This window comes from Dipteris shenzhenensis, chromosome 30 (genome assembly GCF_047967505.1).
Source record: "Dipteris shenzhenensis isolate YYH24624 ecotype China chromosome 30, Dip_SZ_1.0, whole genome shotgun sequence".
Taxonomy (NCBI): domain Eukaryota; kingdom Viridiplantae; phylum Streptophyta; class Polypodiopsida; order Gleicheniales; family Dipteridaceae; genus Dipteris; species Dipteris shenzhenensis.
In genome coordinates, this window is record NC_141625.1 from 27,441,482 (window position 1) to 27,513,570 (window position 72,089).

A 72,089-nucleotide genomic window follows, 5' to 3' on the forward strand; every position below is an offset into this window, starting at 1 on the left:
GATGGTGGATACGTCTCCAGAATCGTTTCGTTCTCCACCGATAGCTTTTGTCATTAAGTTCAAAGTAATTACCACAGTGCGAAACAAATTTTTCTGATAAGTCTAGGATGCGACTAGTTGCTTAAAAATCAAGCTCTAATTGAATTTAAGCGAAAATGCTTACATCTACCTAACCAAATAATTGTCCCTTGGTTATACTCCAATTTTCAGACATCTCATCTATCTTCGGCCCAAGGACAGCAAGATGTTCTACATGAAGCCGAAGTCCATCAGATACTCTCATGATTATCAAATATCTTTGCAAGTAAGAAACCTTCTACTACGATGGCTAAATTTTTTCATGAAATTCCAACCGGGGATGCTAGGCCAATTTCTATCGGACAATGTCATAGATTGAGCAAAGAAATTCAACATCTACATGATCATGTCACAGCAATTCTCCGTGATAATATTATTGAACATTCAAAGAGTCCTTAGACTTGTAAACCACACCTGGTTCGTAAAGAGGATGGAACATTCAGGTTCTGCATCAACTATAGGCCCCTTAACAAAGTCACAATCCGAGACAAATATCCTTTGCCTCATCTCGACGATATCTTAGATTCTTTAGCACATTCTTGTTTTTTCACTACTCTTAACCTAAAAGCAGGATATTTGCAGATACAGATGAAGCCTGAAGATAAAGCTAAGACTGCCTTTAGGACTCCTTTTGGTTTTTATCAATTTAATGTAATGCCGTTTGGACTTCATGATGTGCCTAGAACTTTTCAGCGATTAATGAATTTCGTTCTACATGATTTAATAATTCAAGGTAAGGTTTTAGTATATCTTGACGATGTATTAGTCCATTCTCGATCTTGGGATGAACATAAAGAAATTTTGAAGCAAGTTCTAACGTTATTTCAAGAAAATAATCTAAAGCTAAATCCACAAAAGTGCAAGTGGGCACAGGTCTTCGCTCAAGTATCTCAAGTCCATTCTTGATCTTGGGATGAACATAAAGAAAATTTGAAGCAAGTTCTGATGTTATTTCAAGAAAATAATATGAAGCTAAATCCACAAAAGTGCAAGTGGGCATTATCTTTGCTCAAGTACCTCGGATTTATAATATTTGAAGAGGGAATTCGACCCGACCCAGACAAAGTCAAAGCTTTGCATAATTTTCCTCAACCACAAAATGTAAAGTAGCTTCAACGATTCCTAGGCATGGCGGGATTCAGCTCAAGATTCATTTTGGAATTATCTATACATGCAGCTCCCCTCCGATGACTTACTGATAAAAGATCACAAATTCATTTGGACAAAAAAGACTCAAGAAGCTTTTCAACAAGTCCAAAACGTTCTAAAAGTAGATGCACTCCTCAGACATCCTGATAATCAAAACCTACAACCAATTGTGTACATGGGCCAATCTCTCTCAGATCTTGAGTCTAGGTATGCTACCACCAAACTTGAGTGTTTAGGAGTAGTTTGGACCATTCAAATGTTACACATGTACATTCATGGCTAAAATTTTGAAGTCCAAACAGACCACGCAGCTCTAACTGGGTTGATAAAAAGAAAAAATTTACATGGTCGTCTTGCAAGATGGGTTTTACTTCTGCAAGATTTATAATTTCACTATTTCCTATTGACCAAAAAAACTAAATGGGCTAGCCCATTCTTTTTCAGGAGTTCATTCAATAGTTGCGCAATAAGAGAATAGGTTGCTGGTAGTAACAAGAAGCCCCTCTCCCTATTCCTAGAACTAAATCTATGTTACCTTCGATAGAAGAACTCAAAATAGGCCAGGAGGAGGATGAAAGCATTTCTAAAATCAAAAGAAACATTGATTTAGGGAAATCTCAACAAAATTTTCACATAATAGATGATTTATTGTACTTCCACAAAATGCCTTTTCAACCTAGGCTTTATGTCCCTTGTTTGTATCGAAATCAATACCTTCATGCTTTTCATGAGAGTAGATTTGGAGGTCATTTGGGAACTTTTTAAGTTCTTACAAAAATGAAAACAAAATATTTTTTGCCTAAGATCACGAATTCTTTACATGGGTACATTCAATCTTGCCCAACCTGCCAATCATTCAAATCTCCAACACTTAAACCTTGGGATTTGAATTCTATTATCGTTTCACGTCCATTTGAATTAGTAGAAAACGATATCATGGGTTTGCTCCCTATCTCGGCTAAAGGAAATAAATACATTATAGCTCTCACGGTCTATTTGACACGATGGGCGATCGCTCGACCATTGAAAACAGGTACTGGCGGACTTTCTTCTCCAACATCTCATTCTCCCACACGGGTGCCTGGAGCAGATACTTTCTGATCAAGGAAGTAATTTCAAGTCAGAGGTACTCAAAATAGTGAGCGATGGGTTAAATGTCAAACAACAATTTACCAATTCCTATCATCCGGATTGCAATGGCTAATCAGAACAATTGAACCACACGATCAAACTCATGCTTGCCATGTACATCGACCCCAATTTCACAAATCGGGACACCTCACTTCCATACGTACAATCCGCATACAACACTTCAATTCATGAATCAACTCGTTACAGTTCTTTTGAAATGCTTTATGGAAGACCACCTAACTTTCCTGCAGAGATTGGTTTGATTACTGACGATAAAATCAAACATCAGGAAGCAAGTCAATGGGTTGATTATCTAAAAGAAGCACTACTGTTTATTCGACAGAATGCGGCGGAACATCTTAAGCAGGCACAAAGCAGACAAAAATTTCCCTACAACAAAAAGCACAGATCTGTAAAGGTTGCGCCCGGAAATTTAGTTCTGGTCCACTATCCAATTAGGAAGAAAGGGCTCGCTGAGAAGTTTCTCACGAAGTGGATCGGACCATACGAAGTTTTGAAGCCTGTGGGTAAAACAACTTATGCTCTACAACGTTGTAACCCACGTCGTAAGGAAACTAAAATGACAGCACATATCTCAAGAATGAAACTGTTTTATCTCTCACTAGGAACACGTGGCTCGATGACTCGACACGGTGGCAAGATGGCTCGTCCTTTTAGCTTGGCAGATTCTCCCAACATGGCGAACACTTGGCTCATTGCCCTGCATGACAAACACGTGGCAATAGCTACGCCAAGGCTCCTTTCTCCCCACGCCCTCACCTTCTTCTTGATGTAATTCTAACGAGACTTGCGCCTCCTTGATAAATTGTGACCTGCATGGCAAGCTGATTCTCGCTTCATTCTGTTGTTTCTTAGTCGCTCTCTCTAGTGTCGTGCCATTCTTCTTGCATTGCTTTCTTCTATTCTGCACCGTTGCCTTTTCTAGTTGTTATGATACGACTAGAGAAACTTGTACATTCAAATTTCCATATTTGGCAAATATCTTACCTCTTTTTCTAACAAAATTGCAGAGCACATTTTACTCTTTAAGATGCTTTGATAAATTATAAATTTTGAGCAACTTGGTGGATAGTGGCACTAGAAGAGCAAGAATCAACTATGCACAATACATATTTATGCAATCCGAGTGCTTGAGTTCTCACCAAGATGACATCATTATGACAAAGTTTCATGTGTTAGACACCTTGATGTTTGATGGAAATAACTCTTCGTTAAGCAATGTTGGATAATGTGGGATGAAAGTTATGAGCACTTGTAGATTAAATGCCTTCACTAGCACAAAATGCCACAAAAGCAAAGAAGGATGCCCATTATAAGTTGAATGCCAAAGCTCTAGACATTTTTATAGCATGTTTAAGGAATATGATATTCACCCAAGTGATGCATGTGGAAAAAGAATTTGATTTATGGACCATGTTGATGTCCATCTATGAGGGCAAGAGAGGGGCAAGGCATTGGTCACATATCTCAATTTGAAGACACATTTGGCAAGTCTCAAAATGAAGATGGTGATGTGATGATGGACCATCTAAACAAATTGAAGTTCCTGAAGGATTGATTGATATGAATGGCTTTTAAATGGAACACTCAAATGGATGCTCTCCACAGCAATGTGGAAGCTCTTGGTCCAACAAGAACCATAAAGGTCAACAAAGATATAAAGTTTATGCCAAGTAAAATTCAGCTGCAAAAGAACAAAAACATAGTGTTATGATTATGGCAAACCAGGCCACATTTGCTAAAGATTGCACCAATAAGCCTAAGGCTAGGCTAGGCAATATTGGTAAGGAATAGTTTAGTGCACATGCAATAGAAGGGAAGCAAAAGTGGAGTATGCTTCAAAAAGATAAAAAAGGGATGAAGCCTCACATAAGATGTGTTGCTCAAGGTCCAGAGGGCCAATTGTGGCAGAATAGTCCACTCCAAGATCTTCAACATCTCACAAACATTAGATTATGCATAGCCTTAATTTGCATCAAAGAAATATGGCCATGATGTTTGGATAATGGACTCACGTGCATTGCAACACATATTTTAGACATGATTGATATCCAATCAAGGGAGCTCTAGAGGCAATCAATCACTTCAAATCAAAGGGAATGGTGACATAGTAATTCAACTTCCAAATGGTGAGATAAAATCCATTTGTGATGTAATTTATGTGCCAAGACTTACCATAAATCTATGATCAATTTTGCAATGTTCTAATTAGAAGATTTGGGGTTCTCTTCGATGACAAGCATATGACCTTGTCATTTTGAAAGGCCCATTGGACATGTATCGAGAGATGGCAATTTTTATATGTTGGTAGTGACACCCTCTAGATAGAGAGCATGGATGATTGCACATGCTAATGCTAACTATGGCATCAAAGGTAAGTGCACGTTCAGTTCAAATGCATGCTATTGCTTGAGCATAGGAACATGTCCAATGGGCTTCCATCTATTAAAGAAGGAGATTTGTGTGAAGGATTCCTTTATGAGAAACAACATAGAGCACAAGGGTTAGATCACAAGCACTAATGGACCATTGGAACTAGTGCACATTAATGTAGTAGGGTATATGACCAATACAAAGTCACTCAGTTTAGCAAATACTTTCTCAAATTTATTGATTACTATATCAAAGAAGTATTTTTCAACTTCATAAACTAGCAATCTAAACTTCTTGTTAGGTTTAAAGACTGTAAGACTATGGCAAAAGCTCATTTGAATTATCAAATCAAATGCCTTTGATATGACAATGAGGGAGAATATGTCTTCAAAGCATTTATTGATTTTTGCAAACAAAAGGAAAGATGTATAGAATTTTCCTTGCCTAAGGTATAATAGCAAAATGGAGTAGAGAAAAGAAAGAACCACACCATTGTTGTGCAAGGGGCATGATGTAGACTAAGGACATGCAGCATGAGCAAAAGCACTTTGCATATTGGTTTATTTGTTGTGCTGGTCCTTACTAATGCTTTATGTGACATGACACTATAGGAAACTAGGTGTGGACATAAGCTAAGTGTCTAGCATCTAAAGGTCTATGGATCAACTATTGTCAAGAGGTAAGTAAATAATTTTGTCAATCATAGTTCCCATTTCCATAAGGAGTGCATTGGCTTTTGTTGTACTCTTATGGCTAGTAGCAAGGATGAATGTCCATTCTTAGATGCCTAAAGTGCATAATAGTGTATTATTATCTAATTCCTTTTCCATCAAGTCATGGTCGATGATCTTCTTGTGAATCTCTTTATTGTCAAAAAGAGCAAGAGTAGTTTGCACCATATGACTCGCAATGGGAAAATTATTGGAGTACCCCAAATCCAATAGATCGGCGTGCCATTGTGAATCAAGGCGACCGAACCTTGATGGCAATATTTGTGTATGTGTTAAGATTAGATGGGAACCCCTCAAGAAGGTCCAATAATATGTGCATCACACTAAACATGATATGATTAGAGAAAAGGTATTTATATAGAACCAATGTAGGTAAATTTGAAAAGGATTTTACAGGATTTAAATAAAATTGAGAGGGAGAAACTTCATACAAAACCTCAACCAAGAATGTTGATACCTACCACCATCCAACAAGCTTAAGTTAGGATCATAGCTTAAACGAGAAGGGAAGACAGGTGTCATAGCATTGCTGGATTTGTTGTCAATGTCCAAAGTAAAGTTAAAGATTAATCCACAAAAACATATGGATTGGAAAGATTTCATAATCCATACACACATATTATTTCCACATGTGAAAATAAAGACAAGAATGGCCACATAAGAGAGTACCAAGCATATGTAAAGTATTAAGGATGCCAACCATGCACGTGAGAAGCTTCAATGATGTCCTTAAAGGGGAAGGGGTAATTGCCTTGTTTGTACTATTAGAGTCTTCATTAATTTACCCCACCTACATATCCACTTTTCTATATTATACCCAGTCATGAAAATAAGAAGGAGCATGACCATAAATAGGAAAATAGAAAAGTGTAATAAGGATTGAGCCATAGGTTTAAGAGAGTGAGCCAAAGGTTTACTTGGAAAATAAAAGAGTGTAATAGGGATTGAGCCATAGGTTTAAGAGAGCTAAGCCTATGCAATGATCAAAATGACTAATTAGCCTCATATACAATCCACCTCTTATTAGAATGGATAAGAAATACCTATATGAGCATCGTGTGTGCTCACATTTACTTAGCATACTACCCTTGATCATAATGGACCATTGATCCAAATGTGCCATTTCTCTTACTCGTATGTATGTATACATAAAGGTAATGCATGAAGAGCCTTGTAAGGTATACACACCCATGTACTAACCAACCAACCAATACACAAGTAGAGAGAGTGCCCTTTAGGAAGTAGATGCCATCATCAAGGATTGCATATAGTAAAAGCAACCATCAGGACTTCCTCCTAAGGATACGAAGGCAATCAGTTCTCCATGAGGAGCACAAGCTTGAAACGAACTCGAGATGAGTCTGCATGTGTAAATGGTGAAATCCGCCAGTAGCTATCGACGTTGTCTACACAAAAGGCGATGCAATATGTGCTACATAGTTCACATAGGCAATATTTTATCATCTATTAACATGTGCATTGGGTGGCAAAGAGGAAAACTCAAGTTCACAGGACCTAGCATACTGTGAGAGGCCTCCAGGGTGAATAACATTTGTTGTCTATATAAGAGTTTATGAGGGAGCACCCCATCCAAAACATAACTGCCAAGATGAGCATCGTGTACCAGACAATGCCATTGCAAAAAAGAGTATTGAGCAGCTTACTACTATCAAGGTGGGGAGATCACAAAATGTCCATACCCTATAGTAGGGATGGCCATCGTGGCGTGTCAAGCTTGGCACTATGATAGACAGAGATAATGGAAGGGCTGTGCTTTGAAGGAGAAAAACAAGAGCTTTTGACTAACCATTCGAGCTTTGAAGGAGAATAACATACAAGAGCATGGCAGGTAAGTATTACCTTGCAAGCTGGGTGAAGTTGCTTGAGCTCTATTGTTTATTGAGCTCAGAACTAGTTGAGCAACTCTTTGGTCCATGTTGTAAATCCCCACAATTCATAAGGTGATACAATGCTACCAACTTGCATTAAGATGAGTCAAATGTAGACTTGCCTTTTATAGGGCATATGTCACGTTATGTTAATTGGCAATTGATCTACCCCCATCGTTATCACTAGCTACCCTTGGGTTTCCAAAAAGAACCAAGTAGGGTATATGGATATCCACACTCTAACATTCCACCCCCTACTAATGGCAATAATTACCTTGGTTTCCCTTTTATATATATATATATATATAGCAACTTTACTTGAATCTTTAACACACAATTGAGGTGAGCTCTCCACAATCCATTGGAAAAGATATAAATCTTTCTTCATTCGGCTTATTACTTGAGGATAGAAAAACATTCCTTTAAACTGGCTTAAGTAGGACAAAACATACAAAGCTAGAAAAGTTTTTTTGGGGCCTTGTCTATCTTTTACATCCATTCTTGACAGGAATTGTCAAGGATTATTGTGTGTGTGTGTGTGTGTGCATGCGCACGCTCACATGCATGTGCATGTACGTGTGTGTGTGTGTGTGTGTGTGTGTGTGTGTGTGTGTGTGTGTGTGTGTGTGTGTGTGTGTGTGTGTTTGTGGGGGCTCACAGCTAGTAACTGGTAGAAGGGCAAGAAGAAGACCAATGTGGACAAAGAAGCACATCATGTGTAGAGGCAAACGTTAGGATTTTATAGGGTTGACCTTGTAGTAATCCAATGAGGGCAGTTGAGCAAGGTTGGCAGTGAAAAATGGCCGATGAGGCGGGGGGTGTAGTTCATAAATGTGTTTGTGTACCTATAAAATTATGATGGGCAGTGATTTAAGTACAAGTATGTGGGCCTGTGTGTGGCATGTGCAAAAGAAAGTGTGTGTGCATGTTGTGTAAGTTCCATCGATAATTAAGCCATACAATTAATTCCATCAATTGGATAAAAAGTAAAAAAAGGAAAACATAGAAGGAAAAAATGTTTGAGACATCTAAGTTGAAAAATGCAACAACTAGAGTTTGTAAAAATTTCGACCAAAATTAAGCATTTTTAATAATATTGAGTTTGAAAAACGTAATATTGAAAAAAGATGTCGAATCCTTAGGCAGTCTAGGTTCCGAGGTCCACTTACCTGCCACCATCCAAACAAACTAGGTGTTAGAACATCATAGTTACGTTTGGGTAGATAGGTAATGCTTGTTTTCCCCAACTTGTTATCGCTTTACCTAGGAATATGGACAACCATGTGAATTCTTAGATAATTAAAAGAAGTTTAAGTCACAAGTGAAGTTTACATCGGAAGTGGAGTAAGGAGCCAATGAGTGCATGGCTTGAGAAGGAATTAGAGGAGCTATGGGACCTGTATAGGACGATTAGTGGGCTTGGTGTATGGGGTGGTTAAAAAAGAGAGTGTAAAGGAGAGATTTCTTGGGGGGTACATAAAAGACTAATTCATAGTTGGGGAAGTATACATGTGTGTGTGTGTGTGTGTAAAGAAATAAGTGTCTGTGTGCGTGATATACATTTACCAATCAAAATTATTTTGTGTGTATGTGTGTGTGTGGCCCATCGCCGACCTAGAGGGTAAGACTACATGGTGGGGAGTAAGCCCACCATGTGGAACTTACTCCCTACCTCTACTGATAATAAGTGGATTAAAGTGAATTTGTATGATAAGTGTCAATATGAAAAAATGATGCCAATAGTAAATGCGTAAGCCACTTTTGGAAAATAGATATTAAAGTTAGTAAAAAATAAGGTGGATCACAAAATGACTAGGGATTATCCATGCTAAAGAATTATCCAATGGATGTGAGTTAGCTGTGTAAGAAAATAATACAACGTCTGTGCTAAACAGATAACAGGAACTCGTATGCAAGAGAGAAAACAAGATAGTATGGAGAATCAAAAATTTGATTACTATAGAACTGATACAATAGATGGCACTGCCTCCCAACCGTGCGCTCCTGTGAAAGAAGCTTCGATGGCGTGCTGGAAATAGTAGAAAACGGAGGCTGGATGCTAAGGAACCAAGGTTGCTGTAGCCAGTGATGAAATGGGCTTCACGGGCTTGCTCTTATATAGCCACCAGTCGTATTCAGTTAGGCTCAATTGGGTGACCGACCCAGTCCACCTAAAACGGTCGATTGGGGGTCGGAAATAGGCCACCGACCATACGATAGAACTGATGCGCAAAACAGAGCAACTGACCTATGGTCTCCGTTCGGCCTAGAGCCATCTGGGATCATTTAAGGCTCCAAACGGGCCCTGTAACCCGAGAGTGGGCTGCCTCGAGAAATGCTCCATCTACCCTTAGTGCGGTCAGTCAAGGGATGCCTTCCCGCACTTGCATGTAGCCTAGTTGGCGGTGTGCCAACTCTATCTGAAGCCGTCCAACCATCAGGCCAAACATGGCCCCCACCATCTCGTGTCCAAACCAGGACCTACTGGATAACCGAGCTACTCAAATGCCTTCTCCTCATATGGGGGGCTTACAAGTAGAGTTATCTGGTTCCTACGTAGTTACACGAGAGTGGAGCATTGATATCTAACACCCCCCCTCAATGTCCACCCGCAAGTGAACTTACTTTTTTGGCCCAATGCCAAGTCAATGAAGATGCCTCTCCAGCAAGTCTCTTCCAAGAGCCTTCGTCAAGATGTCCGTAGCATTCTTTGTAGTCGGACAGTACACCAGGTCAACCTCTCCATCCATGATGAGCTCGCGTACAAAGTGATATTGAATCTCAATGTGTTTTGTGCGAGCGTGGAACACCGAGTTCTTTGCAATTGCCATGCAACTCTGATTGTCACATGATAACTGCATAGGCTTGTTCTGCACTGCACCCATGTCCCCCAAAATCCTTCTCAACCACACTACCTCGCAAGAAGCAAAGCATGCAGATTTGTACTCGGCCTCGGTAGAAGAAAGAGCAACTGTGGGTTGCTTCTTGCTGACCCATGACACAACTCTAGATCCAAGTGAGAAACAGTATCCTATCGCTGATCTCCTGCCCAATCCGAGTCACAGAATCCGATCAAGATGTTGCCCTTGGTATAGGTGATGCCATAATCAAGTGTGCCTTTGATGTATTTTAGCACCCGTATCCCTGCCCTCCAATGGTTCTCTCGGAGCTTATTGGAAAACCTACTTAGTACACCAGTTGCAAAACCGATGTCCGACCGTGTGTTGCACAGGTAAATCAAGCTGCCCACAAGCCTTCTGTACTTCGCTTCGTCCACCTGTGGTGATGAATCCTCGTTTGAGAGCTTCGCGTCAACCTCCATAGGGGTACCAACTATCTTGCACTCAGCCATGCCAAATGCCTTCAGTATCTCTCCAGCATACTTTAGTTATGAAATGAAGATCTATTTCGGCTCCTGCCAAACTTCAATCCCCAAATAGAAATGCATCAGTCCGAGGTCTGTTATTTCAAACTCTCTTCCTAGCAAATGCTTCGTCTATGAGATCTTCTCTTCATGGTTCCTTGTTATGACAAGGTCGTCCACATAAAGGACCACGATCATACACTTGCCTCCTTCTCTGAAGATATACAAATTTGCATCAAATGGGCTCCTCCTGAACCCATTTTGTAGAAAGTAGGCATCAATTCGCTGGTACCATGCTTGTGGGGCCTGTTTCAGCTCGTAAATCACCCTGTGCCTCTTCAAGACACTTGGGTTCATCAGCACGGATCACTTCTGTCATCAAAGCATAGTTGACCAAGTGTTCCTGTGCCCTTCTTTGCTCCTCTAATCTCTTGGACCGGCAGTGTTCGAATGGTTCCTCCTCAATGGCTAGAGGTTCTCTGCCATCCAAAAGCTACTTTACCCACTTTGGGAATGGCCGTTGCCATTGTGGTTCTGCAGGCTCTTCTTCATCTTCTTTCTCTTGAATCCTCCCAAGCACCATTGGGGGAGTTCGGTCTCCTATTGATGGCGTTACTGGATGGATATCCTGGTCTTGGTTGTCTGGGAAGGAAGCATCCTCCTCTAATTGATGCGGCTATTCTGAGAAGACCACATCGCGCCTTACAATTACCTTCTTGGTAATAGGGTTATAGAGACGGTAACCCTTCGCCTCTTCACTGCAGCCCAAGAAAATACACTTCTGGCTCTTCAGTTCCCATTTGGTCCTGGTAGCATCGGGGACATGCACAAAACAGTCACATCCAAAAACTCTAAAATGTGCAGCCGAAGGTTTCTTACCAGAAAAGGCTTGCAGTGGAGTCATCCTGTTCACAGCCTTCATGTAGCTACGATTCAAGATGTAAACTGTAGTGTTACATGCTTTAGCCCACAAAGTCTTTGGCAAATCTTACCCTTTCATCATACTCTGGCCCATTTTGCAAATGACGTGCATCTTGTGTTGTGCTACTCCATTTTGCTATGATGTATGTGGCGGGGGTTTCTACCTCTTGATTCCGTGACTTTTGCAGTAACTTTCGAATTCAGTTGATGTGAACTCTCCACCTCTGTCTGATCTCAACTTCTTCACCTTCCTTCCCGTTTCTTTCTCAACCATTACATGCCATTTCTTGAACCTACTAAAAGCCTTGTCTTTAGTCTTCAGGAAGTATATCCATATCCTTCTACTATAGTCGTCAATCAGTGTCATGAAGTAGTAGGAACCACTCAAAGCTTCCGTCTCCATCTTTCCACAAAGGTCCGTGTGAACGAGCTCTAGAGGAGCCTTTGCCTTGCTGGCCTCTTTAGGACAGGGATGCCGATGCTGCTTACCCATCATGCAAGCTTCACATACATCGGGTAGATCTGAAATTTGTGGTAGGTCTGCAATCATTCCACTTTTATGCATCTCCTTCAAAGAACTAAGGTTTAGATGACCAAACCTCTCATGCCACAGCTTAGTGTTCTTCACATCTGCTCAAGCACTGAAAGCTAAGAGTTCGTATGTTGTTGCGCCGTGTACCTTTACCAATGACCTTTCCTTGAAGATCCAGGATCTGTGCACCATTCTTATCGAATTGAACTTTGAGGTCCCGCCGATCCGTGATCGCAGAAATGGACAACAAGTTCCTCTTGATATCTGGCACATAAAGAACATCGGACAACTGTTTTACAACTCTATCAGACTTGAGAGCATACCTTTTCCTTTTGCTGGAAATTTTGCATCATTGCCAACTACTACTAGGATGTCATTTTCTACTGGCTGTAGAGAGGTATACCAATCCTTCCGACTGGTCATGTGGCGTGATGCACCACTGTCAATGATCCACGGTTCATCTATAGGTACATGAACTGCCTCCGTGCAAATCTCCTCAATTGCGATGAACAGCTCTACTGGTACTGCCTGTGCGCTATTGCTGGACTCTTTCTTTACTCCATTCTTCTCATTTGTAATCTTCTTTCAACACTCATTCTGCTTGTGCCCTGCCTTGTTGCAATAGAAGCACTTGATCTTCTTCTTTCTCTTTTTATCATCAGAAGAAGATGGGTTACCAGAGTCCTTACCCTTACCTTTCTTTGATCCGATCGAGAAAGCCGAATCTTCTCCAGTCCTCGTCTTTTGATGCATCTCCTCCTTCAGAAGCATTGTGCTGAAATCCTCAAAGTTGAGGGGCAGATTTCTGTTTTGTGTATTTAGCATTGTAACAAGACCATCGTACTTTGGTGGGAGAATCCGTATGCACCTTCGTGCTAGATTCTCACTGGTGATGGTGATGCCAATCGCAGTCATCTGATCGCGCAGATTCTTCACCCTGGTGGTGAACTTCTTTGCTGCTTCAGAGTCAGACAATTTTTCATTCACGAGTTGAGTCTCCAGATTCTGAATCCGCATCTGATTCGTGGCCTCGTACTGATTTTTCAAGACCGTCCATGCCTCCTCCACTGTGGTGACATGTTGAATTAACGCCATGATGGAATCACTAACACTGCAAACAATAGAACACAGCACATCTGCATTTCTTCTTGTCCACGCGAGAATCTTATCTGTAGTTGGTACTATCTGTTGTCCTACATTGGCTAGATCCGGTCTCGCAACCGGCCTCACATCCACGCTAGTAGCAATGTTCCAAAGCTCGTATGCACTTAGGATGGTCTTTATCTTGAACTTCCAGAGTGGATAGTTAGAGCCGTCCAACTTTCCGCTTTCGCCGAATGGTGGGATTTGCAGTCTTGCGGGCTAGGCCATCTCTCACAATCTGCTCACAAACAGAAACACACTACCAAATCTTCTTGCTAGAGTTCGGGCTTTGATACCATGTAAGAAAATAATACAACGTCTGTGCTCAACAGATAACAGGATCTCGTACGCAAGAGAGAAAACAAGATAGTATGGAGAATCAAAAATTTGATTACTGTAGAACTGATACAATATAATGGCGCTACCTCCCAACCGTGCGCTCCTATGAAAGAAGCTTCGCTGGCATGCTGGAAACAATAGAAGACGGAGGCTAGATGCTAAGGAATCAAGGTTGCTGTAGCCGGTGATGAAATGGGCTTCATGGGCTTGCTCTTATATAGCCACCAGTCGTACTCGATTAGGCTCAATTGGGTGACCGACCCAATCCGCCCAAAACGGTCGACTGGGGGTCGGTCCTGAAATAGGCCACCGACCATACGATAGAACTAGTGCGCAAAATAGAGCAACTAACCTACGGAGGCCATTCGGCCCAGAGCCATCCGGGATCATCTGAGGCTCCAAATGGGCCTCGCAACCCGAGAGTGGGCTACCCCGAGAAATGCTCCGTCTATCCTCAGTGGGGTCAGTCAAGGGATGCCTTCCCACACTTGCATGTAGCCTAGTTGGTGGTGTGCCAACTCTATTTGAAGCCATCCAGCCATCAGGCCACACATGGCCCCCATCTGGTGTCCAAACTAGGACCTACCGGATAACTGAACTACTCAAATGCCTTCTCCTCATATGGGGGGCTTACAAGTAGAGTTAGCTAGCTCCTGCATAGTTACAGGAGAGTGGAGCATTGATATCTAACAAACTATATGGCACTAGCCCGTGACCAAAGGCTAGTTGGGAAATTAAAGTGTGTGTTTAGCTTAAAAAGTCCCATCAATAATTGAGTAATACAATTAATTCCATCAATTGGATAAAAGTTAAAAAAAGAAAACACATAAGGAAAAAATGTTTGAGACATCTAAGTTGAAAAATGCAACAACTAGAGTTTGCAAAAATCTCAACCAAAATTAAGAATTTTTAATAATATTGAGTTTGACAAACATAATATTGAAAAAGCTGTCAAATCCTCAAGCAGTCCAGGTTCCGAGGTTGGCATCCAGTTACTTGCCACCATCCAAATGAACTAGGTGTTAGAACATCATAGTTACGTTTGGGTAGAGAGGTAATACCTGTTTTTCCCGGGCTGGTTATCTCTTTACCTAAGAATATAGACAACCATATGGATTCTTAGATAATTAAAAAAAGTTTGTCACAAGTGGAGTTTAAGTCACAAGTGGAGTAAGGAGCAAATTAGTGCATGAGTTGAGAAGGGATTAGAGGAGGTATGGGATGATTAGTGGGCTTGGTGTATGGGGAGGTTAAAAAGAGAAAGTAAAGGGAAGATTTCATAGGGGGTACAAAAAAGAATAATTCATAGTTGGGAAAGTATACATTTGTGTGTGTGTGTGTGTGTGTGTAAAGAAATAAGTGATTGTGTGTGTGAGATACATTTACTAATCAAAATTATTGTGTGTGTATATATGTGTGTGTGTGTGAGAGAGAGAGAGAGGGATGGGGTATAAAGAAAAATACTTAATATTTTAGAAGGCAGTGCATAAGGGAGGGGGGGAAACATAAATTATTGGGCATTTGAATGCATGTGTGTAGGATGTAGCCACTTGGAAGAAGGAACCTTTTGCTCAGCATAGGGAAGAGGGAAGGCAAAGGGGAGGAGAGCACAGATAATTTTGTCGAGGGAGAGAGAGCGCTAGAGAAGAGGGTGAGATGTTCCGTTCGTGAGAGAGGAAGTCAAAGGATAACATAGAGAGGTTGGAGCAGCAACCTATTGAAGGCTCCATGGAGAAAGTTTGCATGAGAGTTAAAAGGAAGGATAGGGTAGCAACCCTCATCCTGTGCTTGTAGAAAGAAAGGAGGGATGAAATAAGGAAGGAAGAGCTTGCAACAACAACAAGAGGACTTGCAAGCAAGAAGATGGAGAGGAAGGAAGAGCTTGCAACAACAACAAGAGGAGCTTGCAAGCAAGAAGACGGGCAAGAGTACAATTGGAGGAAGATCGGCATCCCCGGATAGTTCTTGAAGGAAACAGTGTGAGAAGAGAGGAGGAAGGCTTGCGTGGATACAAGGGGGAGATTGGAATCTAAGGATGAGAAGCTCAAGAGAGGTAGGCATCAATGGAGAGCTTGTAAGGACTATAGTCATAGTCCTTTTGGTCTAACACATAGTAAAGCTACCTTTGGCTCCATGCTACCAACCTAAAATATCCTAAGGGGAATCATGGGATCCAATGCATTCATAGGATAGTGTATCTATTGTAAATTTTGGCATTATGTCCCCCTTCTTAAAGAAAAGAGATGTACAAAGGGTAATATTCCTTACCATCACTAAATGCCTCAAGGACTCATGCTATTACCAGTGGGGTGGTCCTGTGGACATCCCATATTAGTCCTTTTAGGGTACCATTTGGACTTTAGCTTCCTCAATAGAAGTGCCTATAGGGGTATCGAGGGAGTATGTACTAGTGACCGAAAAACCTGAATGGCTTTATGTCTCCATGCTACTATCCCTAAGTACATGCAATCTTCCAAAGGGGATCTCCTAGGTGGGTGTATTTTTACACATGTTAAAGAATTAACATTTCTTGAAGATAGTTCCACTAGATTCCAAGATCTAGGAAAGATGCCTTGTCTTCAAGGAAGGAATGCAAGGAATATAAACATAAAGTTAGAGATGACCACAAGGACATGGTATTCACCCATAAATCATGAAGTTAGAGCCTGTGGTACTAGACAAAAAGTATGGTAAAATAGTGAAAAGTCATAAGGAAAATAAGGCATTGAACACCTACTCCCATAACCGAAAGTGTGTGCTAATCAGGTTAGGAATATAATTGTGTGTGTGTGTGTGTACCCGCCCTATCCCAAGTCCACACACCTAAGAAGATAAGGGAGTGGGCCCCTACCTTTCTAGGTGTGGGGCCCACTTCTCAAGAATATCATACTAGTGGCAACCCAATAGGGTTCTTCTCCAACTGGAGGTAGCCTTGTGCCATTGCCCATCAAGGAGAGCCCTCCTCTGGGACTTCTTAAAGAAGGAAAGTAGTGTATAATTGTGATATCAATGGTTGTATGCAAACATATCGGTGTATGCCATAGTACCTTATGTATGCTCTCCATTGTGAGCATTAAGTATTCAACCTATACAAGAATGAAAGAAAAGAAAAGAAATTAGTGATGAATGGGGATGGCAATGCAACAAGGGAAATCATTGAAAAAGAAATTATTGATGAAAGGTATGGCAATGTAGTGAGGGAAACCATTGAAGATGGTGGATGCCACTTACACCAGGCAGAACACACTATCCATTTTCCTAATGAAAACAGAAACGGGAAAGAGTGTGTGTGTTAGGCCTATAGGAAACCGCCCTGGGAACAGGTAGTGGTTCTGCAAACTGATATCCAAATGCCAAACATAATTTTATATTAGATGAAGTATGAAATACATAAAGAGGTAGAAAACCCTTAGCAATTACACTCTCCATTCGGAGAGATGAAGAGCAATGAGAGCATTGTAGGCATTGATCTTGTTGGCATCTGTACTGGAAACATACTCCAATGTCGAGGATTGTTACCTGCATCCATCCAAGAGAAGGTGATGTTAGAACATAGACATCCTCTATCTTGGGACTGTAGGTGTCATAGACCCCAACTGCTTGTTATTGCAGCCAAGAATATGAACCAGCAGCCACCCAAGAGGTCTAGAAAATTTGTAGAGTTGTAAAAGAAACTCTTAACTAAAGGTGCCAAGCTAGATTACCCATAAAAAAGAATTGAACATTAAAATTTAACATTTCATTTATAACAAGTTGCAACATGATAAGGAAAAAAATGCTGAAATATAATGAGATGTTCCACAAAAAAGAAAGCAAGCTCCATTCTTATTCATGAGGCCAAACATGAATTCTTCGTCAGGTTATTTATCATAAATGGATGAAATCATTGAGAATGAAAGGCATGTAATGAAAAATAGTCACAATGAACATAGTTTAGGAATGGTAACTAGAGTCGAAAGTTCAATAAACAATAAGCCAAACTTTCAACAGCACAAGTAATGGAAACTTCATCAAACCACAACTCCAACTTTCAAAAGTATGAGTACTATTATGCTTTTCCACTTACAACATAAAAGGGATTACATGATAGACTAGTTTAAAGGGCGCTATTTAATATATGTTAAGACAAAAAGGAGAATTTTATAGCGGACGGAAAGATATTTAGCCATAGTCCTCCATAGTTCCACAGTCTATATTAGGTGAAGAAAATCAATGCCCTGCAATTGGAAATAAAACAAACAGGAACTTTTAGTAGCCTATAAACCATGATAGAGTTGCATAGCCAGGAACCACTAGTCATGAACACATTCAATGAACTAGAAAAAAGGGTTAGTAAATCCTTGCATCTATCATATGAACATGCACAAGCAAAGAGATTTTGCTACCAGGAAGAGATAACGATAGTACATTTAATGAAACTACGGGTGTCACAGATGCAGTATGCTGATAAGCCCATAGCTAACCAATTAGAAAAAGCATAGCCGAGGGTAGCGGATAGAACCCATGATCCCATACTAATAAAAATCTCCAATCAAATGTGCCAAGCCATATTCACATTCTTATGATAAGGATAATGAACTAGACATGCCTAGCCATATTCTCACACTCATGATACGGAGAATAATGTAGATCAAGTTGCAATGCAATAACAAAGTATCAACCTCAAACCTAGTTGTGGATGATATAGAATCCTCCTGTAGGGAATTCTTGGCACCTTCTAAGCTTAATGAAAAAAACTCTAAGGAGTCATAGATGTGTGTATCACTGCCATAGTACCTTTGAAGGAAGCAAGTTTCAAAGCAGGGCACCTGAAGGCGAGACATAAAAAACCATTCTTGATTGGCAGGGCTAGCATAGTCCATCACGAAGTACTCTCCCAAGATGGAGCATCATGCATCGTTGCCTTTCCCAGGGAAGGATTGGCTAAGCAAATAGCTGTGTGTAGATGAGGCATTTGCAAAATAGGATGTAGACACCTACGAGAAGGGAACCTTTTGCTCAACATAGGGAAGAGGGAAGGCAAAGGGGAGGAGAGCACGGATAATTTTGCCGAGGGAGATAGAGCGCTAGAGAAGAGAGTGATATGTTTCGTTCATGAGAGAGGAAGTTAAAGGATAAGATAGAGAGGTTGGAGTAGCAACCTATTGAAGGCTCCATGGAGAAAGTTTGCATGAGAGTTAAAAGGAAGGATAGGGTAGTGGCCCTCATCCTGTGCTTGTAGAAAGAAAGGAGGGATGAAGCGAGGAAGGAAGAGCTTGCAACAACAACAAGAAGAGCTTGCAAGCAAGAAGACGGGGAGGAAGGAGGAGCTTGCACCCCCAGATAGTTCTTGAAGGAAACAATGTGACAAGAGAGGAGGAAGGCTTGCGTGGATACAAGGGGGAGACTAGAACCTCTGGATGAGAAGCTCAAGAGAGGTAGGAATCAATGGAGAGCTCATAAGGACTATAGTCATAGTCCTTTTGGTCTAACACATAGTAAAGCTACCTTTGGCTCCATGCTACCAACCTAAAATATCCTAAGGGGTATCATAGGATCCAATGCATTCATAGGATAGTGTATCTCTTGTAAATTTTGGCATTATGTCCCCCTTCTTGAAGAAAAGAGATGTACAAAGGGTAGTATTCCTTACCATCACTAAATGCCTTAAGGACTCATGCTATTACCAATGGGGTGGTCCTATGGACATCCCATATTAGTCCTTTTAGGGTACCATTTGGAATTTAGCGTCCTCAATAGAAGTGCCCATAGGGGTATCGAGGGAGTATGTACTAGTGACCAAAAAACCTTAATGGCTTTATGTCTCCATGCTACTATCCCTAGGTACATGCAATCTTCCAAAGGGGATCTCCTAGGTGGGTGTATTTTTACACATGTTAAAGAATTAACATTTCCTGAAGATAGTTCCACTAGATTCCAAGATCTAGGAAAGATGCCTTGTCTTCAAGGAAGGAACGCAAGGAATATAAACATAAAGTTAGAGATGACCACAAGGACATGGTATTCACCCATAAATCATGAAGTTAGAGCTTGTGGTACTAGACAAAAAGTATGGTAAAATAGTGAAAAGTCATAAGGAAAATAAGGCATTGAACACCTACTCCCATAACCGAAAGTATGTGCTAATTAGGTTAGGAATATAAGTGCATGTGTGTGTGTGTGTGTTCATTCTATACAAAGATACCTGCTTATACCTCTTGACAATGTCAAGTGATTGAACACTTGTCCCATTGCCAAATTGAATTGATATCATTAAAGGTATACTCATAAACTTGCAAAAATGAATCATGATAGCACTTATGAGATAAGGAAAGATTCAAGATTTCTCATAAAAAGAAATGTATTCTATTCTTATATTAACAAAGTACTCCTTTACTAGATTCCAAATCCTAGTATGGTTTCGAGGAGGGGTGTATTACTTGCATCCATCCAAAACACAATGAGGGTATCAATGACCCTTCCATATGTTATTGATGTCGAGCTATTCCAAGGAAAAAGTAAGTTCTAGATAGAAGAGACAATATATTCTTAGAAGGATAAATGAATATATTAGTAGATAAGAGTACATAAGGAACTTGGAACCTTGAATCTGTAACTTGGATCAAGTGACCTGAAACTCAAAACTCAAAAAGGTGAACCAAAAATGAGTGACCCCAAATTCTAGAGTAAGTGAGCTTGGAAGCTAGAACAATTGAACGGAGAAACCTAGAATAAATGAAACCAAAGCACCAAACCTAGCATAAGTGAACCCAAATTTCAAAACAAGTGAATCCATAACCTAGAACAAGCAATCCTAGAGCCCAAAACTTGAAGCAAGTGAATCCAAAACCCAAACCTAAAACAAGGAAGCTTGAAGAAAATGAGAAAACCTGGCTTCTTGGATGAAACATGAAACAATCATTATTCATATGTTGTTATCATTCATGATTTCTCCACTTATAGATTGTCAGCATTTATGAGAGAAAAAATTAAATGACAACAATAGGCTACTAGCAAAGCATTCTCTTAAAGACCCAAGTAGATGCGATAATAGATATACCAATAGGGTTGCTACCATTCATGAAAACTAGGCTCCTTGCTTTAGTTTTCCATTTATATGTTGTGAAAGAATGAGAAACAACAATAGGCTACTAGTAATTTATCCTATTAAAGACCCAAATAGATCCAATAATAGGTATACCAATAGGGTTGCTTGATGCTAAATAGAGAAAGCTATCACAGCTAAACACAAATGTGAACCCATCATAGGCTCTTTAGCATGCTTTGATGAATCCATGTGGAGGGGAACAAGGAAACAAGGAAGAAATAGTGACCAAGATCTCCTTAAGGTTTATAGATTATAGGTCATTGGCTTGAGCAAAGCAAGTCAAAACCATATGGAAGGGGATGTGGATATGGTTGTAGAGAGAATCATTCATTGCACCTTTGTCTTCAACTTCACAAAATATCAAATGCAACTAAGTGCAAGAGTGTATAAGTAGCCATGATTAGGAGTGTATAGGGTAAATGAGATCATTGAGACAAAACCTCCTTGGATGGCATTGGAAAAGAAACGGAGTTAGGACAAAGATCAAGGTGTGTAGGGTGGAGAGATTAAAGAAACCACATCTTAAGCAAGAGAATACAAACACAATGCATCCTTGTACCTAAGCAAAAATTGTAGATGGAGAAGCACCATTAATGGCCATGGTGCCTAGAATTAGTATTGCACTTCATCTAGTAATTGGAATAGAAGGTAGTAGGGAAAGAGCCTCTACCTTGATCTCTCTTAAGTATTGATGCTTGCTCGTCAATTATTCCCATAACATCTTTGCACTTGGCAAGACCTTATATCGAGATGATGAGGGACATTTTGTATAGTTGTGGCATGGTATCTATCTCCCTTTTTATAATACTATGATTTACTTGTCAGTTATTTTAATGACATCCCTACAATTTTCAAGACCATATTTCGTATAGCCATGGGCTGGTTGCCCTGTCCCTATTCTTTTTATTTCATGCCAATGATTGCACGTGTGAGTGAGTGTGTGTGCAGACACATGTATGTGCGTGTGTGTGTGTGTGTGTGTGTGTGTGCACATGCATACATGCATGTTAGTTCTTAAATGCATGGGAATACAAAAAATTATAGTTAGTAAAAACATGCTAATAAATGAGGAAGCACTTGAAGAAATTGCCATATGCTTACAATCACCACCACAAAGTGTTGAGAGTTCACGCTCAACATCATGTGATCACGTGTGCATAGCACCATCATGTGATCGTATGTGCATAGCACTAACCTTATAGAGTGCTATAAAGGAAAGGGCTAGATCCCCTAACCCTAACCCTAAATGGGTTTGTATATATTCTATTTTTTCAACTAAATCTAGTGTACAGTTAGTCATTTGTGGTGTGCTCTCTAGTTGTGCCCTCTCTCCTCATCTCCACTCCTCTCCTCTCCCTCTTCATATTTTGTCATGTTATCAGAGCTCCCTTGCCTTCCGCTGAGGCATTGCGATCCGTATGCGAGAGTATGAGATTGAGTGATCGGGAGATTGAGTGTTAATCTTTCATCCTGTTGATGAAAGATTTCCGTTGAGTGATAGAAGATTCCGTCCATTAAGAGAAGATTTCCATTCATTGATTCCTTCCATTGCATTGAGGGAATTCTGCACATTTTAGTTGCTTCTCTTGAGCGTTTGTGAGAGTGAGTGTGTTCCTCTTATTCATCATTGAAAGAGAGAATCCATTGTGAAAAAGAGAGAAAGTTTCTGTTCTTTGAGAGCCATTGAGTGAGAGATATAGGTTCCTTTGTATGAGTTCTTTCATGCTTGAGAGAGAGGTGTAGATGAAAGAGCTAGCCTCAACGAATAGCTCTTACGAGAGCCTCTGCAACGGCTTCGCCAACGAGCCTCCTTTCACAAGCCTCACAGCCTACTACAAGGCTTGCAATGCCTTAATGATATGCCAGCGCTGCTCCAACAAGCTCCAGTGCATGCAAAGCTCCCGTGAGCTTCTAGCCACTGCCAACAACAAGCTGCACCCAAGATACCTCAACACAGCACTGAGTCTCCAATAGTCCCTAAGCTTCAATCGCCTCAACAAGACGACCTCTTCTACAGTGCGTCAAAGACCTCTAGCTCAAGGCTCCCATGGCAATGATCAATTGAAGAAGCTCCAAATACTTGCATCAATTGCTTGCATCGCAGGTCCTCTAACGAGCTCCTAACCTCCTCCACTTCCCGCATTGTGGATCAAAAGATTGCCAATCTGACTGACGGCTCACAACCATGCACACCCATTGAAGGCACTCAGTGGCTATTGAAGCTCCTTCATGGCGACCTGTAGCAACGCATTGAAGGACCTCCAAGATGGCTCCTCGTCGCCAAAAGCTCTTGCAACAACGCTCACAGAGGCTGCATTACCTTCATCTACCGGACTGCAGCGGTTTACCTTCTCCAACAGAGCCTCTACATCGACTTTCCAAGCACATGATGGCTCCAACCTGCTCGAGCAACAGCATAACCCCGTGCTTCCCCACTCAAAACCGCCATCGGCCCGACATCATCTCGCTTCCATCGATAGTAACGAAGAAGATGACGGAATCTCAATGATTTCGTCAGCATCTCCGAGTTTCCGTCAGGACATGTCATCTTTCGTCTACCACATCAACAAGCCCCGCCTAGTGCCACATCACCTTATCCATGTGCCACATGTCATCACACATTATCTGCCATGTGCCACTTGTATCCTTCTGCCACATCAGCAAACCCTATCCTGTTGCCACCTTAACACCTTATCTGGCCACGTCACCATTGCCATGTCATCACTACCACATCAGCAAGCCACATCATCTGGCCATGTCATCAGGGCCATGTCATCTGACACATCATCTAACACATCATCAGTGCCACATTTTCAATGCCACATCATTATTACCACGTCATTATTGCCATGTCATCTACCACATAATCACTACCACATCATCATTACCACATCATCTGCTGACATCATCATCTGTGCCACCTCAGCTGTCCAATCAGCACTGTCCAATCAGCACTGACCCTTGCAAGCACAGTTACCTCTTCACAATCACTGCATGTGACCACTCCTGTCACCTCAGCACAGGGCTCCATTAGCACACCTCTTGCTAAGCACAGTGCCACATCATCATTGCATGTGACCCACAGTGACACATCATCATTGAGCACCAGTGCACTCCTTTTGCCCCTCCACCTAGATCAAGTCGTATCTCTTGATCCAGGAAGAATTTGAGGGCGCTCCAAAAAAGAAAGTCGCTTGTTTTTTTGTGCTCTACGTGTTGTCACATCACGCGCATATTTTGGCACAAGTTGCACTCACATTTGAGGTTCGCCAACAAAACCACTTCCTTCATGCACATTTGCCTCTACATTGATGCATCTGACCCATCACTTAAAAAGAACAAAAAAAAAAGGAATTATTTGCTATTCTTTCATCGCTCGATGGTTGGTATAGATCTACATTAGAGTAGACTAGATTGCCATAAAGGGGATGCTTTGAATTTCCCCAAGTTGCCAATCTAAGCCATGCCCGAAATTCTTGATCAGTACCTACTTGGAGTCAGTCCATACGCTCACATACGGTTTCACATCATTACATTACCTGAAACCTTACGTTTCAGTTCAGTGAGTAGACTTCAGAGAGTACAGAGGCATTGCAGATTGTTTCAGTGGGCAGATAGCACTTGATTTCACACACACAAGCCACACATTGGGCATCTCCGCATATTTGGTTGCATAGCATATGCCCACATACATGATGATCATTGCAGGAAATTGGATGTGAAGTCACGCAAATGCATCATGGTTGGCTACAGTGAAGAGAGCAAAGCATACAAATTGTATGATCCCATCAACCGCAAGGTCATTATCTCTAGAGATGTAATCTTTGATGAGGAATCAGAATGGAAACCTCACCTACACAAGAGATAGAAGCATCGACTTCACAGTCATCTACAGAACAGGTTGATGAAGAAGAGCAAGAATTGCTAGCAACACCCCAAGCAGAGCCATAGTAGCTCAGATGGTCTACTAGGGAATGCAAACCTCCAGCCAGATTGACATATGCTCAGAAAGGCAAAGCAATTCAGGTGGAAACCACCAACTATGCTCTTATGACTACCATCATGGCTACAGAAGAGCCAGTGTACTTCGAAGATGCAGTAGACAAGCCAGAATGGCAAACTACTATGAATGAAGAAATGGATGCTTTGTATAAGAATAATACTTGGGAATTATGCGACCTTCCACCAAGAAAGAAGGCCATAGCAAACAAATGGGTATACAAAGTGAAGTACAATCTAGATGGCAGTATTTAGAGATACAAAGCCAGACTAGTTGCAAAAGGATTTGTACAGCAATATGGTCAGGACTATGATGAGACTTATGCTCCAGTTAAAGATGGATTCCATATGGTTCTTGATATCACTAGCGACACTCAACAGATGGAATGTGTATCAGCTTGATGTTAAGAATGCATTTCTCAATGGTTATCTAGATGAGGGAGTCTACATGCAACAACCAGCAGGTTATGTTGAACCAGGAAAGGAGAATAAGGTTTGCTATCTAAAGAAAAGTCTCTATGGCTTAAAGCAAGCACCCAGAAGTTGGTACATAAGAATTGACAAGTATTTTGCTAATCTGGGATACATGAAGTCCAATGCAGATCATACTCTCTACTACAAAGTTCAAGGGGAAGACATTACTATTGCACTTTTGTACGTAGATGATCTGCATTGGACATCTTTACCAAATCACTCGGTAAAGAGCTATTCGAGAAACACTGTGACTAGCTCTTGGTTTGACGTAGAGAAAGGACATTCCCATTAAAGGGGTGTGATGGAATGTAATGCTCAGTCCTTCTTCGATTGCCAAGAATCATCATCTTGAGGGAAGGCCTACTTGATGATGTTGATCTTGAGGGAAGGTGTTGGGAGTTCATGCTTAGCATCATGTGATCACGTGTGCATAGCACCATCATGTGATCATATGTGCATAGCACTAACCTTATAGAGTGCTATAAAGGAAAGGGTTAGATCCCCTAACCCCAACCCTAAATGGGTTTGTATATATTCTATTTTTTCAACTAAATCTAGTGTACAATTACTCATTTGTGGTGTGCTCTCTAGCTGTGCCCTCTCTCCTCATCTCCACTCCTCTCCTCTCCCCTCTTCATATTTTGTCACAAAGAACATTAATTAAAATTAGCATCTATAGATAATTCAAACCCATGTCTTGTAGTAACGGACTAAATGTTAAATAGAAAAAATGTTGACTTTGTTGAAGCTTTTGGATAAATTCTATTTAAGGATTAAAAAGGAGGAAAACTTGTGCTTCTTTAGTTTGAAGTAGGGTCCCTAGCCAAGTCTTGCTTGAAGTAGGGATAGGAAGCTATTCACATGTGCAAAGCATGAGCGAAGGATTAAAAGAAAAAGTGAAAATGTAATCCAAAATTTCAAAGAGTGCTTCTTTAGTGTGAAAGCTACGCATGTGTGCCAATCATGAGTGGACGATCCTAAGCAAAGTCAAAAAATAATCCAAAATTTCAAAGAGCATTAGAAGACCGATATGTGAAGTTAAAAGTTTTTTCTTTTAAGCCTATGTTCTTCCCACTCATCCTCATGCTCCACATGCCCAATGGAATTTGAGTGCTCACACATATAAAGGAAGGTATTCATATCTCCTTAACTCAGCTAATAATTGAGAAAAGAATGAGAAAGCTTCTTGATAGTATTTCCTTTATTTAATCTCCTCCTTGTATTTATAATTTGTTTCCCAAGTAGAAAATGGGACCATGTATGTCTTGTCAACTAATATTTAGCATTATCAAGTAGGCAAGTACTATTATTAAGTCGGTAAGTGCTATTACTAAGTAGGCATTTAGTGCCTTTTTCTCACAGGATGCCACATTGTCCATGCCCTAGGTTTTATCCTAGGGTGGGTTTATACCCCTTGTGTCCTTAGGATACTAATAGTAGTGTAAGAAAGTCATTTTATACAAACCTTTGTTGGTTATGTGAACTAATGGGGATACATGTTAAGGCTAGGAACTTGGAATGCATAAAAAAATGGACTATATTGGCATTTGGTTGCCAATGCTCGATACATAGTTCTTGAGCTTGATTCTTGAATGCATTGTCCATAATGGTACTTATGAACGTATAGTATAAGGATGTCTTTCTCTTTCAAATGTGGGTGATTTTATAGCCCATGGAGTACATCCCACTCACCTAAAAAATTAGTAGATTTTATTGCACCACATATACACATTGGTTTAGGAAGTGCATATGTGCCACCAAATTAGGTTTGCTTAAGTTACCTTTCCATTCGGTTGCATTAATGTGTCCAATGTTTGCTATGCATAAGTGTAAGCTCCATGAGTAGGTTCCCACCAACTATACATGAATCCCATGTAATTGGGCTTGGAGTTGACATTCAATGGATGTTTGGTCAGTAGAATTTGCTAGAATGTCTTATGGATCCTTTGGACATTACTAGTTAACATATCATTCATTATACATTCAAATTCTACTAACTACCCATGAATAGTTTCTTAGAGGTATAACAATTGTAATATTTCTTCTATTTGAGGAATATGAGATGGAGAGTTAAGGCCTTTAAGATTCACAAACGTATATCCTCTAATTTTTATGTGGTCATGAAGCTGGTTGCTCAAAATGGAAATTGGTTTGATTTTCAAGGAACATCGGTTGGATACTAAAAGGTAGTTTAAAATTGGTATTTTGTAGGGTTCAAATGTCCTTTTTAATAGCTTGTTCACAAAGAAGATGCGGGGTCCATGCCAAGAGAGTTAATGATCGAACTCAACTTGAGCTATCAATGATGGTTAGGTATTTGTCCTAGCCTGAAAATGTTTTTGTGATGACATCATCTTAGCAGAGATTAGGCTCATGGGGGCATTGTGCATATAGATGATGTGGGATGAGTAATGGTCCCCTTGACTGTGATGTTTCCTCCATGAGGGCGATGCTTGCATTATTTTGATTGAGGACATCAATCATGTAGTTGGGCACTATGTGAATGTGCCATGCTCTACATTATGCACTCTTGAAGAGGTGAAGTCTATGGACAGGTCCTTGGCAGACATAGCTTTAAGCCCTTTGTTGGTGTTTTGAACCAAAAAATCTATCCCACATTATTTGATAACATTACATTTAAATAGATGATTTGTGCATAAGATTTAGGCTATTCAATCCAATAGTTCTCATCTGTGCCTCCCCTCCCCCCCTTGCTCCGCCTCGTGTCCTCCTCTCACACATGCACACACGCACACATGACCATCTACGAGGGACACATTTGCCCATGGCCCACATTGACAGGCGGTAGGGGGCTTCTTGAGGGGATCGAATGTGAGCAACTAGCTCAAGTGGGCAAATGCCCAACTGCCTGCACTGTTGCCTCACGTATGCTAAGCTCCCAATCATTTACTTTCCAGTGCATTAACTCAGGAGCATTGGATTAAGCCCTCCATAGGCCTTCCCATGGGAGGGGAATGGGCTCATCCATGCTTAGCTTGCGAGCGGTAGACTTTGGGCTGTTTGCCAAGGTTTCTGTGTGAGAGAACCACGCATGGATAGGTGATGCTACTCGTTCCTAATTGCTCCTACCATGTTTTGAATTAATTAATTAGTGTATCATGCCATTCATTCCCAATTGAGCTAACATTAACCTAAGCTCAAAGCTCGATTAATTGTCCCCCTCAATCCTTGATTAACCTCAACCTCTCCCCTCCTGTGTCTCCCCTCCGTTGTCACCTCTCCCTCCTTTGCTTTCCCTCAAACTCCATCTCTTAGTCTCTCCCTCAATGCTGAACCACTTCATTGCTCCTACGCATTGGCCGTTGCTTTCTAGCCCGATTGTGCTCCTCCTTCGTTCCCCTCCATCTCCCTCCTCTAAGCCTCTCAGGCGTCTCTCCCTCCCCCTCTCAGCTGTCTCTCCCTCTCTCCCTTAGCCGTCTCCCCCTCTCTCCATCCTCTCCCTCCTCGCTCAACCCCTGCCCCCTCTCTCTCCCTCCTCTCTCACTCTCCCTTCCTCTCCCTCCCCCTGTACATATATTTTTGATCGGAAGCTTCGCAAATGGAGCTTTCTAGAATGGAAGCTTCACAAATCGTTAATCTTTGATCCTGCACATTAATCTTTAATTTTTTCCGCTTGATACTTTAACTTAGGCTAATCGCGCATAGTCCCCCCCCCCTCCAACTAACTAATTAATAGGGCAATCTATCGACTTGGGGGCCTATTGGATTTCAAAAATCGAATAGGCCTGATGGGTCTCTTGATTTCAAAAATTCGAAGCTACCAAACCGCCAATCCATTTCAACTCCAATCAATTGGAGATTGCTTGTAATTTCTTGGAGAAAATTATTGTGACCCATCCGATTGTCTGCTGCATCTTGAACGGCAACATCACTACGAGAGCCTGATCAATTTAGTTCTTTGCATGATTGACTAAGCTTAATTGCAAGCATTCGTCAATGTATGCATCTAGCCGTTGGGGTTTGCTTTAGGCTAAGTTGCAAGCAAGAGAGGCAAGAGAGGGATCTGAGAGCTTGATGTTCTGAGCTATGGAGACCTTGTAGATCGCCATCTCCTGAGTGATGGAGTCGCCATCTTGTTGAGTGACACATACACAGAGAGAGAGAGAGAGAGAGAGAGAGAGAGAGAGAGAGAGAGAGAGAGAGAGAGAGAGAGTGAGAGAGAGAGAGAGAGAGAGAGAGAGGAAGGCAGCCTGGAGGGAGCAGAGAGTGAAAGGGGAGATATAAAGGGAGAGATGGCGGTGCAAGAGGGCATTCTAGACTTCTCCGCGACGAACCTTCTCGAGTAAGTCGCTTACGTTACTCGCTCCTTGGATTAATTTTTTCACAAACATTAGGTTAATCAGGCATTGGGCTAGAAGTGCGAGGCAATAAATTAAACGAATTTCTTTTTTGGCCTGCCATAAAGGGAGGCCTAAGTAAAGCCGATGGCATTGAGAAGCTCATTTTTTTGAGGGATTTGTGCCACTTGGTAGAAATCGAGAGTCTCCTCTCTCTCCACATTTTTAGCCCCCTCCTTTCCTCTTCTCTCTCTCTCTCTCTCTCTCTCTCTCTCTCCGCCCCTCCCTCCGAGTGAGGACTCCCTCTCTTCTTTTCTCTCTCTTTCTTACTCCTCTTGGGCGATACATATAATTTATCCTGTTTTTGAACATCGTGGGCGTCTATTATTCGAAGGCGAGGGTTGAGGAACACATGCTTGGAAAAATGAGCCACAAATGAAGTGGGAAAAATGTGGGCAACAGGGAGGCCGCGTGTCAAAAAGCAAGTCAAAGTCAGAGAAGACAAAAATGAAAAATTGGAATAAATTGTAATCAGCAGCTTTTTATTTTTTGGCAAGTGCGAGCTGAGAGCTCATCAGCTCAGCCAGCAGCTATGGCGCCCGCTGCTCTGCTTGCTGGCGCCCGGCACCTCTCCCTCTCCCTCCATCCTCGCCATTCTCCACATTCCCCCCTCCCCCCACCTCCCCACTTCCATTTTCGCCTCGCCCATTACTCGCCCGTCTCTTGCCTCCTCTCTTCCCCGCACCCCCACCACCATCCCCGCCACCTCCACCTCCCCTCGTCTCGCTTCGAGTGCGTATCCCTCTGCTTCCTTCTCGCATTCTTGCAAAACCCATCTCTTTAGCCTCTCGTCGCGTTGCCAAGCTTAGCTTTGCTAGCGCTTTTTGAGATGACTGTTCTTGTTCCGTTTACCGTTGATCTAGATTCGTGGACCATCCTTTACGTCGATCCTCTACCAAAATAATTGCTGCATTACTTAGTTGTCTTTATGTTGGAAAGAGGGCTCCTGCCATTTCACTGAAGTCTTGCAAGATGTAGGATGATTCCACACTTAGCTTCTGACAGGCTCATGAATTTCCAAGGCTTGCTAATTATTTAGCGAATACTAGGAAGCTTGTATATAATTCTTTATATCTTAAGTTGATAGGAAATATTACCTTTGGAGTACAGATGAATGTTAGCAAATGTGGAATGTGGATCATGGGAAATACATGCCCATTTATTTACTTCCTATCTTTCTTGTTGGCCACTGCTATGGAGAGACAAGTCTCCTAGAAGTTTTTGGGAATCTCGTTTTCTTATCAATTACTGGCTGTGATGTGAGTGAAAGTGATGGTTTGAAGGTGTATCATCATAAGGTCTGTCTTTGCTGTGCCATCCTCCCTTCTGCCCCTAATGCATTGTACGTTCAGATTGTATACCTGATTTGGGGTGAGCTAAATCTCAATCGCAGCTGGATAATTTCTAATGGTCTGCACTTTAAGCATGGCTCTTGCAGAGTTGATGCGTTGTTGCATGTGTATCCTAAAACATCTGGAATTTTTACTGCAGGAGGCTGTTGTGCTTCACGTATGCAACTGGAAGTGATGGATCTGAGTATACATCTGATCCCATTGACGTTGTTGCTAAAGTACAAACGCAGAAGGTGAACTATCAGTATAATCGCGGTTTCTGTTGATTTTCCCTCACAAGATATCCAACAGTGGGTATCAGTGCTAAAAGTGTCTTGAGGTTAATGGATAATGCGAACAGCAGTGAGTGGCTTTGCATGAGCATTTTTAAACGAGCTAAAGCATAGCAATTTTCAACACTCAATGTAAGACATAGATTCGTCTAGCATGTGTTTATCAGTAGCACATATGGGCAGGAAGAACCTAGAGTTTTGGAGAGCACAGTAGAAGGAACGGCGCACGTGAAAAGGCAAAAGATTTGGGTTGTTTTTCTGCACATGACCTTCCCAGCTGCCTGTAGTGAATTTGCCTCTTCAAGCAGATATTTGACTTGTCTAGTTGCTTTCTTTGTTACCTTTTTGTTTGTGCATAGGTTCAGTTCTGTCTTGTAGTGATAACTGGTCCATAAGATGCTACAGTTCATCGCCCTTCTTGATGATGGCCCCTTTGCAAATTCTGAGAGTCACATGTTTGACTCTGTTAAATACAGTCTCAATTGCATTTGTACAAATTTGTTGGTTAAGATCTATTTAATTGCCATGATAGTCATCCTGGAAATTTTTTGGGTTCAAGACCTGCTTGAGTAAGTTTGAATTGCTTTAAGCATTTCCAAGGAGAGGACGAGCATTCACAGAGCTATGAAAGAGTTTCTTGAGTAAGTTTGAATTGCATTAAGCATTTCCAAGGAGAGGACGAGCATTTGCAGAGCTATGAGAGATAGTTGTATCTTTTTGTCTGTGCATAGTTTCAGTTCTGCCTTGTAGAGATACTGGGCTATAGGTGCCTGCAGTTCATTGCCCTTCTTGATGATGGTCCCTTTGCAAATTCTGAGATTCACATGTTTGACTCTTTTACATAGAGTCTCAATTGCATTTTTACAATTTTGTCGGTTGAAATCTATTCAATTGCCATGATATCATCCTGGAAATTTTTTGGGTTCAAGACCTTCTTGATTAACTTTGAATTGCTTTAAGCATTTCTAAGGATGAGGATGAGCGTTTAGAGTGTTATGAAAGACAGTTCTGGCAAGGTAGTTCAGTGTGTATTTTCATGAACTCAAGTTGCAGACATGTTGTTATGGGCGCAAACTTCAGTTCTGATTGATGCCTCTGTCTGCATGAAGTGTCTCCAAGGTTTTTTAGACACTCCTCTGATCTATATAAGGAGATACATGTTGATCGTGCGATCTAAAAGTTCCATCAATTCATGGAATACTTTGCATACAACTTGTATGCTGGCATTGCCAAAACAAGGCATCAACGTTGAATGTTTTTTCATCTTTGAAAATTTAGGTGGAACGAGTATCATTTTTGGAATATGAAAGTGATGCAATCTTAGAATAGAGAGGTCTATTTGATATCGTCATCGGAGATGAAGATCATCCACAAGATGGAGAGAAAGTAAGAGTATGTAATAAGCATTCTTAGGCAAGATCCCTCAATCGTCTAATGCGGAGCATGCATATGGAGCTACATAATTTATGCCTGCTGACCTCGCAGTTCGGCGACCTGTCTAACCTGCCTTGCTGCTGTTCTGCACCTTGGATGATGCGGCAGCCTGTGTGGCAGAGCTAATGTGACATGCAACGGTTAATGATCGTGTAAACTGCAGCGAGATCTTTTGAAATCTTATTGCGAGACTTCTTTGTGTATGCATCATAGAGAGGAGAGAGAGATATATAAGGGTTAGAGAAATGGAGCGACCACCAATTGGGTCCCTTTACCAACTGAGGACCACCTCCCCTAATATAGGGGAGAATTTGCATTAAACTTGGAGAACTTGAAAATACAAAAGACACTCCTCAAGAGCGCACGGAATTCAACCTTGAACACGTGGAGTTGACCCACAAAGCCTGAGAAACAGTTCCAGCCACAACCAAGACCCCAATGCTCCCCACATTGACGTTGTAGACCACTGTGCGAGGCTATCGAAGAGGCTAGTGCTGTCCATGGGCATGCAGTAACTAGGTGAGTGGAGGTGAAACTGAGGAAGGGAAAGAGCTGAGATATGGAGCTCAGAACTGAGAGATAAGAGCTGTGTGAAGCTGAGAAATACAACTCCAAACTCAAAAAGAAAAGCTGCTGAAACAGAGCTCCAAACCTCAACCTCATTTGCTGTCCAAAACCTTGTCAAATTCTGCGTTGACGCCCCCAATCGCAATTGTACGGCTGGTATCCTTGCTGTTCTTGGCGCTGCACAAGGCCGGACTGAGGCTGGAATGAGGCTAAAGGCTGGAGCAGTGAATGCTGAAGAATGGCGCAAAGGGCCCCTCCAAATTCAGCCAACCAGCCAGCCATATGGCTGACTGATAGGTCGGTTCTAGACGACCTGGTTGGCTGGCTTGGTAGGGCCTAAAACCAGGCCCTTGGATCGACTTCAGAGGGAGATGAGGCTACCTATAAAAGGCACATCCCCCCCTGCCCCTCTCCTCATCCTTGGTGCTGCCCTTGGGGTCCCTTTGGGACTCCTTTCATGGGTTGCACCTACTGCACCTATCCTATTACAAGGAAACAATACTCTACTCGGTTCTCCAGTGGGTACTAGTGACCAAGGACTGACCTAGGGCTTGGGAGACTGACCTACGTAGTTCGTACCTGACTGTCCCCAGACTAGGGCTCACAAAGGGATCACGGCATACAACAAAATCACCTATTAGGGATCTATTAAGCACTTGTTGATGTGGCCAGAGTGTCATGCTGCACCTTGCTTCCAAGCAGTTCGCTAATACAACAAAATCACCTATTAGGGATCTATTAAGCACTTGTTGATGTAGCCAGAGTGTCATGCTGCACCTTGCTTCCAAGCAGTTCGCCAATACCTATGGGAACTCCTGAAAAAGCTTTCATCTAACCATATCGCTTCATGGGTCCCTCAATCTTGGAACTTGGTGTAGAACTCCCGGATGCGTCTTCCTTGGAGAAGAATCTGTTCTAGCTCTATAATTTCTATGTCGTCGATCACCTCGGGTTGCTGCTCATTTGTGATTTCTTTGAGTGCTGGGCCGATGTAAGGCTTCAACCTGCAATACCTGAAAGACATTGTGCATAGTTCAACTATCTGGAAGCCACAACTTCATGGAGACGTCGTTGATCTTTTTAATAATCGGAAAGGGTCTGAAGATTTTGAAGGAGAGCTTGGGACATCGCTTGCCTACTTGTTTCAACCTTTGCTTGATAAATTCGAACCATTCTCCTCCTTGAAGGTAACATCTCGATGGGTTTGTTGGCTTCAGACGTCTAAGCTGCTTGCGCTTTGGCGTAGTGGTCTTTGATTGACTCTCTGATCTCTGCCATGGATTCGGTTGTCTTATTGGCTTCAAGAGTGGAGAAATAATCTTGGTGAGGAGTGATAAAAACCTTCTGCCGAACACTGCTTCATATGGTGTACAATCAATACTTGATGAATAGGTATAATTAAGGATGACCTATATGAGCGGAAGATTGTATTATGACATTATGCTTTAACTTTTAAGTACATTGGATGCCAGCTGATTGTAGACTTTCGACTGCCCGTCTGTCTGCGGATGGAATGCGTTGGACCTCTGGAGCTGGGTGCCGAAATTTTGAAACAGGCTCTTCAGAGATGAGAGGTAAACTTTGAATCCAGTCTGAGGTAATGGTCCCTGTGTTGGAATAGGGTTGGTCACCTCCCCACCTGTGAGCCCCAAAGGGCCACTTATATAGGCCTCCAAATCCAACCAACCAGTCGGCCATATGGCCGATTGCCAGCTAGGTTCTAGTCGACTTGGTCGGATGGCTTGGTAGGGCCTAAAACCAAGCCCTTGGGTCGATTTCGGGGGGAGCTGAGGCTGCCTATAAGAGGCGCCACCCCCCATCCCCTTCCCTCATACTTGGGGGCCTCTTTGGGACTCCTATCATGGGATGCACCTACTGCACCTATTCTACTCTAAACCTAACAAGGAAACACTACCCTACTTGGTTCTCTAGTGGGTACCAATGAATAAAGACTGACTTAGGCTTGAGAGATTGACCTATGTAGACTGTCGTGTCTGACTGTCCTTGGACTAGGGCACACAAAGGGGTCACGACATACGACAAAGTCACCTATTAGGGATCTATTAAGCACTTGTTGATGTAGCCAGCGTGTCACATTGTATCCAAGTGCAAGGGTACATGTGACAACTAGGTCTGCTACTGGAACCCTGAATAGTCCCATGGGGTGGCTGCCATGTGTCCCATCCTCTTGCCATGTAGGAGCATGGTATGGGCTGAGGATGGCCAGACATCCCCTTCTATTGGAGCAAAATCAGGGAGGCTGAAGGCTTCCTTATATGCTGCCTAGTTGCGCAATGTTCCTAGTCAACTCATGTGCCTCGTGGGATGCCTGGTGCTTGAACCTAAGTGCATACAAGAAGTTGGCAGTTGCTGGTACCTGTCTTGAACCTGTGAAGCAAAATCTGCTTGGGCTCAACCACTATTGCAGCAATCTTTGGCTGCTCCACTTTTGGTATCCTTATCAATGCTGGTCCACATAGCCATGACACATGGAACAGTGGATGCATCACTGTGCTAGGAATCTAGCCTAACTCACTTCCTCTCCTGCTCGCTACTACCTGAACTAACAGAATACTGCACTCAAAACATAAGTGGAACGGGGGAGTGAGTGTGAGTATGAGGGAGGAATATAATGGGACTCCAAAGATGAAAGAATACTGAAATAATCTCTTGCCCAAAGAGCTGAATTGCAACAAATAACTGAAGGACTAAGTACTGTACGGAGGAGATGAACCCTCACTACAAAAGAGGAATGGAAATATTGTATGAGGGACTAAACCCTCACTGTTGAACTGAGTACTAATGGCCGGAAGGGACTGCTCTAATGCAGAACCCTAACTGTTGCTGTCTGGATTGAACCGGGTCCTGAAGATGGCCTGAAGATGATGGTGGGGAGGAAGCTGATGTGCTGCTCCTGTCTTGGCCTGTTCGTGGCTGATCCCCTGTGGTTGGCTGAGGTGGTGGAGTGCCAAGACTAGTTTGAAGGTGGGCTGAAATGATGGGCCAAGGGGCTTCCATTATATAGGCTTTTATGGTACACTAGCCGACCCTTGGTTGGCAGGTCAACACTGACTGTTGACCAGATTGGCCAAAAGTCAACGTTGACAAGAAAGGTCGACACGTTGACTTTTGACAAAAAAGTCAAAGTTTTGTATTTTTTAATCCGTCGTGTGATACTCCATCGCTGAAGACTGCCACAGGTATAGTTCAAGAAGCCTCCTCCTGGCGCGAGCTGACTCAGCACGATCATTGGAAACCTGGAACTGTTGCTTTCAGGACACATGTGCTAGGTACACTCCTCTGGTCTGGTACTGGTACAGTAGGTCATTTGGTACAACAATCCAACTGCTGGTAGCTCCAACAGAAGGTAATGGATTAATAATCCAACTGATATTGCCACTGGTGCAAGGTCTGCTTCCTTGCATAGGCGCCTGTAACTCAGAGTTAGATAGCCCCCCCTCTCAAGTCCAAAGTGGTACACTGTCACCAGATCGATGAACTTCAGTGCTCCAATGACAACGGGCATATAACAACTCACAAGGATCAATCAACTGTGTTTTCTGCACTGGCAATTTGCTGACCCATCCGGATCTCTAGCAGCTCATGAGACAATAGGTGTAGCAGAACACTAGGAGACCGCCTCTGATCTGCTAGGTCATAACGTCCAAATAAAATACAGATTGGTAACATACTGCCACCTAAGTCAGTGGGAACAACTCCTCGTGGCTTGAGGTTCTGCCTGAAAGCTGGACTTGATGAAAGACTCCCTTCCTATTGCACCTAACTGGTAGGTACCGCTACCACAAATAAGTAACCAATCCTCCATCTGGATCCGGAAAGCTGGTTGGCAGCACATCCTGCCGTGTGCTACTAGAAGGCTGGAGTGTAAGTCGTTGCGGCGGTAACATTGTCTACTTGGTTAATGGTCCCCTCACTGTTCCTTTGGGGACACTGCTGCCAATAATGACCTTTCTGGCCACAATGGTTACACGTACGGGACGTCTTGAGTGCTTCTTGTTCTTTTGCGGTCAATTGCTTCCGTCCTTTCTACTCAGGTGTGTAAAAAAAGAGCACACAAAATAACAAAAGAGACTCTAAAACTAGCCACACAAACATGTCACTCTTGGATGCAAGAAATGTATTTTTAAAACAATCACTATTTTTGGGGTTCTAGCAAATAAAAGCATTCAATAGAATGAGACTTCTTGAGAAAAATGCATCATCGCCTTATTCAAAAGTCGAAATTTGATCTTAAGTACTTTTTGAACTTGGCATCATGCTGTTTGTTAGAATAGGGAAATTGCAAGCCATGTGATTCCCAACATAAAGAAGAACATCAGCTAATATACCTACATCAATAGTGTGCAAACGACAAATGTTTTTGCTTTGAAATGAACGGCGTTGGGAGCCTCTTTAATGAAAGCACCAGTTTGGGGCAAACAGTAAACACAAAGAAAAGCACCTTATGAAGTTGATGTTGTTGTCAAAAGGGAACTATGAATCCCATCATTGTTGACCACAACCAAGCTATAGTATTCTGCCAGATAGGTAGAAGTATAAGAGTGGACAGCAATGTATCTACTTGATGAAAACACAATAAGATTTTGCAAGTTTGGAAGTTCTTGTTTTACAGAACACTAGCTAGATCTAGAGAGCTCAAGTTTCTTATACAGTCTCACCCAGATCTAAATGTAACTAGTTAACCCACATGTTAACCATTCACAAAACTTGAGAAACATCAAGCATCATATACCCAAAATCACTCACAGCAACTCACCCATCCATTGATATCCACGTGTTTATGGACAACTTGTCAAAATATTCGAAGCTTTGTAGACTCAAACAGTTGGACATTCATTCTACCCAATGTCAAAGACACAACATGTTGTAGCTATCACTGTGAAACTTCTAATCTATGATGTCGCAAAATTGGAGAAGTTTTGTCTTGCTAGAAGATAGCTATAAAAATATGCACTCAGCTAATAGATGAAAGGCATGATGTTATATACATTTTCTTCAATCTCAGGTGATAGCCTGAATAGAATTTCCTCTTCTAGTATGGGCTCCATATGAATGTTAATGGCCCACACTAGGTGTGCATACATGAGAAATGTAGGTTCATTGACAAGCAACTCCCACACATCATCTTGGACTTTCTCATAGTAGTAGTATCCCGTAAGTACTAGCGATCTATCAGCAAAAATGTTGCCTCAATTATCCACCATCACCCCGGGTATTCTTTCCTTTTCCTTAGAGCACTTAATATTTCACCTTGCTTCCCATATTTTGACACAGTAACAACAAAGTTCTCTCCTACACACAATGAGTCAGTCAAGGCATCTGGGTGGCCAACATACATGGGGGTATCAACAACATCTTCATCCTTCACCATCACCCATGGGGACAACAGGATGATACTCCCAACTTTTTGCATATGCCTTATTCTTGCATCTTCTCCATTTTCTCTGCATACATGGATCACAAAAGCAAGAGAGCCTCCTACATCTCAAGGCACGTTTAACATTATTGGAGATTGTTTGGGTAATTGTGAATGTTTCTCCTTAAAGATTCCCTTAATTTTTTTGAAAAAATGGGTTATTTTTCAGTATGTGCTAAAAATCAACATTCCAAGGAAACCCTCTTCATGAGAGGGGTTCGACCAAGTGCTCCCATATACTCTTGGCCACTAGCATGTGCTTCACATGAATAATCACCTGAGGAGTACAGTTAAGGAGAATAAACGACCTTACACTTGCATTGACACGGTCCCAGAGCTGAGACATGGACTCGGCCTCCTTCTGCTCCAGCATGCCTAGATTGGACACAAGGGGACAACTCCTATCAATATGAAATTTGCCAGATCATATGAGTGCAACACAGACTCCATCATCACTCGCCAGACTTCATAGTTGAGCCTATCCAATTGATGGTCAATCGGGAACGTGGGCAAAACTGATATTTTTGTCTTGTTTATGCCATCTCGGACAAAGTTGCCATTTCGGAGTGAAGAGAGAGCTGAGCTGAGCTGAAAGAGAAGGTGGATGGGATAGACGGAGATAGAAGATTGAAGAAAGGAGAGGGCTGGAGAAGAGGATGAAGGGGCTGACAGCTCAGTGTACCTTCACTCCTCGCTATCCTTCCCTCGGGAACACCTCCTCTTTGATCTGAAAACACCCTTCAAAGTCACCCCTTGCTGGGCATCCGAAAAGTCCACTCTTGGCACACGCTCCTCCACAAAGACACCTCTGAACAGCACCCAAAACCTCCTCTCTGTATGCTGGCTTAACACTCCCTCCACTCCTCAGGTCTGTAGCCAACTGTGGCTCTAATACTGTGTGAGAAGTGCAGCCGAAATGAACAAAAATGGAGAGAGAGAGAAAGCAAACCTCACACACACCACACTGAGAGGGAGAGAAAGAAACAAGAGAACAGCAAGTGATCTCTGGCCAAAACCCCACAATGCACCTCTCGTTGTCGTTTTTAGGCACAACTAAAAAGTAGCTTCCAAACTCATTGAACCACATCTTTGCATCATTAAAGGTTTAGTCTTACCATCATGCACGAAGAAATTGAGCTTCCCAGGAAAAGAAGCTTTGACGGGCTACTTGACTCTCTCCCTCCCTTCATCTTCATGTGGACGGAGTAGAGAAATGGGAAATAGCCGGTCCTGTCCTTCCTTCTCCTCTCGAGCATGCGCTCTAAGCTCCCTCGCTTCTCTAACCTTGGTCTCTCTGAGCTCCTTGGCTTCTTGGGCCTCGCGTTGTCTGAGCTCCTTGGTTTCTTGAGCATCGCGCTCTTTGAGTTCTTTGGCTTTTAGAGCCCCATGATCATGTTCTTCTTTTGCCTCTCGAGCTGCTCTCTTGCACTCTCTAGAGGCTTGCTCCGCATCTCCTGCAGTTGAATCACTCTCTAGAGGCTTTCTCTCGATCAAATCCGCATAACCTGGAGCTGAACCATGTGGGTCAAGAGACTCTTTAGACTGTATCATGGCCATCATTGTAGAAACTATCGTTAGAGCCTCTACAAGGTTCTGTGGTGGACCCTTCCTCCCCATTGGCATTGGATTGTCATTGGAACTCATGGTGTCTTTCTTGGACCTTGTGTGGACCATAAAATAGTGGCTGTCCTTAAACTGAACCTCCCTATCTCAGGAAAGAAAATTTGAAGTTGTGATACGAGTGTAACAAGGAGATAGCCTCACTCACTCTCTCTCCTACTCACTACTACTCGAGTTGATAGAATAATGTACTCGAAACTCAAGTGGAACTGTGGAGTGAGTGTAAGAGTTGGAGGGAGGAATTTAATGGGCCTCTGAAGAGGGAATAATAACTAAAATAATGTCTTGCCCAAAGGGCTGAATACAACTGTAAACAGTTGATGGACTAAGTACTGTATGGAGGGGATGAACCCTCACTACAAGAGAGGAATGGAAATTATTGTGTGGAGGGACTAAACCCTATATGTACAACTATTCACATGCATGGGTTACACCAAAATATCTTATGGTCTTTGTAAAGACTTTTGTCACATGTATTCAGCTGGAGTGTAACATGCTTAAGTGTGCGAGGGTGTGTGGATATGTATGTGTGAGAGCTCTTGTTCATAGTATGGTCTACACCAACCGTTAGGCACTGATGACATCAGTGAGGATGCATAATAGCAATCCTTGCTATGCGTGATGGAGTTTATGGTTTTCACACATGTGAATTTCATGAGATTAAAACTACCCTTTTTGTTGTCTTTTTAGAGAATGAGTTTGGGCATGTTCTGGATTCATCTAGATATACGTTTCCACCGCATTAGTGGACATGCTAATTTCACCTTGTGAAGTTTTCGCCCATGTTGCAGTTTGTTGTTATTGTGATAAATTCTTTCCATCTTAAGTGGTGCATTGTCCCATCAGCTATCTTTTCTAAACATTTTATTCTTGAATTGCTTGTTTTTGGAGAGAGTAAAATGAAATATTATAGTCTTTACAAGTACTTCTACTTGAATGAAGAGAATTTGGACTACGTTTTGATGAGCCTTCTCCTTCAGTGCTAGCCTTTACCATGGCTGAGTATGCCCTTCACCTCTGGAATATTGACGAAAACTTGGTATGAAGACTTTTGTATAGATGGATGCTCAAGTGTGTGTGGGTGTCAGGACATATATGTGTGAGAGTGTTTGTTTATGGTCTACACCCACTCTTGCGGGTGCTGATGATATTGGTGGAGATGTCATATAGCTTGTCTCTGCTATTGTGTGCGTGATGGAGTCTATGGTTTTCAACCTTGCAAGTGATTGTCATGAGGTTTTAATTGCACTACTTGTTGTTTTTTTAGAGCATGAGTTTGGGCATTTTCTAGATTAATCTAGATAGATATTCTTAAACTAGGACTACCATGAGCTTGAAACTGCACTATGTGTTGTTGTTTTAGACGATGAGCTTGTTCTTGGATTCATCTCTCTCTCTATATATATGTGTGTGTGTGTGTGTGTGTGTGACACTGACAGCCCACTGAGTGGGACTTTCTTTTGGGTTGTATTGATGGCAAGATCAAATTTGGGCTGTCCTTTGGTCTCTAACATGTTAATGGATTGGAAACATATCCTCTCACATTTGAAATGGCATGGCCGGGATTCATTGTAGGGAAATTCTCTGAGAGCTGAGAGCATACATTGGTCAAGGGTTTTCGCCCCTCCGCTGGCTTTGTAGGAGCCTAGACATTCATACTTCCTTAGTTTTAAAGGGATCCACTCGGTCACAGATGTCATTCATGAAGATGGGACCCTCATTTCTTTTCCTTTGGCTGTTGCAAAATATGGCTTGGCATGCATTATCGTACTATATGGCAGACTATTACTCATATGCTTCACCATTTTCAGTCAATACCATCACTAGAGCTTGAAGACCGGCAGAAATGCAAGGAGATTTCAGCTTAGTAGTAGAGGTTGGAGGCTCTCCAGAGCTCCTCATTGGGATAGTTTTCATATTTCTATAGAGGTGCAGAAAAACTTTTGGAGAAGGCTCTGAAAATCCCTCAGAAATAGAAAGATCACTCTCTTCTTTTGGCTTTCTATTCATGGAGGGATTGCAATGAATCTGTGGAGATCCAAGTTTGGGGCTGATCCTGCTTGTCCTTGATGCCACGCAGCAGTCGAGTAAGTTCAGCATTGCCTTTGGGAGTGCAGACAGGCGAGGACGATCTGGAAGGGTGTTGTCAAGATTCTTTGCATATTTCATAGAGCACCCTTCTTCATGACTTGGGGATCAATGGCATGGTTATCTCTTACTGGACCTCAGGTGTTTTTCGAGGGACAGGACTCAGACTTATCCTTCATTATACGACGACACTCTGTGGAGTCATGCTCTGTCCATGATGTTCCTTTCACTCCTTTTAGAGCTGCTCATGCCTTGGTAGACACATCTTGGGAGATTCTGGCTAGCATTGCAGCTTGGCATATTTTAAGGGCCAAATGCACGGAGGTGACGGAGGGCTCACAGGTTCACCCGCCCCAGTCTATGGTTAGTATATGGACTGATACTATACACACACTGATGGCCATCTGGGCGAGCATGCAGGGATCCTCCAAAGTAGCTACAACCAGGAGAGAGACATTTTTCAGAGTTTGGAGAGGATCTCCGTTCTTCTCTGAGACTATTTCAGGGTTGAGGTGGCATTTTCAGCCTTCACCTTGGATTTTTGTTAGCTCTTTTTGAGCTGTTTTTCCTTTCATGCATGTCATGATGTACTCTCGCATTTGAGCTTGCTCTTGCGGATTTCATTGATACTTAATGAAGTAATCTTTTTTGAAAAAAAAAGAGCTTGAAGACCGGCTTCAAGATTGGACTCTTCATTCACTAGGTCGTCATGCCGTCCTTTGAGGTTGTCCCACATTACTGTATCTTCTTTATATAAAGTTCTTTTGCCTCCGCCCTGGGTTTCACATAGGGCAAATCAGCTACTGGATTGTCCGGTTCCTTCTAAGTTTTCTGTTCAAGCATGGCATGTTTTGAAGCCTCGACAATGTGTGGTGATTGGTTTTGATTGTGAACTCTTGTCCAAATAAGAATTGTTTCCATGTTTTAATGGCATGAATAATACCAATGAATTCTTTATTATATACAAAATACATGGTTTTGGCAAGTATCAATTAATGCCTTTTTTAGCTATTAGATGACCATGTTTCTCTAATATAGCTCCCATGGCAGTCATTGGCATGGGTCTTCACATCAAGATGTTGATCCCATTGAGTCAAAGCCAAGCATGAGGCTGTAGTAACTACTTCTTTTGATTGTTGTAAGGGCTTATCAAGTAAAGTGGATTGGTTACTTTGTTGTTTGTACTCCCTACAACAGGTTGTTAATTGGAATTGAAAGTCCTTGATATGCTTTTGGTAGATTTGGCAAATACCTATGAACATGTGTACCTCTTGTGCATTGTGTGACTTAGCAATACCCTTGATCTTAGTGAGATTCAATTGGACACTAGAGGGACAGCTTAAGGACCTAAGGAAGTGCACCTCCTCCGAACAGAAATTAAACTTCTTGGCATTGATGTGAAATTGATTGTGCTTCAAGAGATGGAGGACCTGTCTGAGTCGATGCTCATGCTGAGCAGGATCTTTCGAGAAGATCGGAATGCCATCAAGAAACATAAAGATATATACAAACCCGCAACATGATTCAGTTAAATATGGCCGGTTCTCCTATGAAACCAAAGGGCATGACCACGAACTTGTACTAGGCCTTCTCTATGCGGAAAGATGACTTGTGGATATCTTCTTCAAGTCTAACTTGGACAACATCTGTGCTCCATTGAGCCATTCCAAGGTTAGATCTTGGAAATAGGAAATTGACTCTTCATTGTGAGCATGTTGAGTGCGATGTAATCGACAATCTTAGCTGTGTTATCCTTTTTCTCGGCACACAAGGATTGGGGCTGGATATAGGAAGTTATTGGGCTTGGTGAACCCTATTAGTATCCAACTTCTCCATGGCCTTGCTGAGCCGGTATGGATGTTTGTTGGGCGATGAAGCTCCAGCAAGAATTTTTATCTTGTCATCCTGGGGCCGTGTTGGTGTAGGAATGGTGGTGAGCCCAAAGTCAAAACTAACTTCTGGAACTATTGTAACAAGGCTTCTGGCTGTGGGTTGCAATCTAATGGATTTGTGACGTAGACCAGGTAAACTTCCCCACCTTGACATAACTTTTGATTCAGTTTGGTTGCTGAAATCAATGGCCAGCAAGAGCAATCCAGAAGACATCGAAGCATTTCTGTTTCAGCTTTTATTCCCTCTTGGGCATGGTGTTATGATTCCCTTTAGACCTCAGTGGATTTGGTCTTTTGCTTGATGGGCACAAATCCTATCAATTCTCTTTGGAAAGGATTGGGGATAGTGCTTGGGTTCAGCTTCCACCCGCCCTGTCATTTTTGCATGCTTCAATCCTCAATGTTCTGTACTTGGCTGTAGGACCTAGGTATCTTTAGATGCACCATGTCGAGAAGGGGTAGGTTGACACTCTGCTTCTCGATGCCGAGCATGGTCGCCATGAAGATCCCCAAGATGTGTTTGATGAGATTCAATTCTTTCTTCTTATAGTTTTGTAGGACCTCAACCTGGTGCCACCATCGTGCTCCCAGATTCCATTTCACTGCCTATGTTGGTGTGATTCAGAGTGTCCTGCACCTGAAAATTAATTTGATTTGAGTACTCTGGCTCGTCACCTAAGAGTGAGATTTTTGTATCATTTGGTTTGCACAGAAGGCCTCTGCTTGGTGCTGTGTTTTTAAAGTCTGCTGCTGAAAATTAGTTCATGTCTTCATAATTCAAGTACATTTTAATATTGCTGATATTGTTTCAAATTCAAGTCCATGGTAACATTGCATCTTGTTGGAATTGCAGATACTGGTACTAGGAGGCAGCGGCTTTGTTGGCTCTGCCATCTGTAAGACCGCGGTTGAGCAGGGAATTGAAGTGGTATCTCTTAGCAGGTTTGTGCCCAACTTATTCTTACCAAATTTTGTCCTGATGAACCGTTCATCTCCTTACATCCGTGTGAGATTGGAACATGCCATTTGATTGCCGTGAAGCTTAGTGGCACAATCCTTGTGAAGTCAGCAATGCATGCATCATGCATGTTATTTGACCATACTTGTTTGGAATTTACTGATATATGTCTGGTCGTTGCTGCCTTTTCAATTTGGTTAGGATTGCCTGTGTTATGTTGTTATGCTGCTGACTTATATATGATGCAGGTCAGGGCGTCCTCCTCACAATGATTCATGGGTAGATCAAGTTGTGTGGATTTCAGGCATGCATATTTCCTGCCTTTAAAACCTTAACTCCTTGTTTTGCTTACTTGTCTACATTGTGATTATTTCCCCTTGTTTATTAGTAGTTATGCAGAAAAGAATGTCAAAGCATTCATGCTATCAATATGTGACTTACCTGTGTTGTTGTACAGGTGATGTGTTCTATGCAGATTGGGATGGGCTTCTTAGCGGTACAACTGCAGTAGTTTCCACTGTGGGTGGCTTTGGAACTAATGAGCAAATGGAGAAACTCAATGGTGAAGCAAATGTATTGGCAGTAAATGCTGCAAGCAGTGCAGGTAGTTGCGACATCAAGAAGACTCCCATGTTTGTGCTAGGGCCCAAATCAGAACTTCCTCTTTCTTGCTCAGATAATTATTGCAATTCGTACTTGCTGATGAAACCTTATATACAGTCACATGTTTCCCATCTTAGTAATTCAAACTTGCAGCCAAAACCTTATACACAATTGGATGTTTTCTGATCTTAGTCATGCAAGCGAAACACTATCGAAATTATGACTGAACTTCAGAGAGCTTTTGCATAGTAACAGAAATGAGAGTGAATGGGATTTCAATGGTGGAAAGAAGACAGAACTGTTGCTTCCATTCTGACATGTTAAGGGAATACACTAGTATATAGACAAGCAGCATCAAATGCTAAAGGTGGTTAGAACCACCATTCTCTCTCCGCTTCATAAGCTTTGGAATCCCTTTCCAAATCTGGTCAACCAATACGAACAGCTGCCAACTTCCTGGCAGCCATCTTTCTACATGTGGAGCACATCATCAAGATGAAGGTGGTGAGGGATCAACTCTCTGCAATCGGTCCAACGATGATTCGGCAAGAATGACTAGGCTCTTGCTTGGCATGCTCCTGAGAAACTACAAGCGTCTCATCAAGACTATGGTTGCAGGGCAGCAGTTGGCTCTAGTGGCTTTCGAGGAGCTAGTGCCTTTTCTTTTGCAGGAGGAAGCCTGGGAGAAGAAATATGGCGGATCCAATGACAAGGCCTTAAACAAAAATAAAGGCACAGGTAAGGGCAAGCCTGGCGATGGCAAGTCCAACAATGAGAAAAAGAGAAATGACAAGACTGATGATGATGATGAGTCGTCTTCATCCAGCAGGAGCAAGAAGAAGACTAAATGCTGCTACTGCGACGAGGCAGGACATTTCGCAACCAGCCAGGACATTTCGTGAAGGAATGTAGAAAGAAGACAGCTGGCTGATCAGAAGAGGAGAAAGGAGTCCAATGAGGAATCAGAAGAGTCAAAACCGGCAGCTGATGTGATAACAACAGATGAGCTTTCCTTGGTGATAACTCCAAGTGTTGTTGATGTAAGTATCCAGATCTTAGTATTCTGGTTTATATGTCTGATATTGAAAGGTGGTTTGGAGAAGAGTCAACAATCTGTGTGGAGGTGAAGGACAGCAAAGAGTGCTCAGATTGCTTTGAGCGCAAGGCTGGTATCATTGGCATGAAGGAAGCTTCTTTGAAAGGACCGCAAGAGTCCTGTTCAGATGGAACCTGGGATACTGAAGAGAGTACTGAAGGATTACATAGGGAAGTCATGAGTGCCTCCATAGTTTTTTCCATACCCGTATGGTATGGATACCTAACATATGCAAACGTCTGAAAAAAAGACGTATGAAATGGAATTTCATACTTGACCTCCCTTGTTTTGACTTCTATTTTCTTCCATGCTGTTCGTAGAGCCTTTTACACACGAAGAGCCATGGACCAGTCAGTCATCTGGAGCCTTTCGCACTCAAAGAGCCTTTTGCAGCCAACCATCTGGAGACTAGAAGTTTGCACAGGCTTCTAGTGCTGTGCGCCCCCCCCCCTGGAGTGTCTTCAGTCCCCTGATTCAACTCTATTGGATCTACATTGAGGATTCTCTAATCTGTTTGTGGTTTAAGATATATCTTTGGAATACTTAAGTAGTTGAAATTTGAAACTTGAAACTTGAACTTGTTAATAAAATTTCCTATACCTTATGTTTTGAAAGTATGAAAACTATTAGGGCTGCGTATGGTTCAGTGAGGGGCATTATTCGATACTTATTCCATACTTCATACCCGTATGTGTATGCCGTATGAAAACACATGGAAAAAACTTTTAGGGTCGCGTATGGCGAATTCAGTGAGGGGCATTTTTCCATACTTATTCCATACTTCCATACCCGTATGTGTATGCCGTATGAAAATGTATGGAAAAAACTATGAGTGCCTCCATGAGGTACATGGCTTGTTTTCAGAGCAAGTAAGCAAGTGGGTGGATCTATGGGTATGCATGTTCTTTATGTATACATTCAAACCTTAGTAGCATGCTATGGGCAGATTCTTTGCTTTATGTTTCTCAGGATTTGAGGGACTTGCGGGTGAAAGCCATCTTGGAAGGCAGAAGGGAAAGACGTGGTACTTGGATGTAGGTGTTGGAAGATGGTTATGGTGAACCTGTTGAAACCTTGGGAAGATTACCTACTCGAGAGAGATCATGGTCCAGGTTTGCTGGAGATACACTTGGGCTTGGAGATCTTTGTGGATCAGCCACTGGGGTCTCATTGCTCAGGTGGGATACTTGGTTGTGGATATTGCTAGAGTGAAGAGAGTTGAAACAGACCTCGGAAGGATAGTGTTGGAAGACTCTAGTCTGTTCTTAGATTCTAAGGGGGACAACTGGATATTGTTTGTACTAGGGTTGCTCAAGACCACTGGTGGATTCGTGACTAAAATTGGTGGTACCATGGACCTGTGGTATTGCCAAGATTGTCCCCGTGTACCAGAGTGGTTCACTTGCGCGGGACTGGACCTGGAAAGCAGGAGTTGTGGGTTGAAAGTTTGAAGAACGAGGACATCTCTGAATTTTCCCAGAGAGCTTCTCCATGGGAGCTAATGGAGCATTCACAAGAAAGTGTGGATATTGATTGGCCCACAGCAAGTCTGTGAGAGCGGATGTAGGAGTTTGATAGATCACCTCCCCACCTGAGAGTCCCCAAATGAGAGCATGGGGGACAGCTGTACTAGCAGAGGCTCAGAAAGCCCACGTGGATTGCCAAGGGAGAAAAGAGGGGCTGCCACATGGGCAGCATGCAAGGTGCCATGTGGGAAGCATAGGCAGCATTACCAGGCTGCCATTGATGGGCTGGATAAGCTATGATCAGTGGGCAGAATGGCTCACACCTAGGGCAAAGGATTGGACCTGGGCCAGCAGCAAGGGCATAGATTGAAATTGTACAACCAAGGCGACGATTATACCTATGCATGTTATAGAGTCCTTGAATAGCTCATAGGGTACATGATGCTGGATCATATAAATTGAGATGTACAAATTCAGATGGAAGAACCCAACAGAAACTAGTGACAGAGATGAATAGATGCCCAATTGAAAGGTAGACAGTGCTGGAGGAAATAGAGGAATAGATGCCTATTCAATGCCCAACTGAAAGGTAGACAGTGCTGGAGGAAACAAATGAATAGATGCCTATTCAAAAAGCAGACCTATGCATACAAGAGCATACAATCTCGAGGAAGCAGATGAATTAGATCACTTCTTGCGAGGATGGCAGTTCTTGAGCTGCAAAAATTTGATGTAGGAGTGGCTTAATGTTGAAGCTTTACTTCAGAGTTTGAATACAAAGCAGCAATTTGGGATTTTGGTAAGAGAAGTATATAGTAATGATCACAGCAAGTAGAGTTTTCTTCCTTCAGGATATGAGTATGGCAGTTCTTGAGCTGCAAAAATTTGATGTAGTAGTGGCTTAATGTTGAAGCTTTACTTCAGAGTTTGAATACAAAGCAGCAATTTGGGCTTTTGGTAAGAGAAGTATATAGTAATGATCACAGCAAGTAGAGTTTTCTTCCTTAAGGATATGAGTACCAGAGGAAGGAAATGGAAGTCCGAAGGACAAAAAAGTCATGTGGTCTACTTATTCACATTCATTCTATCTAGCTAGCACCGAGTGTTAGCAACAGAAACTGTTTGAGCTGGTTGTCTTATAAAAAAAATAGTTCATTTCATTCCAAATTTAAGGTTTGTTTTGCAGCAATGTGAGCGGAACTGGAGTTAAAGCACAACAGATCATAGTAGTCTGACAAATGGCTTAGTATGAACGGTATCATGGTGCCTTATAATTGGGTGTGCGGATGATGAAAAGTTTTATTGAAATGCTTTTCTTTTTTTGGCTTTGGGGGGGGAGGGGAACGAGATTAAGTGCGGAAATAATGGGATAGAAACTTGTGAAGGAAACTGATGTTTTTCGATCATACTGTGCCTAGGTGTTCCAAAGTTCATCTATATATCAGTCCATGATTACAATATACCAGATATTTTCAAGAATATTGGATACTTCACAGGGAAAAAACGGTCGGAGGCAGAAGTTCTAGCTAAGTTTACCACGACAGGTGGTCATACAGTATTTAATTTTTAATTCTCTCTTTTTTTGTTTTACATTTGAGATATCTAAGAGCATTGTGAATTCTGACTTACATAACACTAAAATAAATGATGTATGAGTTATCAACGCATTTGGTATCTTTCTTGGAATGTAGGTATTGTGCTACGTCCTGGCTTTATCTATGGGAAGAGACGAATTAATGGCTTTGATGTACCACTTGATGTGATTGGGGAGCCAATGGAGAAGATTTTAGATGCAGCTCAACCATTGACACGGTCATTGAGTGCTTTGCCGGCATCAGACCTATTCTTTGCTCCTCCTGTCAGTGTTGATGACGTTGCATATGCTGCCATCAAGGCTGTAACTGATGACGACGTTTTTGGCATACAAACAATTGAACAAATCAAAGAGTTAGCTAAAGTTATGCGAGGAAGTTAGGACAAAAGTGTTTCATTTCTTCCGTTTTTGGCTCCTTGAAGTAGGTTTTCGTATCTCATTGTGGCTTCAAGGATTGCTCAACAGCAAGGAAGCCTTGATCCCATTATCAATTCATGATAATTCAATGAAGAATTGTGAGTATTTCTACTATAACTCTTCTCTATGGAAGGAAATCTATTACCGGTAGTATTACAGTGCGATCATAATAGTATTGTTCTCCTTTTATTTGGAAGCTTTGTCCTTCCCCCCTTGACCTTTGGTTGTAGAAACACTTATCTGCTTGATCAAATTCTCTGCATTCAAGCTCCTGTAGTCGATCTAATGAATCGCTGATGTCACTCTACAATTCGATTCAGACGTGAAAGCGAATAGCAGACCTAGAAATAGTGCACTCAAGCATGCCTTCTTTCAACATGTACATAAGATCGTTGGCTTCAATTGAGCTATAGATTGCGTTGATGTTATTGGTTGTGCCAAAAACTGCTTCATCCATTGTGCAACATTAAGGGTTAATTTATTGCAGAATGAACTTCTTCAGCGTCTTATTACAGCTAAACACGATTTCTTTGGCAGCACAGTATGATCTTGGTAAGGTTGACAATTCAAAATTCTGATAAACTGGCATTTCTGCATTTTTTGCTACCATTCAGAAATTCATTTCGTAACTGCAGAGTGGTTAGAGCAAACGAGCATTCTGTGTCATGTTTGTAAAAATGCTTAACAGAAAAAGAAAATATATTCCATAAAAAAAACCTGGCAGAATAGGCTGAAATCTTTCTCTGCAAAACACCGGGATGCAAAGAGAATGTTCAACTTGATAAAACAAGGAGCTAATACATCTAATGACCTAGCTCAAAAGAAATCTCAAAAGGAACTAAAAAACAAAGGTCTTGCGACAAAAACAAGAGAGCCCTGCCCACTTCTTCACTTGACCAAATCTAACCTACCAAAGCTAAAATTCTAAAAATTGTAATTGTTGAGTCAGTCCTGCAGTGCACTCTGCTATTTACTCTCATGAATCAAGCCAATGGACCTCAGGCGAAGAGGGGGTTAATTCTTTCTGCCAATATCTTCCCTTCTTGGCTTATTGGGGGGATGGTTGGAGATAGCGCTTGAAGGGGTGTTGGGAATGGCCTTTGGTTGGCCATGCATACGATAAATAGGTGGAAGATAATCATGCAAGAAATTAGGGCACCTTTTGTGCTGTAGACTAGTGGCCTTTGAGGATTTGAGGGCCCTTGGTCGTGATCATGTCAGAGCGCGGTGGAATATGCTGTCTTTAAGGGAGAGCAGAAACGGGAAATGTTGTACACCTATAGTATACAGGAAAAACTCTGCTTCGTTGCCACATAGAAGATGGAATATAACAGGGCAATGTGCCCTTTATATAAGGGGAGCTAACACTGCTGAGCTGAACGACCTGACCCAACCTTGTTTGTGTTTGGCTTGGTTGGCTGACCCCATTTGTTCTGGTCAGGGTAACTTGACCCTGTCAAGGGCAGGCCTGATTTGCAGCCCCACCCTGGCCTATTTTACTGGCCCAAATGTGGCCCTTTAGTAGGCCCAAACCAACCCTTAACGTTTTCTACCTTGCCCTTGCTTATGCCTTGACAAAACCTTCAAACAGCCTGCCTAAATACAATAAGAAAGGACAACAGTACTACAGCTCTCTTTGGGCCGGCACACCAAATAGAAGCCCCCCAAACCCTGATGTACAGGTAGGAGATGACCTACTTTAACACCCCTTCTCAGCTCGTGGATGTTGACCTAAGCGCAGGGACCTCGAATGTAGACCGATCATTTATTGTGGTAGTGGCTTTATGAAGAGGTCCGTTGTGTTGTCCATCGAATAGAAGGCCAACAAGATATCCTCATCCAAGATCTTTCACGGGCATGGGACATCGGATTCCTAGCAATGGCTATACGGCTTTGATTGTCACACTGGATGAGGGTAGGTTCTCTTTGCTGGAACCCAATCACTCCAAGGAGTCTTCGAAGCCATGCTACCTTGCCGGCAGCTCCACACACAGCCTAATACTCAGCCTCAGTCGAAGACGAGTCATGGTGGGATGTTTCTTGCTGGTACACGAGATAGTTGCTGATACAAGGGTAAATCAGTAGCCGGTTGTCGATCTCTGCGTGTTTGGACCTCCACCCTTGAAGGTGGACTCTGGGCTTCACTCCCAATCCTGCATCAAAAAAGAGTCCATGATGCTTCGTACCTTGCAGATACTGGAGGATCCGCAAACTTGCATCCCAAAGTGTATTGAGAGGAGTCTGCATAAAGGAGCTCAACAGCCCCACTGGAAAGTTGAGGTCCAATCTGGTGTCAAGCTGAACCAATGAGATTCGTGTACAGTGAGGCATCCACCTGCTCACAAGGATCATGCTGGCATAGATTGATGTTTGGGTCCATCGTAGATGAGAGTTTTTCATGCCAAATTCCTCCAACAGCTCATGAACAGACCGCTGCTGTGACACAAAAAACCTCCTTTGTGTAGGAGACCTGTCAGTTTTGGCAAACCGCCTTCTAGAACCCAGATCTGGAAACCCGTATTACCTGGCTTTCCTTTCTGCTTGGAGTCGCACCACTTGGTGTTCTGCTGACCGGTGCCTTGGTTACCAGTCGACTAGCTGCACGTAACTCAAGTTGATCGAATAATTCTGGGTTGAAGCCTGTCATCTCAAACTCTTAGGACAAGGCAGTCTTTATTACTGTCTGTCAAGATGAGTATCATCAACATACAAAACGATTAGGGTGATTATACCGTTCTCCCAAAAGAGATACAAGTTGGGATTGGCACTTGATCTCTTGAACCCCTTGTGTGAAAAGAAAGTATCTATTTTTTGGTTCCAAAGCCTGCTTCGGGCCATACAATGCCTTCTTTGATCTGTAAACCATACCGTGTGATTTAGGAACCTGAAAGCATGGAGGCTGCTCTACGTATACCTCCTACCGGTCACCATTAAGGAAAGCTGATTTCGTGTGCATTTGGTACACTGGTCAGTGTTGATGAGAAACAAGAGCAAGTGATTGTGGCCATCCTCGCGGTCTGTGCAAAGGTATCCTTGTAGTCGGTGCCTGGCTGCTAGTGCTTGTCAATTGTTTCATCAGAAGTGTACTTGGTCTTGAAGACCGACTTGACACCAATCACTGCTGGTCTCAATGGCCTTGGAACCTTCAAGCTCCACTTGCATGTCTCTCCAACTTCCAAGTCTCCTCAAAAGAGCTACGTTGATCGCGGAAGGCTCCTCTTCTCGAAGGATCGGAGACATCAATGCATAATGTACCTGTAATGGTTCCTCTGTTAGAGCTTTATCTGAGCCGTAAATCCCACAAATACAAGCTTTTGAGATTTGGAGTCTAGCTTCCCCTCTGCTTCTTCGGGGCGTGAACATAGATATCACATCCGAACACAAGGAGGGCTTAGGGAAGCGGCTCTCCACCTTTAGAGTCTTCACTGAAAATCCGGATTCCTTCTCCACCAAAGTGCACCATTCTCTAGAACCTGCAAAAGCTAGGTTCTTATGGGACAAAAATACACCTAGGTGAACCTTTTGTAATCATCAACCAGCAGAGAGCCCCTCCTTATGTAGGAGTCTGCATAGGTCCACAAGGATGTGTGTGAACCATCTAAAGAGGTTGTGAAGCTCATCTGGTAGTTTACTTCATAATGACCTCCTTGTGTTGGTTTCAACGGATCAAGAACTTATTTGCTACCCCATCATGGAAGCCAGAGGGATACCCGTAATAGAAGAGAGAGCAGAGAGCTTGAAGAACCCGTTGTCAACTGTGCCATCCCACACAATCTGCCGATGACTTTGTCGTGGATTGCCACAGAATTTCCTCAAATTCTATATGCTTGCCAATTTTACAAACTTAATGAACTTGCAAATGGAATCCAAGAGATGGAACATACAATACTTGGGAGGAATGCTTTTCCCATCAAGAATGATCTTCAACTCTCTCTCTAATCTTATTGGGATAGTGGAATTGTCTCCGATGAAAATGTTGCCTGACTTCTATCGAAGGTCTTGGAACATCTTGCGGGATGGTGTCATATGCCTAGAAGCTCCATTGTCAAGAATCCATTCCCAAGAGTCACCAATTATGAGAGTAGCCCCCTCCCTACCTGAAGAAGTTGGAGCACCTATGTCCAAGATCTCCAAATGAACAAAGGCTGGAGTCGTGGCAGCTGTGGCTGAGGAACGGGTACCCTTCATTGCTACTTTGAGGGCACTTCCTCCTATAGTGACATTTCGTGCCATAGCGGTTGCAAGTCTGCTCGGATTTTAATGTATCTCAATCTGCATTGGACTGCTTTTCTGAGGATGTTCAATTAACCTTTCCCTTGTTGCCTCGTGGAGGGTTCTAGAAACACTCCCCACAAGCTCCTCCCACGTGAGAGAACTCAGAATCCCACTGGTGATGAGAGAGGAGTAAAGTGCTTAATACTATGAGGAGAGATGTAGTTCCCTGCTTGAAGGATCTCTTGCTGAAGAGCTTGCAACTTGTTGATGTGGTCCTGCAGTAGATCTGAAAGATCCCCCTGTTAGATTGTACTTCTATATACTACGAAATCAACCAAGTCGTATGACTGCAGCACTAACTACATCAAGTCGTATGGCTTGGTTGGTTGACCCGACAGGTCATATGACTTGACCCTGGTCAAGGTGGTTCGAAGGCTTGACTGTCCCCAACCTAGCATGTCTTACTGGCCCAAATGCGGCCTTTTACAAGGCCAAACCAACCCTTTGCCAGCCCCAACTTCTTGCTTGGCTTATGCTTGTCAAAGCTCTCAAACAACCATAGAAACGTCGTGAGAAAAGGAAAACAATATGACACTTCTCTCTGACTGGTTACACCTACGTAAAAGCTGCCACTCCCTATGTATAGATAGGAGATGACCACTCACTTATCCTAATCACCCCCCCCTCTTGCCACGACATTATATTCAGCTTTCTGGCTCCCCGACTCTCTACCTCTACACTTGTGATGATTCACATCCCAACTCTACCCAATCGGCTTTAAATACCCTCCTCCCATCTCTTTCCCCCACCGACCATGCCTACTTCACTCCCTACCCAAACTAGCCACATCTATCTATTGGCAATGCCCAGTTTGTCCTCTCATATGACCCAATCCCTGTGCGACAGCCGTTGTTTATCCCGGTGTCTTTACCCCTGTGCGCATTTCCTCTGCCTCGTGCCTCGTACCACCTCGTTCGAGCAAATCCCTCGCCTACGTTGCCACCTCACTCGATGGATTGACATGTTCTTTCCATTTACTGAGCCCTCCCTTCCATTTCATGGTTTTTTAAAACTACTCTTTATCCCCCTTCACCTCACTGGTTTTTTAAAAATTATTTGATTTCTTCATCTCTATTTCTTTTTTCCCCCTTAAAAAAAAAAATCTCTTCCCTCCTATATAATTTTGCTACCCTTCCCATGCTCAATATTTTTAGACCTCCCCTTTTCCTCACTAGGTCTTCCATTTCACAGTTTTTTCTAATTCTTAATTCTCTTGAATTTGGTCTTTACTCTCCTTTCACCTCACAGTTTTTTAGAATTATTTAGTTGCCTCATCTCTATTCTTCTTTCTTTAAATCTCTTCCCTCCTTCTATATATTTGCTAACCTCTCCATGCTCTATATATTTACTTCCCGCCCCCCCTTTCCCCCTCTTTATATATATATTTTTCCTAACTTCCTTTTTTCTCTCCTCTCTATTTCTAAAATATATCCTTATATTTTTTCTTTTTCTTTCTTCTACATTATTTTTTCCTCAATTTTTCTTCTTTTAGTGTCCCTTTACAATATCATCTTATCCTTTCCCTCTAAACTTTCCCTTTGAAAATCCACCGCCATATTCGCCTATACTACTCCCTTACCTTACCTCGTTAATTCTTTCTTTCTCAAATTTTCATTAACTTTAAAACCTTGAAAATTCATTACACTTTCGCCCTATTCCTACTAAATGTTTGTTCCTTTCTTTCATTTATACTCCAGAACCCCCCCCCCCCTCTCCCCCTTTCCCTTTTTTTCATTTGTTCTTCTTATTAAGTCGTAATACATAACTTCTACTTATCATTTCTTTCCCCATCCCATGTTATCCCAATTATAATTTCCTCTCATTAAAAAGATTTATTTCCCATCACTCATATAATCCTCCCACTCTCCATGGTCTTTACTAATAATTCCTTTATACCTTCCCTTCACCTGCATATGAAACTCAAGTTGGTTCACTCCATTCCACAATTTAAAAATAAAACCCATCTTTTTCAATTGTAATTCTACATCGGGCTGTTTTATTGTGACCCAGACAACAAGGGAGGGGTGTTTATGACACCGGTCTTCCCAACCTAAGTTAAACTGGTTCTTATAATGTTTTCTTGTTGGATGGTGGCAGGTATGCAGACTCTCCTCTTCAATAAAAAGAACGCTTGCCAGGACTTCTTCAAGCTTAATATTTGTTGCATAAACATTTTTCCTTTTTTATCAAAACTCTTGTGTACTTTTTATAAAAATTAGTAGGCTTTTTACCTACTTGCTCAAACTCTTCCTTAATTTTATAAGTTTCGCTCTCTTTTCCATTGTCATTGCTCTTTCGTCATTTCACTATGCAAAGGGGTTTTGTCTTATCTTACACACATACACACACACACACACACACACACGATGGTAATCCTTGGTTGGGCTACCACATGTTTCATGCCACGTGCCACGTTGCTTGATAAACACTTATCGGGTTAGGCAAGAACACTGGTTTTTCTATGACTTAAAATTGTTTAACTTTTCCAAAGTTGATGAATATTCTCTCACTTTACTAAAGTATGTACAGGAATGTTGGAATGATTTTCTATTAAAGATTAGTTTCACGGATGACATTTGCCCCCCTTCGGCCCAAGGCATCCAAACGGTACTAGCTTGCTTTCCAAACAATGGATTGCATAAAAAACTGATCAAGTTCAAGGAAGAAGCAAAAAGAAAGGACACAGCTTTAACTATTAGCATTGCTTCCATTAATGACTGGCTGCAGTTACTCGCAATTTTTCGAAAGGATCCCCAAACTGCTAATGCGGCCTTTGATTCCTTTCTCCAGTGTCTCATTGATGTCAACTCTTCTGATGAGCAAGATTTAGTGTTTTACCACAAGGCTCTACCGGCCATTGTGAACAAACTCCTACTGGTAAATAACTTACCCTTGATTCCGTTGCCTGCCCAAGTTGCTTGCATTCTGCTGAACCCCTTGGTGGATGTTGATGGACTTGATCCCGCTGAGAAAGAGGCCCTAGCAAGCCTAACCTAAGATTTTGACCCTTCTGAAAATTCTTCTGACAATCCTCGTGCAAAGTTTGCCTCCTTCATTCCTCTTCTTCCCCTTAGACAAATTGAGTTAGATTCTCGTGGTCTTTTTCACAAACTCTGGGCTTTTGAAACTATTAACCACAATGCTCCCTTCACTCTTGATTCACTCATTACTTTATGTAGTCTATCATCTGATGCAGTTGACCAATGCAAAATATCTGTATGGCAAGGCAAGCATTTTCTCTCAGCAGCTGACCTCAATTTTACCCTCCCTTTATTTTCCCTCCAAACCTTTGACCAGTACAAATGTTTAAGCCATGGTGTCTACTTCCGTACCAAAGCTGTCCCTATAGAGAAGTCAGGCAAAAAATACCTCGAGACTCTTTGGAACATTCATAGGCCATACATCAAGTGTCGGTGTTCCACTCACGATGGATTTGGGTGTAGTGGCTTGACCAAGTCCTTTGGTACATGATCCACAACCTTCAAAATCTCTTTAAACTTGGTTCCCCAAAAGGTTAGTATCATGTTTTTATTGCTTGGATTGCTTCTCTCCTTCTTGAAGCTAGAACTAGTTTGATTGCATATTACCTTTTCCAAGAACAACTACTTGAAGGTGCTTGTAACTTAACCCGTGCTACTCCCAGCTCTCCTCTTTTGCCAAAAATCAACCATACTTCTCTTTCTCTCATTATTGAATAGATCCTTAAACCGAGCCTCGCCATTGAGTCATCCAAGGGATCTATAAAAAAATCAAGGTTTTTTACTCCACATGGATACTCATCTTCCTACTCCTCCAAGCGTCCTATGCGTGGAGCCAAGAGATACAACGATGCTTTAGACATCGCCAAACAAATCACATTCGAGTAATGGCCCCCAACGAGCATTAGCGACCCAAATCAATGGTATGAAAACCCTTTTTGTGGAGAGGAATATCTCCAAGAGGTTTATCCATGTTTGTTTTTCCTCAAAAGTTTTTGAGTTTATTACACCCAGGTTGGTCTTTTTGGAGGTTATTAAAAGTTTTGATCCCCCTAAGATATACATGTTTGAAAATATTGGATTTGCATGGTCGTATACTCTTAAGTATCTCAAAATGGTTTTATCGTCCTATGGACACATTTACTACTTCTCAAAACACTTCATGCATATGTTAACAAAGCAAACACTTTGCGCCCTTTTTAAAAGATGGATTCATAGATGAGTCACATGTGCTCACTACGGACATATCTATATGTCATCATCCAAAGATTAAAGAGTTCCTGTCTAAAGGTTTGAATCACATGCCCCCACTCCCGCCTAATCCTTTCATAGCAATTGAAGAATTATATAAGGCATGGTGTGAGGTATGTAAGAGTTTGAATATTATACCTAACACCCATCATAAAGACAGGATTAGAATGATATGTCTTAAGATTATCGATAAACGTTGTCTGAATTAGAATGCTTCCCAACCATGGTATAAAGATAAATGTATATTGGATGAAGTTCAATATCTTACTACACATTTGTTTGTAGTAGAATTGGATAAATCGCCACAAACACCTACATTCATGTGCAAAAGGACTGCTAGCTATTAACAAGATATCTGAAAATGAATTTGAGACTATGAGTTGGAATGAGGAAAACATTACGGCATGTATCAAAGAAAGAATTCGATCATTTGGACTAGGGGTAACGGATGTTTTAACTTTACCTTATCTCATGTGTAGCTAAAAACCACAAAAAGAAGTTTCGTTGGATTACTAATGCTCATGCATGTGTTTTCTCACATATTATTGCAGTTATTAGCTCTGGCCTGGCAAGCATGGTTGATGGACTCAAGGAAGTGGTTATAGACATACATAATGATGCATGGAAATTCTATCATAAAAAGATTAATGCGTTTTGGATAATTAATAGCTCGTGACTTCTTGATTAATCTTCCTCCATCCATTTTTTCCATGCACACGTTTGATATTACTACATGTTATGAAGCTATTCCACATACGGGGAGGATAGCTTGATGTCTTCTTTGAGATTTCACTTGGATTTACTTCGTAAAAAAGGGTATTCGGGGTTTAAAATGCATAATCACAGGCTGGTGCTTACTAAGATTAAAAAACCCAAGGTTTCATTTGACAAATTCATTGAACTTAATCTCTATGTTCTGACTAATGCATTTGTGAAAATTGGTAATAACATTGCTAAAACAGGTACTTGGAATACCCGTGGGGTATTCATGTTCCCCCTCATGGTGCAATTTATATCTTCTCAAGTTCGTGATTGCTTTTATTCGAAAACTTATGGGTCTTAATCTTTGGGATATGGCAGAAGACTTTTTATATTCTTTGAGATACATAGATGATCTTAACTTTTGCTGTAATAAGTTTATTTTGATATGCCTTGATCCACATCCCAAGAAAGATCACCAAAAAACCCCTTATGGATTTATCCTCTTAATATTATTGCCTTGAAATCTACTTCGAATTTTATTGGATCTACTACTCTGGATACTACCTTTCTCAATACCACCTTTGTATTACAAAAACTTTTGATTGGAAACTATCATCAATTGCATGGAAAAAAGACAAGCTACCTGTCCCCAATGTTGCTTTCATTCATCTTCATAGAAATAGCCCAAGAACAACTGCTACAAGGTATGTTTATCTCAGGTTGTCCCTATCATATATGCGGCATATCCAATCATGAGATGGCCTGGCTAGACTTGACTAAACTTATAAAACTATTTTGTGATATAGCCCAAGAACAACTGCTACAAGGTATGTTTATCTCAGGTTGTCCCTATCATATATGCGGCATCCAATCATGAGATGGCCTGGCTAGACTTGACTAAACTTATAAAACTATTTTGTGATAATGGGTTTCTCCAATGTAAGATTGAAAAGCTAATTACTAAATTCATATATCAGAATCACTTTTTAGGTTGTCGTATCAATACTACGTCTTTACTAACACTTCTTGGTGGGGGGCAGGATACCATATGATGGGTGTCCTACCCCCATCATATGGTGTCCCTCCGGGTTAGGGTGGGTACACACACACACACACACACACACACACACACACACACACACACACACACACACACACATTTTTTCGGGGTAATTCGAGTAGCTTATATTACAAAGTCAGGTAATACAAAAAGTCTCTCCAAAAGCAGAGAGTCTCCATCAAAAGCAAGAGTAAACTATCTCCAAGCAAGTCCTATCCAGGTCACCATCCTTACAGGAATCATAAATAGATTTCCTTAAGGAGGCTCTGAAGAACTCATAGGGCTGAGTAAACTATTGTTGCAAATATGCCAGATTATGTGCAGTCCAAAAAGTCCAAAGAGCCTAGTATCGAACCCAATGAAGGAGAAGGGAGTAAGATCGTATTGGAGTGGGACATCTGCCAAAAATCCAAAAAAGTCTCCCAAAGATGGTATTTGGGAAATAAAGGCATAACATCTGAGAAATCCTCTGGATCAAAAGCCTAGAGCATGGGCAGAACCACACACACACACACACACACACACATTTTCTACACTCTTACACACATATAGTTACTGACAGTCACACTATCCTTTTTCCCCCCCCAGCCCCCTTCTCTTAGTTCTCTTATCTATGCAAGCCCCCCCCAGTAATCTCTGCCCTAACTAATCCCTACTAGTCAAAGCTATTCCCCTTCTAAACATAGATGTATATGTATATATTTATATATATATTATTTTCTCTCTCTCTCTCTCTCTCTCTCTCTCTCTCTCTCTCTCTCTCTCTCTCTCTCCCCATCCTTCCCTCCAAAATTAACTCCCTTATGTATCTATTGTATTTTATTTTTTCTACTAAATCCAAGGGTTTTTTTCCTATTTTATTACTATCATGTATAATTTCCCCTTCTTTCTTTTTAATTTTTTCTTTCTTTAATTTTAGTTCCTTTTAAACTCCCCCCCTTTTTTGTTCTCTCCCCCCGGTTTTTTTCCTTTTTATTGTTGCTCCTTTTATGACCTATTCTACTCTAGTTTGGTTATTATTTATCCTAATGTACCTTTCTAGCGTTTTCAAAAAATCTACTAACTTACCCTTCTATTTGCTACTAACCTACGTAATTTCTATGAAAATTCTAATAACTAATTTATTAAACTGCCCCGCCTGTTGCATTCCTTCTCCACGGGGCACGTGTATGTATACCTCCCCTAGAATTGACTACCTACTGCCTCCCTAGGACAATTATTGCACACCTAGCTACTGGCTACCTGACTACCCCGACTACTTAGGCTATAAAAAAATTGTGCTACCTTAGTCGTACTATGCGTCGCTAGCTTCCAAACTACTATATGCACTCATAGCCTCCTACCTCTCTCTTCATGGCTAGAGTAGGAATAGACTATATGCGGGCTAGATTAGAGGGACTTTGCAGCTGCAAGCCCTCCCGTGTACCGTGCGGAACTCTACGATCTTAGGAGCTACTACTCCCTGAGTCTCTAGCCCCTGCGTATTGGCTTGGCCTACAATACATGGTGCATTGATCACTGATACTTGGTGACCCCCTTGACTACTGGGCTGCCTTGATTTGTCACACGACCCCACCTTAAATACTATTGCTGCATTGTGCCTCGACGGTCGGGCTGCCTGAGCTTCTTCTGCTGATTTTCATGCGAGTGAAAGGCCTTGTGCGCCTGTTTTGCCTTCAAACTATACACTTAATATGGGCCTTCCTACATTGCAAGCAAAGTTGGTTGCTAAGGTACTCAATTACATTTTTTTCATGAAGTTTTGAGGTTTTGGTTAGTATAGTAGTTCGGTGGTTTCGGCACAAGGATCACGTACGTAGATCTCTGCAACCTAGTCCCTAGCTCATAAGTTGTGTTTAGGATCATGTTTTGGTTTGAAGCGTGATTGGATCTCTGCAATTAAGTAATGTTTGGTAACACGACCATGCCTATAGGTCCACATAGGATCAGTTGTCGAGGAGCTTTTCAAGTATTGCATTTAGTGGCGTGGCTTGGAAATTTTTCATACATATACGTTCCATTTGTTAAGCTGTATTTCTCTTTAGTTTGATCTAAAAGTTTTGTAGTTTTTATAGACCTATTTTTTCCAGCTATCCATACATATTTAATTGCTCAAATAATTATTTCTATAAGATCCCTATAGTTTGCTTAGTTAAAATAATTTGGTGTCTTTTGTGTCATTTATTTAATAATATGTCAACATATTTATGTACTTCTCTATTGTACAATAATATGTATGTGGGCAACTTTAATCTTTTACTAATTTCTTTCTTGACTAATCTAAGTCTTCTATCTAAGCTCCCTGCATGTTACTTGTTTAATCTATTTTTTCTACTAATTCTCCTAGTCTATGTGGCCATAAAGCCCCTCTTTTTTAGAGTGAAACTTTCTTGGATTTGATTCACTTCTAAAATCCAAATAAGTGTCTTCCATTTACATGTTCTTTAGAGTATGAAACACTTGGCTGATTAAAATGTACCTTAAACTTTGGTTGTGGACTTAATTAATGAGGTATGTATCTTCATTAAAATTTCTTACATCCCATTAGTGCATTTCCTTTAAGCGAACTTGACCAATGTGATAACCTCATATCTTTCTCCTCTTAATGTTAGAATTCTTTCCTATAAGTTCTTAATTTCTTGTATGATCTCATACATTTCAAAAAATTTAAGGTCATTGCAGGTCTGGTTTAGGGTTGCTATGATGTGACATGATAAGTGCAACTATCACCCTCCCAAGGATAAGCCTTCACAAATATGCTAATCCCTACTCTAAACACATATCTTACTTCATACACAGTTCTCCGATAACATTTTGAATCTGGAAGGGAGTTTGGTTCTTTGGTAAAAGCAATAACAAGCCGGGGTAAACAGGCATTACTTGTCTACCCAATTGAAGCTATGATGTTCTAAAACTTAGTTTCTCTTGGATGGTGGGAGATAAGTGGACCCCGACCTCGGAGCCTAGACTACCGGATGGATTCGACACTGGTTGCACACTCACATGTGCCATATATGTTCCAAAGAAGGTACAACTAATGTGAAGCATTGATACCTTTGAGTCGTACAATGATTTGGATACATAGATGATTATGGCATGTGTCTTTCACAATCAAGTGTGCTACAAATGTTCCAAACGGAGCTATATGGCTTTATGTGGATATGATCGTGAAACTATTCGAAAGACACTACTACAATGTGCTCCATGAATATGATGAAAGTATTTGAGACACTATATTTATGTCAAGAACTATACTTGTTTCATGGATGACATAATATGATCATGATGAAACATTTTTGCCAAGACTAGTGAAGGAAAAATGTAATGCGAGTTAATCAACCGACTATATCGTTGCATGAAGATAATGAAAACTAAGTGATTTCGACTATTTGAGTCGGTTGCATGGTGTGACAACTATAAATACTACCTCCTATAAGCTGGATGAACACCTCAGCCTCTTGATCAGATTCTTGTGAATTAGTAGAGATGGGCATCCCATGGAGTATAAGAACCGTGGCTTGTGATTGCTGTCTAAAAGAGGCCTCTAACTGAGAGACTACTTAGGAAGATTGTAGCAAGAACCAGACTGGCCGATTGTTTGGAAATCAGACTACTCAAGATGATCGCGGCAGTGTAGGTGATCGATAGTGGTAGAGCTTGGGATTCACAGGAGAGATAAGCGAATGCGGAGCTCGACCAATCCATAGCCCGAGATCGTAATCCCCTTATCATCTCACGAACGATGAGTGTATGCCTCAGTGTCTACACGGGTGGATAAGGATCTACACGGGTGGATAAGGTTCTGTTTCCTAGCTCAGATATGTAAAAAACACTTGCATGCGTTTTTCTATCATCTTGTATAGGATAAAGTTGCTGCAAGGCTCTATGGGATTACCTCCATTTCGCAGGCTGCTAAGGAGAGCGGCCTCTTGCATAGTCCATACAACAAACTAGTGTCACTACCGCTGGGCTCTCCTTGGGGATACAGATTGACGCTCCTAAATGATCATTCGATGATATTTTGACGTCAAAATCCATCACTATTTGCTGACCTCTTTGGATGAAGCCCCTGTACTCAACATTCCTTGAATATACAAGAAGATGACCGCATACGAGGGGAGTGACATTCTTGCTTGAGTCCTCGGCTAGCATGATGAAAGAATCACCGTAACAATCCTAAGCTCTAAGAGAATACACGACCTTTTACATATAGCTGGCAAATTCATAGCCTATGCACCGAATTGACAAAACTAGGTTAGACTTTGATCATGCGCAATGAATTGATAAGAACACTATGTGTTTATGCTTGACTTGTTGGCTTTTTTCGTTATCGCATACAAGCTTCCCTAGCTTTAATGTATGTACGAATATCACATTGCCATGTGGACTATCTTTTGTATATCACATATCTTTGGGCTTAGACTTGATGCTTATGGCATTCCGAGATAGAGTTATAGCATTGCAAGGTAGTCCCACTTGCATTGCTTGCCATTCACTCAATGGTAATCATAAGGAAGTGTGAAGTGCTTCCAGGCATGCATAGTTACCAAAGTCGAAGCTTGCTTTGTTGCCTTATGCAAGATTGAGAGCATACCCTTGTAGCCGATTCTATCAATCACCATGACTATGTATGAACGGTTCATCGGCCTCATTTTGTTCTACATTAAATACAAGAACTGACTGATGCAGTGTAAAGGTATGCTTCCTATTACATACACAGGTGGTTGACAATTATGATTAATTCTTTGTAATGCTCCATAGATTCAAGATTTATAGAGTCGGGCAAACATAACTATGCAACCAGCAACTATGAAGACATATGATGGTTTTACAATTGAATGAAGCCTCGGGTGGGTGAAGATTTCAACAACGATCTTGACTTAGATCTAAGCAATACTCGACTCACCCAAAGTTGATACAAATTGATACGTCAAGTGGCCTTAATATGAAGGTAAATGGCTCATTATGATAGCAATAAGACTTGACACTTTAGTTCTTCTCGTGCTCTTTTACATAAGCAGCCACTACATGATACAGATTTCTAGTGCTTCATTGTTATTGAGCAAAGACTAGACACTTAGTTCTTCTCATGGGGTTCTCATGCTCCTTTAAATAAATGGCCACTTGGTTATTTTCGTGATCCTTTACATAAGTGGCCACAATGTGATATAACCTTCTCGAGTTTCTACTATGTGGATTCTTAATGCTTATGAACTCATTAATTCAAAATATTTTGGTGAGGAATCCTAGGCCATCTTGTGGTATATATCAGTAAAAGACTTTATTATGATGACCATACCACTACACTTGTGGTTTTATGAAATTCTTTTGAGGATCATTTTGGGTGAATCGTATACTTAACATGGTGTACTATTCCCAAAATAGTACATGGATGCAAGGACATGACTGGTCCCCAAATACATGAGTGTTTCCTACAAACACATGTAGGATTATGAAAAATAAAAATAGGGCAAGCATGCCATTTTCCCAGTTGCCATACAACCATTCACATATGAGTGGTCATAACTCGCTAAATATGATGTCTTGATATGTTAGCTTCTTTATGGAACACCTGCCAACTTTCAAAAAGATCTTGATAGAGAAAGTTGTAACTTTAGGATGTATGAACTTCTATTGGAACGTTGCTAATGATGATAACTCAAGCATTGAGTTGTATCATGAAGTACCTCAGGCTAAGGATATGTATTTGATGTGTTTTGGTGTGCATTTGATATTGTGACATCGATGACAAGTGGAGCTGTGCATTGAAGCCTGAAGTCCCACAATAAAAGGTCCTTGTTCTAACATATCTTTTTTGTGGATGGATGTAGGTGAGTGGACCTCCTTTGATATCATCTGCTTTGTATAATAATGGTCAGATTAAATATTCCTTAGCTATGCTAAGTTGAATCATTTGGTTATATACAAACCTTACTTCTTTGGTCAAGTATTTCGTGCCTTGTATGGTGGAAATCATGTACCTTCTTGTAATGAATTTTTTAAGTTTTCTCCAGCTTGTGTCTTTTTATGATATGTCTTGAATGGATTGAGATAGATTGTGTTGGTATTGAAATGTCACACACACACACACACACACACACACACACACACACACACACACACACACACACACACATTCATCCCCTTGGGGACCCGTGTGTACTTTATATTTTTTAATGCATTGATGGAAAATGGAAAGATTTGATCATATTGAAGTCCTTCACAAAGTATATGATGTCCCACATACTCCCATGGATTTATTTGCCTTGAGGTGGGAGAGATCTTGGACCACCATACCTAATATACTTAGGATGTGTTCATAATTTGTCTCTATTTGGAGGCTTGTGTACATGACTTTGGGGCTGGATCTAAGTGGTATATGTTTCTTGTGGGGGTTAAAGGTCATTGTGCCTTTACCCCGGTTATGTACAATACTCAAACACATATATAAATGAATGAAAAAGAAGATTAGGGTGGTTCTGCACCCACGAAAACTTGTGTGGCTCTCTGTCTCTCTCTCTCCTTCTTCCGTTCTTGCTTCCATTGAGAGCACTCTCAACTGGTATCAGAGCCTGGGTGATCTAGCTAAGCGTGCGTGAATGCTTGGAAGCTCAGTAGCTCTGTGGGAGGAAGGAGAAGCTTTGTGGGTGACTTCACTTGCATCCGAGTGTGCAGAGACCTTGGAGGAACCTTTGGAAAAGTCATTTTGGCTTTGCGAAGTGGTTTTGTGAGCCTGTTAAGTGGTTTCAAAGAAAAAGTCGTTTTTTGAGCTTTTCCCTGTTCCGTTCGATGACAGAGACTCCATATTGACTTGTAGAGGCAACTATTGCTTGCTTTTGGTATCCACTTCACTTCAGGAACTTGGAAACACCTTCATTCTTGAATCTGGGATCATTTCATTGGATTTCTGACTCATTGTGTCAGTTCCTGCGTTTTTTGCCCGGGTGTTGGAACTCAAGTTTGGAGCAACCATTTGCAGATCTGTCAGTTCCAGTGGACTCAGGAGGTCCTAAAACTTCTATGTTGCTCATCATTCGCACTCCGGTGGAGTTTACAAATAGCTCTGTTTCCAAAAACGTTTTTCAGTCCATGTGTTGGACCCAGTGATTGAGACCACGGTTTCCAAAACCGTCTGTCCCATTGCGTTCCGGACGCCCAAAAACCCCTACCTATCAGTTCTTGCGCAATTTGGTGGAGGATTTTCAGAGTTATAGATCTCTGTGTATTCGATTTCGTCTCTCTGTTATGCATTTTTCATTCTAAGGTTTTGAAACCTTAGATTTATGCCACATGGCAGTGGATAAGTGTTGACTCCCATTTCTCACTCATCGGTTGGATTTTGGAGTTTTGGCAGAAGAGAGATATTTGCAGATTTTCTTGCTGAGTCCGATTATGCAATGGTGCCCATGTTTTGAGGCATCTCAGGTTCTATTTTTAGTAGCGGTCATTATCGTGGGACTATGATTTCTTGAGCATACCTTATGCAGATCACTCTGGTTGCAGTTTGAGCAGTGTGCACTCGTTTGTGGTATGCATTGGGTTACAGTGGATGATTTATAGGCCATTTGGATGCATTGCGGTCCTTATTGGATGCGCTGATAGGCCCAAATTGCCTTGTGGGATGCTATTTTTTTATGGATGCTTTGCATGGATGCTATTTTATGCTGAGGGACAGCTTTGACACATTGTAGGTGATGCACTGATAGTGCTATGCTCTCTTGGATGAGATATTATTGATGCATATGCCAGTGGACAGTGTTTATGCTTGAGTCATTTGGCACTTATTGGCATTTTCTTTTGGGCCAGATTTGCTCATATGGATGCATAGTATATGCACATGAGTCAGATGCATCTTTTGATGCTTTGAGCTTTGAATTTTGGTGATATTTCACTCTATTGTGGCATACACATTTGGGTGCACCTGGTATTTGGTGTGATTCTCTCTTGAGGCACTAGCATTTGGGATTTTTCTTTATTTGCATCATGGCATCCTCTTCCATGTCTGAAAAGGAGCTTTTCAACATTAAAAAGTTTGATGGGACAAACTTTTCTTTGTGGAAAGAACAAATAAGGGATGTGCTTATTCAAAAGAAGCAGATTAAACCCTTAGCAGAGATTGAAGCTAGGCCTACAAATATGTCTGAGGATGATTGGAATGAGTTGGATGCATTAGCAAAGTCTACTATTAGACTTTATCTTGCAGAGTCAGTTTATTTCACCGTAGTAAATGAGCAGACTACGGAAGATTTGTGGAAGAAACTGTGTGCCACTTATGAGAAGGAAACTGCCTCTAATAAAGTTTACCTCATGAAGAGGTTGTTTGAGCTGCAGATGAAGGAAGGGGTCTCCATTGCTTCTCACTTGAATGAATTCAATATTATTTCAGCCAGCTTCAGGCTCAGAAAATGAATTTTGATGCGGAGACTAAGGCAATATTTCTCTTATGTTCATTGCCATCCTCATGGGATACCTTCCGTACAGCTGTTAGTAACTCTGCACCTGGTGGAGTATTGAAATTTGATGATGTTGTGGGTAGCTTGTTGGCCGAGGAGATTAGATGGAAGTCTATGGATGGCAACAAGCAGGATGCAGCCTTAAATGTGCAAAGGGGTAGATCACAGTTCAAGGGGAAGTCCCAAGAAAGAGGGAAGTCTTGTAGCAAATCCAGGGCACGAAACATTGAGTGTTACCACTGTGGCAAGAAGGGCCATATGAAAAAGGATTGCTACAAGCTGAAAAGAGAGCAAAAGGATAAGAAAAAGAATGCAAATTGGGGTGCAAATCAAAAGGAAGAGAGTCCAAGGGAGGACAAAGGAAAAGTGAAGATCGAGGAGATCAATGCAGTCACACATGATAGTGACAATGATGTTCTCTTCATGTCTACTTTATCTGCAGAGTTGCTTACCACTTCAGATGATGCATATTTCCAGGATTGGATTTTGGATTTTGGTGCTTCATTCCATGTTACTCCCCACAGGGAATGGTTCTCCACTTATGATAGTCGAAAGATAGGTTGTGTGCATCTTGGAAACGACTATGCATGTGACATAGTGGGAGCAGGTGACATAAAGTTTTCTGTTGCAAATGGGTCTACATTTGTTTTGAAACATGTGAGACATGTGCCTAAGCTGACCAAGAGTTTTATTTCAGTGGATCAGCTAGATGATGCTGGTTTTCACACCACTTTTGGCTTTCAAAGTTGGAAAATTCAGAAGGGCTCTATGCTTTTGGCCAGGGGTGCCAAGTGTGGGACTTTGTATCCCTTACAGGGGTATTTGATCATGTTGTTGCAATAACCGAGCAGCCAAGCACTTCTTTGTGGCATTGCAGGTTGGGGCACATGAGCCAGAATGGAATGAAACTCTTATGCCATTTGGGTTATGTACCGCATTTGAGTTTCTCTAATTTTGAATTTTGTGAGCACTGTCTCTATGGGAAGCAGACTAAATCAGCCCATAAAAGAAGGGGAAAGAAAGAGTTTGAAAAGCTTGATTTGGTGCATTCAGATGTATGCGGTCCCATGCTTACACGGTCATTAGGCGGGGCTGAATACTATGTGACATTCATTGATGATGCAACTAGGAAAGTGTGGGCTTATGCTATAGCTCAGAAGAGTGATGTGTTCCAGGTATTTCAGAAATGGCTAGCTATCACTATGTGCGGGAGAAGGTTTTAGTAGGTTTTATTGATCTAGTATATGTCAGCACAGAGGATCAGGTAGCTGACATATTCATGAAGGCATTGGGTGCAGAGAAGCTGCGCAAGTTCAAGCACCTGCTTGGTGTGCAGGAATTGGGATTGAGCTTGAGGGGGAGTGTTGAGATATCGAGCTCCACTCGTGATATGCTAGGGTGACCGTTGTGCATTTATGTCACCGACTTGTTAGCTACAGATGCAGTTGGTACAACACCCATGAATAATAGTTGGATGACAGCTATCTTTATGTACTCTAATTAGTGGCTCAGTTAGCATGCCACCTTAGTTAGTTGAGTTTGGTTTGAGACCCACATATAGGGTTCACCTATTCTTTTGTACCTAGAGTTCTTTTGGCTTTCACAACTAAGAAGAGGAAAACTGTTTTCAGCCTCCACCTTTGTGTATATTCCCCCATTGTGTACGTGAAAAAGCTGCAAGTGAGACTCCTTCCTTCTCTCCCACTCTCTTCATAGGAAGGTTGGGGGGAAGGCTGAGGGGAAGGCTGAGGGTCATGCTAAGGGTGAGGCTGAGGGGAAGGCTGAGGGGAAGGCTGAGGGTCAGGCTGAGGCTGAGGGGAAGGGTGAAGCTAAGGGCAAGGCTGGGGGAAAGGCGAGTCCACCGGAACTGACAGATCTGCAAATGGTTGCTCCAAACTTGAGTTCCAACACCCGGGCAAAAAACGCAGGAACTGATACAGTGAGTCAGAAATCCACTGAAATGATCCCAGATTCAAGAATGAAGGTGTTTCCAAGCTCCTGAAGTAATGTGGACACCAAAAGCAAGCAATAGTTGCCTCTACAAGTCAATACGGAGTCTCTGTCATCGAACGGAACAGGGAAAAGCTCAAAAAACGACTTTTTTCTTTGAAAGCTCTTAACAGGCTCTCAAAACCACTTCGCAAAGCCAAAGTGACTTTTCCAAAGGTTCCTCCAAGGTCTCTGCACACTCGGATGCAAGTAAAGTCACCCACAAAGCTTCCCACAAAGCTTCTCCTTCCTCCCACAGAGCTGCTGAGCTTCCAAGCATTCACGCACGCTCAGCTAGATCACCCGGGCTCTGATACCAGTTGAGAGTGCTCTCAACGGAAGCAAGAACGGAAGAGGGAGAGAGAGCGAGAGAGAGAGACAGAGAGCCACACAAGTTTTGGTGGGTGCAGAACCACCCTAATCTTCTTTTTCATTCATTTATATATGTGTTTGAGTATTGTACATAACTGGGGTTAAGGCACAGTGACCAGGGGAAGGCTCATGCTCTTGGGGCTGGGGAGTGGGCTCACGGGACTTGGGAGGAGGAGAAGGCTCACGAGATTTAGGGGAGGGCTCACGAGAGTCATGGGATACTTCACAAGAGTTGGGGGAGGGCTCAAGGCATCAGAACTTGCAAAAGAAGTTCAAATTGTATCAAAGAATAGAAGGCGTAGTGCTTGGAAAGCATCCATAAGGAGTCAAGGACTCGCACGTTGGTTGCAAGCTAGAGTGAGAGAAGGGAGCACATGGGTCCAATCACCAACAGAAGCTATGGTGTAATTGTATACAAATATTTTGACCACAATTTGTGTACTCTCTTTAATATCTTACTTATTTTGACCACAATTTTTGTACTCACACGACGTTGGGGAAAGTGGGGACATGGTGAAGGAGGGGGGAGAGAAGGGAGGGGCGTGGGGCAGGGCAAGGGGAGGGGGGGATGGGGGTTATGGGGGAGGGCGACAGGTGTGGGCAAGGCAAGTAGGGGGAGGGCAA

At 41.9% G+C, this 72,089-nt stretch overlaps 1 protein-coding gene across 1 annotated transcript; it reads left to right on the forward strand.

The window, feature by feature from the left end:
• Nucleotides 1-30,080: 30,080 nt before the first annotated feature.
• On the forward strand, nt 30,081-50,551 carry LOC147881916 (NAD(P)-binding Rossmann-fold superfamily protein). The gene is made up of 7 exons (XM_087401823.1): nt 30,081-30,321; nt 31,081-31,174; nt 45,105-45,193; nt 45,458-45,513; nt 45,667-45,813; nt 49,793-49,918; nt 50,066-50,551. The coding sequence occupies exons 1-7, from the start codon at nt 30,122-30,124 to the stop codon at nt 50,347-50,349; spliced, it is 996 nt and encodes a 331-aa protein (XP_087257949.1). The 5' UTR covers nt 30,081-30,121; the 3' UTR covers nt 50,350-50,551.
• Nucleotides 50,552-72,089: the final 21,538 nt, after the last annotated feature.

Coding starts and splice junctions, on each gene's coding strand:
- LOC147881916 (XM_087401823.1), top strand. CDS start 30,122: ATGGCGCCCGCTGCTCTGCTTGCTGGCGCCCGGCACCTCTCCCTCTCC. Junction 45,514..45,666: donor TCAAGTTGTGTGGATTTCAG/GCATGCATATTT, acceptor GTTGTTGTACAG/GTGATGTGTTCTATGCAGAT. Junction 49,919..50,065: donor AGCTAAGTTTACCACGACAG/GTGGTCATACAG, acceptor CTTGGAATGTAG/GTATTGTGCTACGTCCTGGC.